This window comes from Lathyrus oleraceus, chromosome 7, assembly GCF_024323335.1.
Source record: "Lathyrus oleraceus cultivar Zhongwan6 chromosome 7, CAAS_Psat_ZW6_1.0, whole genome shotgun sequence".
NCBI classification, from domain to species: domain Eukaryota; kingdom Viridiplantae; phylum Streptophyta; class Magnoliopsida; order Fabales; family Fabaceae; genus Lathyrus; species Lathyrus oleraceus.
The window spans coordinates 427,831,612-427,903,700 of record NC_066585.1 but is presented as its reverse complement, the minus strand read 5'-3'; the positions used below and the strand labels follow the sequence as shown (position 1 = coordinate 427,903,700).

The 72,089-nt window shown below is 34.7% G+C and overlaps 2 protein-coding genes across 2 annotated transcripts; one reads left to right on the top strand and one right to left on the bottom strand.

Annotated features, from left to right (window-relative positions):
• Positions 1 to 18,503: 18,503 nt before the first annotated feature.
• LOC127106025 (uncharacterized) lies at positions 18,504 to 21,299 on the top strand. The gene is made up of 2 exons (XM_051043302.1): positions 18,504 to 19,019; positions 20,827 to 21,299. The coding sequence occupies exons 1-2, from the start codon at positions 18,549 to 18,551 to the stop codon at positions 21,004 to 21,006; spliced, it is 651 nt and encodes a 216-aa protein (XP_050899259.1). The 5' UTR covers positions 18,504 to 18,548; the 3' UTR covers positions 21,007 to 21,299.
• A 22,404-nt stretch (positions 21,300 to 43,703) lies between these two features.
• On the bottom strand, positions 43,704 to 58,712 carry LOC127104194 (uncharacterized). Its single transcript, XM_051041396.1, has 4 exons — positions 58,501 to 58,712; positions 58,110 to 58,171; positions 44,132 to 44,210; positions 43,704 to 43,923 (listed from the first exon to the last, which is right to left on the bottom strand). Exons 1-4 carry the CDS (start codon positions 58,710 to 58,712, stop codon positions 43,704 to 43,706), a joined length of 573 nt encoding a protein of 190 aa, XP_050897353.1.
• Between the last annotated feature and the right edge of the window lie 13,377 nt (positions 58,713 to 72,089).

The following is a 72,089-nucleotide window of genomic DNA, read 5'->3' as shown; positions in this document are numbered from 1 at the left end:
CAAGTTTGGGATTGTGATGACAGTCCGTCATTGCATATATTCAGTTAAAGAATCAAAGAAAAATAAGTGAAAGTCAAGCAAAAATGAAGAAGAATGACCAAAGAATTAGGAAAAAATAGCTAGGTTAGAAAACTACGGACTTAGTGAAAATTGGAGTGAAAAGGGGAGTAAAAGCATGCAACTGCTGGAATAATCATGCGCACCATCGCACAGTATCGCGCATGCGATGGGGCATTGATAGCTGCATTGTACGCAATACAGGGTAACATGCGCACGACAGTCACTTTTCTGGTCTTTTTCTAACATGTTATGGTCCATTCTAACGCCTTCAAAGGGGATTTTCTGCACTTTCACAAGGGTTACAATTTGGGGAGATTGAAGCACGATTTTGAGGGAATAATTGGAGATTTTTGGAGCATTTGAAGCCATTGGAGGTCATCTCTTCATGGGACTTCTTATGTTATCTTTTTCTATCAATTATGGTATTTTTAACTTCACTATGAGTAGCTAAATTCTTCTAGGTTAGGTTATCTTAGGATGAACCTATTTTATATTGTTGGATTCTATGTTGATTTGACCATTGTATGAACCTATTGATCTATAATATTATTCAATTGCTTCTTATTTGTAATGTTTTTTATGTGATATACTCTTTTAATCTGATTTTGGGCACATAGGGAATACTAACCATTAGTCTTTATGTTGAACCTAGGGAAATTACTGTACTTACACTGGTTGAATAAGGATAGAAGACCATGAGTAGTGGCATATAGAATTATCGTTTTATACATCATCTAACCCTACTTATGCTGGCGGACTAGGGATATAAAGCTCTAAGTAGTGGTTAGTAAGTTATTTCGTGAGGGATCGACTATAACGGTTTTGTTAATTTGTTGTGGGGTTACAGTGATTAGATCATTCATACAGGGCATCAAACATCGACAATAGAGGAATATGGGGTTCTAGAACACAACCTGGCCGTTTTCGTGACATTGTTTACTTGTTTATTTACTTTTTGCATTGAAACTCGAAAACACCCAATTTTTACTAGTTTTTATAAATTGCACACATTTTTCTTGCTTGGAGGCAACCCTTGTTGATTCGATCTTTTTATTACTTCGACACTATCGGTATACTTGTTGAAAAGTCATCAGCATCACATTTCCAACTCAATTCACATGGCATTTTAAGTTATTTTGTCATCTTTTTATTATGTTACACTAGTATTTTGTGTTTGCTTCAGGTATTTAACATGTATGACCTTATGTGCGTAAAAACAGAACAAAAAAGGAAAAATTTGGAAGAAAATGACAAGATTGTACCTCATGGCATTTTTCATGACGTGGAAGAAGGGGTGCCACCATAAAAGACAAGAAAAAAAGGAGGAGTCGACATTTTGGCCTCATGGCATTCGCCATGGCCTCATGGCCTCCACCATGAGCTTCAGAAGGCTAAAAAGAGCCATTTTCACATGTTCATCCATTATGAATTGACGGTGTTCGCCATGGCCCCATGGCGTCCGCCATAGACCTTAAATGCTGAAAAGTTGCAGCAAATTTAGAATCAGTTTCTCCTCACTTCCATATTTTTTCTCCACTTCCTTCTACACGATTTGAAGACACTCAATACCAGTTCTAACTCTATAAATAAGACCTTAGAAACTATTTTCAGGGTGTAAGATTTTGAGAATTAATTTTAAGCAAGAAATTTACTTTTGTAAAGCAGTTAATTTCTCACAGCAAGGAATTGCTGCAAGTTAAAATATGAATTTACTAGTTTCTAGTCTATATTCGAATTGTTTGCACCTCAATCTTGCCTGAATAATTTTTCTGGAGTTTATTTCAAGAACATTTCTGTACGAGTTTGGATCTCCATTTTTATCAGTTGCAGGTTTTGTGCTCTCTTATACTTACTATTTTCTATTCCATTAATATATACTTCCATGTGCCTATTCCATTATCATATTATTATTCTAAGTAGCGTGTTTATGATGAATTGTTATATCTATTACTATTTTTCTTTGAATTTTACCATGTCTAGCTAATTCCGCAATACCGGAATATGAGGACCGTCGTGCCGACAATGCTCTAATTAATCGTTAAAATTATATTTAAAATGGGACTGTTTATGGTTTGAATTTAATTTTAGTTTTTGAGCTTAAAAAGATACTGTGAAAACAGTACCGTAGAGATACCAACTCATATTCGAAAGAACAAACCGGTATCTAACTTAAGGAATTAAATCAGTTTTTAATTAATAAAATCAGTGAAATATTTTATTATTAGTCTCTGTGAAATCGATAATCTTTTATACTAAATTTGATATTTTTCGTGCACTTGCGGACACTAACAAGTTTTTGGCGTCGTTGTCGGGGACTAATTTTATTTGATATCGTAACTCCGTGTTCACACTATCTAGACTAAGGTATTACTTTCCCATTCATATGGTCTATGCAAAGAACTCGCAGTACCTAAACTTTAGTAGAACCAATCGACGAACCAAAAATATACATGTGTGCTAGAAACTTGCTCAGGAAAATTAAAAGAGCAACGGCAAAAGACGCAAATCGTCGCCTTCTTAAGGAGTTTGTCGTACCCTCCAATGATGAGCCCCATTCAATTATTGTTAACCCGTCTATCCATCCTAACAATTTTGAACTAAAACCTTCTTTGTTGCAAATTGTGCAACAAAATCAATTCTCAGGCAAACCCATAGAAGATCCAAACTCGCACTTATCCGTCTTTATGCAGTTTGTTGACACACTCATAACTAATGGCGTTAACCCAAAAGCCATTCGTCTACGCCTTTTCCCATTTTCCCTAATAGATAGAGACATGGCTTGGCTCCAATCCCTACCTCCAAATTCTATTCGAACATGGAATAAGTTGAAGAAGGCATTTATTACTAGGTACTTTTCACCTAGCAAAATTGTCGTCCTAAGGAACCAGATTCACTTAGACTGATGGAGAATCTTTATTCGATGCTTGAGATAGATACAAGGAACTTATGCGAGCTTGTCCATATCATTTCTTGGAAAAATGGATAATTATCCATACTTTCTATAATGGTCTTCTTTACAATACAAAAATGACCCTTGATGTTGTTACAGGCAGAGCCTTAATGAATAAACCATTTGACGAGCCTATGCACTCATAGAGGATATGGCTCAAAGCCACTATTCATAGGGGAGTGAACACACTCATGTAGAAAAAATAAAAAACTTTCATCCAAAGAGCGGAATGTACAAAGTCAGTAGCTTCGATCACATGAATGCCAAGATGGATGCTCTAACAAAGAAATCGACAACCTAAGCATTACCCAAGTAGTTACAGTAGCTGATGTTACACCTGGATGCGAAATTTGTGGTACCCCATGACACATAACAAATGAGTGTCATTTATTAGCAGAAACGCAAGACCAAGCAAACTACGCATAAGGAAATCCTTATTCAAATACGTATAACCCATGATGGAGGAATCACCCAAATTTCTCTTATAAAAGGCACTATTAAGATTTGAAAATTCTCTCTCAAGTTTTGGAATCATTTTCCTTTGAAGATAGATTTTCTTAAATGCGCATAAAGCATCAATATTTCTCTAAATGATTTTGAAAAATGATTATAAAACGGTATAAAATCATAATCAGAATCATTCACCTCTAAGATTTTTCCTTTTTGTGTGCCATTAAGCACAAATGAGCCGATTCATTATCATTTGAACTTGAACTAGAAGTAGAAAAATATTTGTCTTCGTCTTCCTAAGCGATATAAGCTCTATGACCTTTGGTATAATTACCCATTGTCTTGTAGGACTCTTTCTTATTGTTGTGATTGCTTATGCTTGGACAAGAAGTACAGTAACGACCATATTTTCCACACTCATAACAAGTCACTTGACTGCCTTCCTTTTTCTTTCTTCTTTCTTGTGTGGATGAGATTCTCTAGAGTTAATCAATTTTCTGTCTAAATGCTTGAGGTTATATTTCTTTATATATCTATTATAGAAGTAGTTTAATAAATCAAGTCATTTCTTCCTCCTTAGAAGAATCTACATTTGTACTATCATCATCTTCCTATACTTTTCCACTCTTGGAAGAATAGGTTTTCAAGGAGATGTCCCATTTGTCTTTTTTACTTTCTCTTTATTTTTAGCATAGACACCACTTGTTACGAGTCTTTTCAATTCATTCTCACGCTCAGTAAGTTTTCCAAACAAGGTTGACACTTCCAAAGTTTTCAATTCACGTAATTCTTTAATGGTTGTTACTTTAGGTTTATATTCCTTTCACATTGATCTCAAAATTTTGTTAGCACAATCCTGGTTAGATACAGATTTACCCAAACTATCTAGCTTGTTAGTTAAGTGAATAACCATATCTACATGGTTTCACTATGTTCCATACATAATAGTTTGTATTCCTTTGCCGAAATGTTAATCCATATTCCTTTACATCTTTATTACCTTCATAGAGTACTTGAAGATCATTCCACATTGAATGAACAGTCTTATGATGTAACATTTAGTAATACACTTTCACGCTTAACACATAAATGAGTATGTTTCTCGCCTTTAAGTCATATGATACATTCTTAGTTTTGTCGTTCGTCCAATACTTTATCGATTTTCTGTGAAAACGCCATCTACATCGCTTTTAGGGATAAAATATCAGTTTGTCATAGCTACCAAAATAATTTTATCAACTGACATTAAGTGATCCTTACGAATGGGCATGATCAGTTATAGAATCGTTACCTCTTGTGGTGATTCAAACCTTTGGTGCAGATCTCTTGTAATGATCAAAACCTTGGATACAAATCCATGGGGCGATCACGAACGTTGAACGATGACAACGTCTCTACTCAGTCCACACGAACGGATTCCTTCAATCGCAGTGCTAGCTGTTATGAATGAAGGCTTTGAGTGAGAGAAAGAGATATACAAAATTCCAACTCTTCAGTTGTGTTGTATTCCCATACAATGCTTCTGCACAAGAGTTCTATTTATAGAACCACTTGTGTGGGCTTCAAGCCAAAAAGCCCACTTAAGTGTATTTTGGCTCATATCTCATAATATGCCAAAATCACTTAAGTATTTGGTACCTTACCATATTTCGTATTCTACTTAAGGGCACCATACATTACGGTATTCCTTAATTATTCTATCTCTCATCAATTCGTCCTTTGTGTGTGACCCTATAGGTTTTCGCGGCGTTGACAATTATATTAAATCACGTATTTAACATAATAAACAGTGAGCGGTATCTAGCAACACATCACTGCTATCCAAGTCACGAAAATGTCATGTGATCTGACAAAACCTCCTGTGATAATAATTATATGTATAATTACCCCTTTGCCCTTATGTCTATATTGAACACAAGGTATAGACTGTGTCACCCTTGTCCAGTTCAATATTGGGCCCATAGACATTTATCCTGTTACGCAGGATGGGCAAATTCCATCTAGGACACTCATGTCCCTCAGCATGCTTTGTGGAGTACCCATCAATTGTCTTTATGGTTATCCAGTTACTGACAATGTTGGATCAGCAATAAAGCACTCGACTCTACATCTAGGATCCATAGTGGTTTCAGGTCGAAGAGTGGTATACATTATTATCACCATGCGAATAACTTATGACACTTTTCATAACTTTCTATATAGTATTCTCATAGCGGGTCAATCCGGTATAAATATTACTCCTAATATTCATACCTATGTTTAAGACTTGATAACTCTTTATCCATGATCCATGAGATGTGATCATCAGTCTACAAACATAATAGTCTTAATGCTTTAATGTTATCCCACTTCACACTAAAGCTCGACTACGGATACTTTAAGAATAGTGTCCTTGTGTTTAATGTGCTCTCATGATTAAGTCACACTTAATACATTAAACTGACTATCTATTCCAGGGACTTTATTAATCAACCATAATAAAGAAAATATCTTTTATTATTAATAAATAATTCGATACAAGTACCAAAAGTATTGGCCTCTAGGGCTTACACCAACAATCTCCCACTAGCACTAGAGCCAATCAGGCATACCCCTTATGCCCATTGATCTAGTATGGCCATCATGCTTCTGCTGCGCAAGAGGCTTTGTTAGTGGGTCAGCAATATTGTCAAGTGTAGGTACTTTACATATTTTCACATCTCCTCTATCTATTATCTCTCGAATGAGATGATAACGCCTAAGTATGTGTTTGGATCGTTGGTGAGATCTAGGCTCCTTAGCTTGTGCGGTAGCACCATTGTTATCACAATAGAGACCAATGGGATCCACAATGCTAGGGACTATGCCAAGTTCACTAATGAACTTCCTGATCCAAATAGCTTCCTTTGTTGCACTTGCGGCAGCAATATACTCGGCCTCGGTTGTAGAATCAGCAACTGTATCTTTCTTTGAACTTTTCTAGCTCACAGCGCCACCGTTCAAGCAAAACACATAACCAGATTGCGATCTAAAGTCATCCTTATCTGTCTGGAAGCTAGCATCGGTGTAACCAATTACAGCCAATTCTTCCTGACCTCCATATATCAAGAATGAGTCCTTAGTCCTTCTCAAGTACTTAAGGATATTCTTGACAGCTACCCAATGGGCATCACCAGGATCAGATTGGTACCTACTCGTTGCACTTAAAGCATACGAGACATCTGGTCGAGTACATAACATGGCATACATGATAAATCCTATTGCAGATGCATATGGAATCTTATTCATGCGTTCCCTTTCTACCTTAGTTGAAGGGGATTGTGTTTTTAATAGACACAGGCCATGTTGCATAGGTATAATTCCTTTCTTGGAATCATGCATATTAAAGCGTCTCAGCACTTTGTCTATGTATGTATTATGACTTAGGCCAAGCAGTTTTCGTGATCTATCTTTATAGATTATGATTCCTAATATATAGGCTGCTTCACCTAGGTCCTTCATAGAAAAGCATTTCCCCAACCAAGACTTTACTTGTTGCAGGGTAGGCACATCGTTTCCAATGAGTAATATGTCATCTACATATAACACCAGGAACACGATCATGCTCCCACTAACCTTCTTGTAGACACAAGGCTCATCTTCGTTCTTGATGAATCCATATTGTTTTACCGTTTCATCAAAACGAAGATTCCAGCTTCTGGAAGCTTGCTTCAATCCATAGATTGATCTTTGTAGCTTACATATCTTTTGGGCTTCTTCTAGTATGTCAAATCCTTCAGGTTGTGTCATGTACACATCCTCAAGAGGATTTCCATTAAGGAAAGCAGTTTTGACATCCATCTGCCATATTTCATAATCATGATATGCAGCGATAGCAAGTAAAATCCGAACAGATTTAAGCATTGCAACTGGTGAAAAGGTTTCATCATAGTCAACACCATGAATTTTTTTACATCCTTTTGCAACCAGTCTTGCTTTAGAGGTATGTACCTTACCATCCATGTCAGTCTTCTTTTTGAAGACCCACTTGCATCCTATAGGATTAACTCCTACAGGAGGCTCTACCAAGGTCCAAACTTGGTTTGTGTACATGGAATCTATTTCGGATTTCATGGCTTCTAGCCACTTCTCAGGCTCGGGGCCAGTTATGGCCTCTTGGTAGGTCACTGGCTCATCTTGATCCATGAGTAATACATCACCTTTATCTGTTATGAGATATCCATATCTCTCAGGTAGGTGACGTATCCGACTTGACCTACGTTGGTCTTGTTCTACTTGAGCAGGTTGCTCTTCCACAACCACTTGTGTTTCCTGCTCTAATTCCTCCATAGGTGTATCGATGCTTTGTGATTCTTGAATTTCTTCAAGATTTACTTTCCTCCCACTGGTTCCTTTGGAAATAAAATCGTTTTCTAGGAAAACTCCAGTTCGAGCGACAAACACTTTGCCCTCAGAAGGATTGTAGAAGTAATACCCTTTCGTTTCTTTAGGATACCCCACAAATAAGCATCTGTCAGATTTGGGCTCAAGCTTAGTTGAAATTTGTCGTTTCATATAAACTTCGCAACCCCAAATCTTCATGTAAGACATATGTGGTTTCTCACCACTCCATATCTCATATGGTGTCTTCTCAACCTTTTTGGATGGAACACGGTTAAGTGTGTAAGCTGCTGTCAACAGCGCATGTCCCCAAAAGGAGTTTGGAAGATCGGCGTGACTCATCATGGATCGGACCATGTCCAACAGGGTTCGATTTCTTCTCTCAGATACACCATTCCATGGGGGTGTTCCAGGAGGAGTGAGTTGGGATAGGATCCCACACTCTTTCAGATGGTCATCAAACTCTAGGCTTAAATACTCACCACCTCGATCTGATCGAAGAGTTTTAATATTCTTACCTAGTTAGTTTTGTACTTCATTCTTGAATTCCTTGAACTTTTCAAAGGACTCTGATTTGTGTTTCATTAAATACATATAACCATATCTACTGAAATCATCAGTGAATGTGATGAAGTACTGAAAACCTCCTCTGGCTGGTATGTTCAGTGGTCCACATACATCAGTATGCATGAGGCCCAAAAAATCATTAGCTCTTTCACCTTTTCCCGTGAATGGAGACTTTGTCATCTTTCCAATTAAACAAGATCTGCATGTCTCATATGATTCATAATCAAAAGAGTCTAACAATCCATCTTTATGGAGTTTGGAAATGCGTTTCTCATTTATGTGGCCTAATCGACAATGCCAAAGGTAAGTTGGATTTAACTCATTAGGTTTCATCCTTTTAGTATTAATGTTATAAACTGGCATTTCAAGATCAAGGACATATAATCCATTGTTCATTTGAGCAGTAGCATAGAATATATCATTCAAATAAATTAAACAACAATTGTTCTTTATTATGAATGAAAAACCGAACTTGTCCAAACAAGAAATGGAAATAATATTCCTGCTAATTGCTGGTACATAATAACAGTTCTCTAACTGAATTATTAAACCACTGGGTAGAGTCAATTCATAAGTTCCTACAGCTAAGGCAGCAACCTTTGCTCCATTACCAACTCGTAGGTCGACTTTACCTTTTGCCAAATCACTACTTCTTTTTAGTCCATGCACATTTGTACAAATGTGAGAACCGCATCCAGTATCTAATACCCATGATGCAGAAGTAGATAAATAGAATCGTTACCTCTTGTGGCGATTCAAACCTTTGATGCAGATCTCTTGTAACGATCAAAACCTTGGATACAAATCCACGGGGCGATCACGAACGTTGAACGATGACAACGTCTCTACTCAGTCCACACGAACGGATTCCTTCAATCGCAGTGCTAGCTGTTATGAATGAAGGCTTTGAGTGAGAGAAAGAGATATACGAAATTCCAACTCTTCAGTTGTGTTGTATTCCCATACCAGACTTCTGCACAAGAGTTCTATTTATAGAACCACTTGTGTGGGCTTCAAGCCAAAAAGCCCACTTAAGTGTATTTTGGCCCATATCTCATAATATGCCAAAATCACTTAAGTATTTGGTACCTTACCATACTTCGTATTCTACTTAAGTACACCGTACCTTACGATGTTCCTTAGTTGCGCTATCTCTCATCAATCCGTCCTTTGTGTGTGACCCTGTAGGTTTTCGCGACGTTGGCAATTATATTAAATCACGCATTTAACATAATAAACAGTGAGCGGTATCTAGCAACACATCAGTGCTACCTAAGTCACGAAAATGTCATGTGGTCTGACAAAACCTCCTGTGATAATAATTATGTGTATAGCTACCCCTTTGCTCTTATGTCTATATTGAACACAAGGTATAGACCGTGTCACCCTTGTCCAGTTCAATATTGGGCCCATAGACATTTATCCTGTTATGTAGGATGGGCAAATTCCATCTAGGACACTCATGTCCCTTAGCATGCTTTGTGGAGTACCCATCAACTGTCTTTATGGTTATCCAGTTACGGACAATGTTGGATCAGCAATAAAGCACTCGACTCTACATCTAGGATCCATAGTGGTTTCAGGTCGAAGAGTGGTATACACTATTATCACCATGAGAATAACTTATGACACTTTGCATAACTTTCTATATAGTATTCTCATAGCGGGTCAATCCAGTATAAATATTACTCCTAATACTCATACCTATGTTTAAGACTTGATAACTCTTTATCCATGATCCATGAGATGTGATCATCAGTCTACAAACATAATAGTCTTAATGATTTAATATTATCCCACTTCACACTAAAGCTCGACTACGGATACTTTAAGAATAGTGTCCTTATGTTTAATGTGCTCTCATGATTAAGTCACACTTAATACATTAAACGGACTATCTATTCCAGGGACTTTATTAATCAACCATAATAAAGAAAATGCCTTTTATTATTAATAAATAATTTGATACAAGTACCAAAAGTATTGGCCTCTAGGGCTTACACCAACAATCTCCCACTAGCACTAGAGCCAATCAGGCATACCCCTTATGCCCATTGATCTAGTATGGTCATCATGCTTCTGCTGCGCAAGAGGCTTTGTCAGTGGGTCAGCAATATTGTCAAGTGTAGGTACTTTACATATTTTCACATCTCCTCTATCTATTATCTCTCGAATGAGATGATAACGCCTAAGTATGTGTTTGGATCGTTGGTGAGATCTAGGCTCCTTAGCTTGTGCGATAGCACCATTGTTATCATAATAGAGACCAATGGGATCCACAATGCCAGGAACTATGCCAAGTTCACTAAGGAACTTTTGATCCAAACAACTTTCTTTGCTGCACTTGATGCAACAATATACTCGACCTCGGTTGTAGAATCAGCAACTGTATCTTGCTTTGAACTTTTCAAGCTCACAGCGCCACCATTTAAGCAAAACACATAACGAGATTGCGATCTAAAGTCATCCTTATTTGTCTGGAAGCTAGCATCGGTGTAACCAATTACAGCCAACTCTTCCTGACCTCCATATATCAAGAATGAGTCCTTAGTCCTTCTCAAGTACTTAAGGATATTCATGACAGCTACCCAATGGGCATCACCAGGATCAGATTGGTACCTACTCGTTGCACTTAAAGCATACGAGACATCTGGTCGAGTACATAACATGGCATACATGATAAATCCTATTGCAGATGCATATGGAATCTTATTCATGCGTTCCCTTTCTACCTTAGTTGAAGGGGATTGTGTTTTTAATAGACACATGCCATGTTGCATAGGTATGAATCCTTTCTTGGAATCATGCATATTAAAGCGTCTCAGCACTTTGTCTATGTATGTACTCTGACTTAGGCCAAGCAGTTTTCGTGATCTATCTCTATAGATTCTGATTCCTAATATATAGGCTGCTTCACCTAGGTCCTTCATAGAAAAGCATTTCCCCAACCAAGACTTTACTTGTTGCAGGGTACGGATATCGTTTCCAATGAGTAATATGTCATCTACATATAATACCAGGAAAACGATCATGCTCCCATTAACCTTCTTGTAGACACAAGGCTCATGTTCGTTCTTGATCCATGAGTGATACATCACCTTGATCAAATATCCATATATCTTAGGTAGGTGACGTATCTTGCCTGACCTACGCTGGTCTTGTTCTACTTGAGCAGGTTGCTCTTACACAACTATTTGTGTTTCCTACTCTTATTCATCCATAGGTGTATCAATGCCTTGTGATTCTTGAATTTCTTCAAGCTCTACTTTCCTCGCACTGATACCTTTGGAATTAAAATCCTTTTCTAGGAAAACTCCAGTTCGAGCGACAAACACTTTGCCCTTAGAAGGATTGTAGAAGTGATACCCTCTTGTTTCTTTAGGATACCTCACAAATAAGCATTTGTCAGATTTGGGCTCAAGCTTAGTTGAAATTTGTCGTTTCACATAAACTTCGCAACCCCAAATCTTCATGTAAGACATATGTGGTTTCTTACCACTCCATATCTCATATGGTGTCTTCTTAACCTTTTTGGATGGAACACGGTTAAATGTGTAAGCTGCTGTCAACAACGCATGTCCCCAAAAGGAGTTTGGAAGATCGGCGTGACTCATCATGGATCGGACCATGTCCAACAGGGTTCAATTTCTTCTCTCAGATACACCATTCCATTGGGGTGTTCCAGGAGGAGTGAGTTGGGATAGGATCCCATACTCTTTCAGATGGTCATCAAACTCTAGGCTTAAATACTCACCACCTCGATCTGATCGAAGAGTTTTAATATTCTTACCTAGTTGGTTTTGTACTTCATTCTTGAATTCCTTGAACTTTTCAAAGGACTCTGATTTGTGTTTCATTAAATACACATAACCATATCTACTGAAATCATCAGTGAATGTGATGAAGTACTGAAAACCTCCTCTGGCTGGTATGTTCAGTGGTCCACATACATCAGTATGTATGAGACCCAAAAGATCATTAGCTCTTTCACCTTTTCCTGTGAATGGAGACTTTGTCATCTTTCCAATCAAACAAGATCTGCATGTCTCATATGATTCATAATCAAAAGAGTCCAACAGTCCATCTTTATGGAGTTTGGAAATGCGTTTCTCATTTATGTGGCCTAATCGACAATGCCAAAGGTAAGTTGGATTTAACTCATTAGGTTTCATCCTTTTAGTATTAATGTTATAAACTGGCATTTCAAGATCAATGACATATAATCCATTGTTCATTTGAGCAGTAGCATAGAATATATCATTCAAATAAATTGAACAACAATTGTTCTTTATTATGAATGAAAAACCGAACTTGTCCAAACAAGAAACGGAAATAATATTCCTGCTAATTGTCGGTACATAATAACAGTTCTCTAACTGAATTATTAAACCACTGGGTAAAGTCAATTCATAAGTTCCTACGGCTAAGGCAGCAACCTTTGCTCCATTGCCAACTCGTAGGTCGACTTCACCTTTTGCCAAATCTCTACTTCTTTTTAGTCCATGCACATTTATACAAATGTGAGAACCGCATCCAGTATCTAATACCCATGATGCAGAAGTAGATAAATTAATTTCAATAACAAAAATTCCTGAAGTTGGAGTCTCTACTCCATTCTTCTTATCTTCCAGGTACTTTGAGCAGTTCCTCTTCCAGTGTGCGGTCTTACCGCAATGGAAGCAGATGCCTTCTTTTTCTATGCTTCCACTAGGCTTCAAAGCAGCAATAGTGGGTTTGGGTTTGACAACTTCTTTGCCTTTCCCTTTATCATGTTTGAGGACAATCCTCATGTTTCGGTACCAATCCAGAAAATTTGTCCCAGACAATTTTTCCTTCTCAAGGTTTGATCGCAATATGTTGTTAGAGGTGTTTGTTGTCATGGTTATCTACATAAGGATTACTGAAAATATAAGTATCATTGACATATTTAATTAGGCCTTTAATCAAATATGCTCCCACTATTTTATTCAAAACAAATGACCCTCATCATTTGATTCGGAAAATCCCGTTGGAAGATTTTCTAGTGGGCCGAGATCCATATTTCACTTCGTTCTAAGTCCGCGTAGGCGGATTACACAAAACTAGGTTATTTAGGTAGGAACTCCTTCCAATTGTATCTCATACAACTCTCGAAAATTTCAGTTGGGTGAATAACTCCTTATTCCAATCCATCATATGGATCATTCCCAACTCTTGCTTCTAAACATATATATAATCTTATTACAATTTGTTTAGTTAAGTTTGACCCATTGTTTTAACAGTTGGATATTACAATTATCCCATCGCACCTTACTAATATAGAACATGCACCTCGCGTAGGCGAAACCTACATTATTCGATACTAGTCTTGATGAGTGTTAAAACTTGGAAAGCATAAACTTAATATTTAATTTGAGGGAATTGCAATTTTTCTGATCTCACCGGCTTGTTTATCATATAAACCGTCTCTCACATGCATCAACATACATTCACATGCATCAACATACATACAAATAAAATGAAACAGTTATGGCCCCTAGCGCAATTGTTCTCCCAAGCCAATGAGAGAACCTAAGCTAACCTAACAACGATCTAAGCTTCTCCAAGCAAGATCTTCAAGGTTGTCCTCCTTTGGCACCGACTTCTTTGCTTTCTTCATATCATTACATTACATAAAAGAAACTCGTTTTACATACGAGGGAGTGAGATGAGAAAAGAAGTTACATTTGGGAGATTAAGAGAGAGTAACGGCACGCAAGTCGTATTTTAAAACCCAAAACAAAATAAAGGAAGACTAAGGCCATAACCGATCACCACAAGACAATAATAAACACTTTATTATTATTATTAATTCCTTTAATTAATTAAAATCAAATTAAATCTCGACGACCGATCACCACATTTTAATGAACAATTCATTTAAAATCAATGTCGCTTTTTGCATCAACACTTGATACTTTTAAAGCACCGAGTTAGCCGAACGGGTGAATTTTGCCTTGCGTTAACCGGTTAACCATATGCGTTAACCGGTTAACACTGTTTGAAATCTGTTCAAAAATTGTTTTCTGCCTCGCGTTAACCGGTTAACCAAATGCGTTAACCGGTTAACACTGTTTGAAAATGTCTTGGAAAACTGTTTTCCGTCTTGCGTTAACCGGTTAACCATATGCGTTAACCGGTTAACACTGTTTGAAAAATTAAAAAATTTTATTTCGTATTGCGTTAACCGGTTAACCATATGCGTTAACCGGTTAACACTGTTCCAAAAAGTGTTTTAGAAAGCACAACTCTTGTGCAGTCATAACCCCAATCGCATAACTCTCTGACAACACAACCCTTGTGTCGTCACTAACCCTGATGCACCAATTTCAGACCGTCAAACATATCTCAATTGTTGATTCAGTATGATTGATCAACACGTCATTGCTTCACCATACTAATGTCGGATCAAGAAGCAAATGACCATTGATCGCTCAAAGGAAAACAATCATTGAGTGTTTGAATGAACGAAACGAGAACACTATATCATATATAATGTATTTTGCATCAGGATTACATATATCACATATATGACTTGATCGATCTCAATTTAATCTTTGATTCATTCTGTCTTTAATCATATTAATACAGAATAAAAAACAGTTATCAGATTCATGGTTTCGTAAGTGGCTCTGATACCACTGAAGGAGAATTGTCATCCAAGGCGCAGCGGAATTTAAAAATTTCTCCATTTAGTAATCCTTACGAATGTGCATGATCAGTGATAGAATTGTTACCTCTTGTGGCGATTCAAACCTTTGGTGCAGATCTCTTGTAACGATCAAAACCTTGGATACAAATCCACGGGGCGATCACGAACATTGAACGATGACAACGTCTCTACTCAGTCCACACAAACGGATTCCTTCAATCGCAGTGCTAGCTGTTATGAATGAAGGCTTTGAGTGAGAGAAAGAGAGATACGAAATTCCAACTCTTCAGTTGTGTTGTATTCCCATACCAGGCTTCTGCACAAGAGTTCTATTTATATAACCATTTGTGTGGGCTTCAAGCCAAAAAGCCCACTTAAGTGTATTTTGGCCCATATCTCATAATATGCCAAAGTCACTTAAGTATTTGGTACCTTACCATACTTCGTATTCTACTTAAGTACACCGTACCTTACGATGTTCCTTAGTTGCTCTATCTCTCATCAATCTGTCCTTTGTGTGTGACCCTGTAGGTTTTCGCGACGTTGGCAATTATATTAAATCACGCATTTAACATAATAAACAGTGAGCGGTATCTAGCAACACATCACTGCTACCCAAGTCACGAAAATGTCATGTGATCTGACAAAACCTCCTGTGATAATAATTATGTGTATAATTACCCCTTTGCCTTTATGTCTATATTGAACACAAGGTATAGACCGTGTCACCCTTGTCCAGTTCAATATTGGGCCCATAGACATTTATCCTGTTACGCAGGATGGGAAAATTCCATCTAGGACACTCATGTCCCTCAACATGCTTTGTGGAGTACCCATCAACTGTCTTTATGGTTATCCAGTTACGGACAATGTTGGATCAGCAATAAAGCACTCGACTCTACATCTAGGATCCATAGTGGTTTCAGGTCGAAGAGTGGTATACACTATTATCACCATGAGAATAACTTATGACACTTTGCATAACTTTATATATAGTATTCTCATAGCGGGTCAATCCGGTATAAATATTACTCCTAATATTCATACCTATGTTTAAGACTTGATAACTCTTTATCCATGATCCATGAGATGTGATCATCAGTCTACAAACATAATAGTCTTAATGCTTTAATGTTATCCCACTTCACACTAAAGCTCGACTACGGATACTTTAAGAATAGTGTCCTTATGTTTAATGTGCTCTCATGATTAAGTCACACTTAATACATTAAACAGACTATCTATTCCAGGGACTTTATTAATCAACCATAATAAAGAAAATGCTTTTTATTATTAATAAATAATTCGATACAAGTACCAAAAGTATTGGCCTCTAGGGCTTACACCAACAGTGAACATGTATATTATCCTTCTAATATGCAGAGTTTTCACCTTTAAAAGTAAGAGCTCTGTTGTATGCACACTTCAGATCTCCCTTACCCATTTCCTCAACTTTGAAGTCACAAGATTTGTCAAAAGACCTGCTCCGAGGAAAATTGTTATGGGATAATATGAAATCGAATGGTCTAGAAGGGAGGTTGAATATACAGTTCCCAAAAATACCAATTTAAAATACATTTTCTTTTCAAAATAATAGTTTTATGAAATTTCTTACGAAGCAGAATTTTGTACAATACATGCAATTAGAATAATTGTGTTGTATACACTTATACTAAAAAATAAAATGAACGAAAGATGAAGAAGCCAAAAGAATCAATGCCTCAATTAATCTAAATTTGTTTTACACGAGATGTGTGAATCGAAGTTACTCAATTGATGAAGAAATCTATGAATACAATTTCCATTTTTAATCACAAGTAAGATCATTCAGAATCTAGATCTAACACAAACCTTATTGTATATAATAAATCACTATGAAGGTGGCAAACTTAACAACATGCAATTTCGAAGAAAATGATAATTTATAAGCATACGTTCTAAACAAAAAATAAAATAGATAGAGAAAGAGAGATAGTACACAAAATTTAATGTGATTCAACACGTTCGTCCTTACTTTGTGCCTAATCTATTCTCCAATGGATTTCCATTGAAAATTTGTAGTCTTCCATTCGGATATGATAATTGTTTTACAGAGTCTTTAATACAATCACAAGATTCACGATAATGTTGAAAATTAAACAATCTTCGGTCTAAATCTTCTCTTCTAATGTATATAGCATCTAAAAGTGATCTCTGCAAGATTTTTACTCGATCTTGACTTCCACCTTTCAGATTTAAGAATTCTGCTCCAAGCATTTATTATGCAGTAACTTCTCTTAAATCCTATCGGTTCCTTGTTTGTGTGGAGGTAATAGAAACTCTAGCTCCGTCTGTAGAAACTTCCATACAGTTCTACAAAAGCAATATTGAAAAAAAGAAACTCCTTTTTTTCACTATTGAATTGTCAATTCCAACCACAACCACACAAGAACTGTCAACCTAAAATCTTCAAACCTTCAAAAAAACGTTAAAACTAAACGAACCACCTCACATAGATCTCACACCCATGGTTGAGAAGCTAAACCAAAACGAAAATGGTAGAAGTTTGAGGTTGAACATGAAGTAAAATTTCAGATGCAATCTCAAAATAAAAACTCAAAATGATTTTTGAAATTTAAAGAGAAAGTGTGTTATGTCTGGTATTATTCTCAAATCATATGTATGATATAGAGATTGAGAAAAAAAATTATATATGTATCGGAGATAGTGCACAAAAGAGAGAAAAAAATATAGAGTTGATTGGGTAAATGATTTAAAAATTAAAAAAAAAAAATGCATGTTTGATTAGAATAAGATTATTTCATGATTCGAGTTAGAAAAATCTATGATTCGAATCAGAAGTACAAAACCAAAATCCAAGATTTGCATGTAATTTTTTATTCGAGCCATGAAATTTTGTGATTCAAATCAAGACCTCCATGATTCGAGTCAAACTTTTGTATTAGTCGAATAAAAAATACTGAAGCAAAATTCTTATTTTAGATTCAATTTTTGATTAGAGTCAGATTTTTTCATGATTTAAATCAGAAATACATAACCACTTTCTGATTTTTTACATTCAATTTTTTACTCGAGTCACCAATTCTCTCATTAGAATCACACCTAAAAAATTGATTTTTTCTAAAAATAAAATGCTTATTTGAATCAAGATTTGATGCAATTTGAATCATATTTTCATGAGTTTCTAGTTCCAAATCTCTGACTAATTAATTAGAATCATATTGTGTAAACTTTAAACAAATAATTCAATTTATACATCTGTAAAAACGATCTAACTTAATCTTAAAATAAACAATTATACGAGAAAACACAGTTACAACAAACCAACCAAAAACTAAATTATCAAACCGGGATACTAATTCGCATAGCAAAACTTGGTGTATATAAATATAAATTATTTTATCCTCTACTCATCTAAACCTTTAAATAAATTTAATGATTTATAAAGTGATTAACTAGTGAACCATTTATTTCATGATTCACCCTAAATAGATGCCACCACTATTTATATATTTTAAAAACCATTTTAATTGCCTCAAGAGTTCAAGATTCCTCTTTCTCATCGTGCAAGCTGCATCCATCAATAAATCTTCCTCAATTCATTCTTCCCCAAATCTGACAAACAAACAAAATCAAAAAATGGGTTTTGTGTTAAAGCTCGTAGATGCCATCTTGTTCCTGTTCTTCCTCTTGATAGCAATCGTGGCACCATTGATAGATGCACAAACGTGTCTTCCTCTCTCTTACTTCCCTGATTTTCTTGTCAATGTTAAAACATGGTACACCAATGAGTATGGTGATTATCTTGTTGTTGACAAACCCCATTTCTTCGTTGGTCTCGTTTGGCTTGAGCTTCTCTTTCAATGGCCTCTTTCTCTTATCAATATCTATGCCATGTTCTCTTCCAAGCCTTGGTTTAATACCACTTGCTTGATCTATGGGGTTTCTCTCTCCACTTCCATGGTAATTCCTTTTTCTTATGCAAATTTTTACTTTTTCAATATGTTATAAATAACCCATTACGTTTTTTTGAAAAAAAAAACTATGTCATTGGAGAGTGTAGAGAAAATGAAAATTTTGATAGTTTTTTTGATGGATTTTAGGTTAAAAAAATCAAACTTTTTAATGGTAGGTGATTATTCATTCATTTGGCATCATTACTTTTGTTTGTAGGAATCTGTTGTTTGTGATTAGATTCACTCTCATTCTGGGAGGTTTTTAATTTAAATAACTGTTGCGGTTGTAAAAGCTTTCGCAATTTCGGCATATGTGTTGCGATACTGATCACGATGTCTTGATGTGAATTAATCACAATTTGTTGTTTGTCATAAAAACGGTGATAACAGTATCGGTGTCGATACCTTCCGATACTGTTCTGTCGCTGCCATTTTCGTAGTAACAGACCGTTTTTTAAAACCGTTTGTTGTATTAACATTTTGGTTTGAAGATAAGCTTTGTTATTGCATTGTACTAGGATCTTTTTTTAAAGCTTGTTGTGTTTGCATTTGAAGTTGTTAGATCCTTTTTAAATGGTTATCAAGTTTGTTCTCTTAATTTGAAACAAAACCTAATTGGGGTTATGCAAATTTGTAGATTGGATAAGAGTTTAGAATTTAATTAGAACCTATTAGCAGGGTTATTACATGTTTTTATTTTAAATTAGTCTTCTGATCTGTTACCTCTCTGCATTGGATTTGTAAAATGCATTTGTTTCACTTATAATGGAGGTGTAAAATAGTCTGTTAGGTTTTTGGATTGAGATTAACTCATCTTAAAAAACCAGCGTATAAGGTGGGTGATGCCATATTGAAAACCAGCGTATAAGGTGGGTGATGCCATATTGAAAAGATATACGGTCTAAAAAGAGTTTATAAAGAGTAACATCTTTCACTTTACCAGCCGATTTTGTATGATATGGTTGAGTTTGCCTCAATTTAAATTTTAAGATGATTTCATATCTATCATTATCTGTTAGACCACTCTCTATTGGATGCAAGGGTTGTGTGTTAATATTCACCCTATAAAGGTGAATAAGTGGGATGTCACATATTTGAATGTCCTTACACAGCTACCAACTGAGCTGACTTAATGGGATTCTATATCTTGCTTTTTACTTTACATCTTTTGATTGTTTGTGGGTCATGCAAGTTTGGATATCTATATAAAGGTAGATGACATGGCTTGTCTAAGTTAGTCTTCTAAGTTGTAATATATCTGCATTGGCTTTGTAAAATGACATTTGTTTCATCAATATTGTAGGTGGTATAATCTATTATGTTTTTAGATTGAGCACAACTCGTTCATAAAAACCGGTTTATAAAGTGAGGGATACCATATTTAAAAGAGATAAGGCATAAAAAAAGTTTATTGAGCAACATTTCTCACCTTACAATCCTCAGTTTTGCAGGTTGAGTTAAACCAAATTCAAATTTCAAGATGATATTAGAGTTTAACCAGCCTTATGTGTGAGGGGTGTGTGTATGTTGCGAGTCCACATTGGATGAGATGCGGCCCAAAAACGTGTTTATAAGTTGGAATCATCTCTCACTTTATAAGCAAGTTTTGTAAAAGTTGAATTAAATACAACTCAAACGTAGTTTACGTTGGTATTGGGCATGAGAGTATAAGGCATTTCTTTCTTTATAACTTAGCCTTCATCGCAGCTGTATACGGCGTCACATCACAATGAGATTTTGTCACAGTTTTTCGATAATCTGTATCTATCTTTTTAGTTTACATCTTTCGATTGTTTGTGGTTTATGGATTGCAGGTTGCTGTACTATCAGAAATGATGGGATCGAAGAAAGCATCTGATAAACTATTGAAAATGTATTTCCCTTTCATGTGTTTGGGTATTTTAGCGACTCTGAGAGGCTTGCTGACAAGTTCCTCCAAGTCTTCATCAGCTTTTGGTAAAAGACATGCAATGGCGAGGAAAAAACGTGCTTGAAACAGTTTTATTCAATCAATCTTGAGTAAATGGGTAGAGAAGAAGATTTATAGGTGCGTAGGGATCGATGTAGCATGCAACATGCAAATATCCCCTCCTCTATTTCATGTTTTGGTAATTTTTAGTGTCGAGTTTGAGTTTGTATTTATCGAGTCATAGAGAGACTTTAGATTCAATTCAATTTATATTCTTAAGTTGCTGAGTTTTGCATCAAATCTCTCTGCAACTTCTTAGTATCTGTTTGGTTTCACATTTAACATATTGAATTACACTTTCAACTTGTTTGGTTATTAGTATGAGTGTGATTTTTTGTTTCAGAACCGATTTAAAACTGAGTTTTGTCACCATATATTGAAATGTGAAAATCTCAAAAGCTTCATTTCATTGTTATAATAACTCTGTATATCTGTTAACATTGCCTATATGCTTAGAAATTGGAATTAGGAAAATGAAGCTGGAGTTGGGGAAAGAAGAAAATTGTAACATGCATTTATGATCTTTAAAAATTGTTTTTAAAATAGTAAAAGTTCTTTTAATTCATTTTTTTTTATAAATTAAAAGATTAGTTTTAGGGGGTGTTTGTTTTGTGGATACAAATGTTATTCCCGAGAATATGACATTGGAATTCACATATTTCCTTGTTTGTTTGAAGTTTTGATAATTTATGTCTGGGTACTTTTTATTCCCAGGAATATATTTTGTTCATAAATTTCTCCATTTTTATTCCCATGTCAAAGGATGAGAATCTTATATTTCCATGGGAATATAAAATAACCAACCATAACTTTTCACTCTCATGTTATTTTAACACATTTATTTTTTAATTTTAATTTTTAAAATTTAATTAAATAAAATTTAAAAATCTTCCTCGAAATTTTATTGATTTGTTAAACACCACATTGATGAGAATAGAGTTCTTGACAATAATATTCTTAGGAATGATATTCCCGGGATTATAATTTTAATCAATCAAACAAATAAGGGAATATGTGAATTTCAATGTTCATAAACAAAATTATATAATTTTTTAAAAAGATATAAATATAAGTGATTTAAAGAATTTTTTTATTAAAAATATTATAATAAAAAGATAAAGTATTTAAAATAATATTCTATAATAAATTATTTAAATTAATTTTTTATTTGATTTTTTAAAAAACTTTGTAAATTCTTTTTAACAAAAAAAAAAAATCTAACACTATAAAAATTATTTTTTTTTAAAATTGAAACAAACCAACCTTTAATTTAATAGAAACCAGATTAAAAAATGTTACTTGCTAGACATATGGTTTGTGGACTACAAATAAAGGGTGCATTGGACTCTTTGATGCTATATTCATTGGGTTTTGTTTTTCCCACTCCTAAAACCTATTGAATTGATAAAATACCTCCCGAACTATCACTTAAAAAAACTGTTATGGGGTAGAAACGTTTGTGGCAACTTTTCTTTGCCACCTAAAAATCATATGTTTATATCATATATTTGTCACGTGATTTTTATTTCGTAGATTATTTTTTATTATTATTTTTTAATAATTAATAAAAAAAATTAAAAAAATAAAAAATTTTAAATATAAAAGTGAAAAATATGAATTGTTTTACAATTTTGGAATAAAAATAATCTTTATTGCCAAAAACAAAGAAATACACGCCGATCCTCAGATCCAGACCCCAACCGACACGGATACAAACAACGACCACTAAAGGCTATTACAATACGCTGTCAATTTTCTATTCATTCTAAATCTATCCATAAGTATGTCATGAATATGTTGGCTTTGAAGCTCTTCCTTCCTCCCCTGTTGGAAACAAATCCTGTTTCTCACCCACCAAATGTAGTATACCGTTTCAGCCAGCGCAGCTTTGAAAATACGCATTTTGTTGCCCTTCCCTTTGGCTTGTTGCCAAGCAGTATGCTCATTCCAATCAATATGGATATAACCAAGCCCAAGCCTATTAAGAATCTCCTTCCAAATCTTCTTTGTGATTGCACACTCAAAGAATAAATGGCATCTATTTTCCTGCACATCACAAAACAGACAATTCCCATCAGTATAAGTCCCGTGTTTCATCAATCTGTCTTTGGTTTGCAATCTGTCCTGACAGACCAGCCAAAGAGTAAAAACAGCCCTTGGTCTAGCCATGTTTATGTACATTAACCTCCTCCAATCAACTCTTGGCTTGTCCCCACGCAGATGCCGATACATTCTTCGAGTGCTATACATATTATTAGCCTGGAATTCAACCCAAGTATCATTAGACATCAATTCAGCTTTATGTTTACACATGGACTTCATCAACCAAGAACTATTGTTGTTGGGCTGGTATTCCTCAATCACTCCATTCTTCAAGTAGTAAATATGCATCCATTTAACCCACATTTTATCCTTCTTCTCGCTCAAATTCCAGAGAAGCTTGCCAATGGTGGCTTTATTCCACTCCCCTAAGGCTATGATGTTCCTTCCACCATTTGCAATCGAATCACAAACATGGTCCCAGGCCACCGGCGCTCTTTTACTCTTCTCGTCATTTCCAGCCCAAATGAATCTTCTACACATGCTTTCAATGAGCCTAATGATCTTTTTGGGTAGAAGAAAAATTTGCATCCAATAATTGGTTATAGCAAACATCACACTTCTCACCAACTGTAATTTACCTGCATACGACAAAAGACGGCTACACCAATGGTTAATTCTAACAGTCATTCTATCTAGCAGCCCTTGACAATTGTTGATGGTGAGCTTTCTACTGTTCAGAGGCACTCCAAGATACTTGACTGGAAGCTGCCCCAAAGAGAATCCAGTTGCTTGCTGCAAGTTTCCTTTAGTTATGCCATCTACCCCTCCCACAAATAGCTTGCTTTTAGGAATGCTCATTTGCAAGCCAGTTGAGTTAGTGAATTTTTCCACCACCTGCATAATGAGTTGAAGAGAACCAACATCCCCTCTCGCAAAAATCACAATATCATCAGCAAAACACATGTCGATAAGCTTCAATTTTTCACATTTTGGGTGAAAATTGAAGTTTGGATTATTATTCAAGTTTTGGAACATCCAATGGAGGTATTCCATCACCAGCACAAATAAGAGGGGGGAGATGGGATCTCCCTGTCTCAATTAAAAATATAAATTTCAACTATTAATTAAAAATATGAATATTTTCAAATAAAAATTAAAAATATGAATTTCAATTCAAAATGTTTAAATTAAAAATAATTAGAAATATTTTTCAAAAATTAATATTTAAAAGTAAAATAACAATAAAAAAAAATCAACCACCACCATCAATAAAATCTTCATCCATATCATCATCCTCATTATTTTCTAATCCTTGGCCCCCATTGAATTATTATTTGGTTCCTTTGGGAGAGCAATTGTCGTATTTGCTCCTCCATCTTAAATTGTTTCTTCTTCATTGCCTCCATTTTGATATTTATCGTTGTCTTGCATGTCGCCTCAGTTAGCGTCAATTGTCTTACTGTTTTCATCATTTTTGGTGTTAATTATGGTGGATGTGACGTTCCTTCCCCATCCACAACTCTTTTATAGAAATTTATATCACTTATTCTGTAGTTGCTGGTCAAAGATCAAACACAAAAAAAAACACATTAGGTCCTTTCCCGCCATTTACTAAACTCCAAATATAAATATCCACGCGCGAATCAATCGGGTATGAACCTATCAAAGTATATTGAGGATTTTGAACTAGAAATTATGTGAGCAATGTATTATAGTCCTCCAACATGTACAAGAAACAAATTAAATTAAATATAGTTTAAATAATTTAGTTATATACAAGAATTAAATTAAACAAAATAATGAAATATAATCACGCGATTTTCACGTCAGAAACAACATTAAATTAGTTTCCACGAAAAAATCATGCCATAAATTTTCCATTAAATTGAATATCATTTAAACAATTTAGTAATATACAAGAAATAATTTTAATAAAATAATAAAATATAAACAACTTACCAAAGCTCTTCTGATACGTTTGTAACGCCCTAAACCCTGGATAATAGATTTTAAATAAAAATAACAGAAAAAGGATGTTACTCAATCGTAAATACTTCATAAATCATAAAAACAACTGATGTTGCACAGGAGAAATTTATTTAGAAACACAATAAACACATGTCTGAATAGAACTGAATCAATACATCATAATCAAAATCTCATAATAGTTGATTTCAAACAAATCAAAGTAATGCAAGCGAACGCCTTTATCCCCAGTGTTACAGATCAGAGCATTCTTATTTGAAAACTAGAATATACGGAAGATAAAAGTCTCCTAAGAGGCAATAACCATCTCACTACAACAACAAACCTCAGTCTTGCTAATCACCTGTGCAAAGCACACCACAAAATCAAATAAACAATAAAATGGTGAGAATATACTTACATATAGTAACAATGTGATTTCAGCAATAAAATGACATCAAAGAAACACAATAATCTTACATAAATGATATATATATATATATATATATATATATATATATATATATATATATATATATATATATATATATATATATATATATATATATATATATATATATATATATATATATATATATATGTACATCAATCAATTCCAATTACAAATACACATCACAACAAAATGTAATGCTATGATCCACCAACAAAATGTAATCAGAGGAATATTACTGATTTTATTCCACTAGTCCCTGGTCCTTCCCACCTAGACCAACGATCCCCACCAATGGATCTGAGACTCGCCCCTGGTCTTTTCCACCAAGACCAACGTTCCCACCAATGGATCCGAGACCACCAAAATGGACCTAAGTCCCACCTAAACTCCGAAATACATGAATGCATGGTAATATGAATCACGAATATGCATTTCATGGACAAACATCATAATTCACCAAAATTATCTATAATAATATTCATAAACACCAAAATTATCCCAAAGGATATCACCAAAATAAGTTCCATTCTCGAACCACAAATTATCCAATAAGGGCTACCCAAATTCAAATCACGTAAAATTCTGTTTATTAAACAATATATTCACTTTTCTTACCCCCAAAATTATTTAGTTAATTATATTCTTAAAAGTGGGTTAAATATATCAATATTTTTATAATAATTTATAAAAGATATATTTAATTATTTTAGGGCTATTTTATCACAATTTCAACTAAGAACAAATATTTTGTTAGTTTTAACTTTATTTATAACAAATATTATTATTCATCAGAAAGATTATACAAAGCTTTGAAATTTATTATAATCAAAAGGTTAATCCTTAAGGTATTGTCAAAAGTCTTTAAATACATAAAACAAAGAAACTCTAATGACTCTTATGAGTTTTTAATCATAAATAAAATTAATAAATAAAACAAATAAAACATAAATTGCTAAAATTTTAGAAAATAGTAAAATGTTTTCAGTAAGTTTGATTTCTAAGACGATTTCCTTTCCGAGAAGATATAATAAGATTTATTTTGACATTGGACGTCAAACTTGCGCAAAATTCTGCTGAGCCACTCTGAAGCGCGACTTCTCCTTCGATATGTGCAACCAACCCTCCTACCTCTCAGATTTTCCAAGTTTCAGTCTCCCAATGTTGAATTCTTACCGCATACAATTTCCAATGACAAATTCTCAAAAGTTATGATTTTCCCCAAAAGATTAATTTTAAAGCTTTTACCTAAAAAGTTATCTATTAAGTTATTTTTTATATGAAAAATTGATTACCGTTAATAGAATGATAAAAAGGACAAAGGTGATAAAATAGAATGATAAAAAGGTCAAATATTCAGGGATTGATACATTTTTTCATTTCATATTATCTTGTGATTTAACATCACAATTCAATTTTATTAACAAATCACCAAAAATAAATTTATCTATCCAAAAATCATATTAATCACCAAAAGTGATCAAATGGGATTATCTTATTTGGGAACAAATCGATCCACTCCCAAAATCAAAATTTCAATATAAAATATATTATTCATACAAAATCATACAATAATACTTATATTTTGATTCGATACATTCACAAAGATAAAAATAACAATAATATGGCTCTGATGAGAGAGGGTAAGAGAACTCTCATCATTCTGTTACCTAAAACTCTCCCTCTCCAAATCGCTGTCTCAGGATCGCTCCCAAAATGGTTTCCCCAGACTCAGATGCGCCGTTTAGCGATATGCCTCAAACCTTAATTTTGATCTAACTCTCACACTTTCACTTACCATATATATATTATGTTTAATCCAACGTTAAGATTAATTCCCAAATATTTAATCCCAAATGAAATATTTATTTAATTGACAAAAAAAATAAAAATAAAATTAATTTAATAATTATTCAATTAAGCATCACACCTTTAATATTTAAATAAAATATTTATTTGATTTTAAAAGAAAAATATATTTTTAACATAAGGTGTCACTCAATATTTAAATAATTAAATAATTATTACTATAAACCTCAAATAATTATTATCGTTATTTTAAATAATTAAATAAAATTTACCGCTCTTAACCAAATATTTTAATAATTATTAAATTATTAAAATACTCTCGAATACTTTAAAACATCATAAAACACCCAAAAATATACCAACATCACATAAATAAATGATCAAATAATTTTATGTTATACTTAAATAAAAACAATTAAATAAATTAGGGGCGTTACAACGTTCGTCAACAAAATCCCCCGATATTTTAGTACGAGCCTTTGCAACTAGCTCATTCATTCATGGGGGGTCTCCCCAAATTCTTAGCCTAATTAATAAAATTAAATTTAATTAAAAATATATAGTAAATCAAAGTATAACTTAAAAAAGTAGTTATAATTACCATGCGTCGAGCATGTTCGACGATACTAATACTGTCAACTGCATTAAGGCTGCCCCCTTTTCAGATGCTCTCATTTTCTTTACAATTTTAGATTTTGCCTTAAAACCAGCTAAGTCCCAATAGACAAGAATATCATCAAATACTTTGTTTCCTATCCAGTTAGGACAAACATTTTGTTCTTCCCAACCACGTCTAGCACATTGTAGCATGTTAGAAAGTCGAACTACTATTTTGCCCCAATTTTTTTTAATCCTATCCTCGTTTATTACTTTGTGCAATGTTGTATGACATCCAAATAAATTGTTAGATCATTATAATAAAAAAAGTAATTAAAATAACAATAACTTAAAAAAATTCATTATAGCTTATATTTTTTAAACCAATTGTCTTTTTCACCAAAGGAAAGTTATCCAAATCTCTTCTAAGATTTTTTATACATTTGTTGAATAACATAATTTATATATTTGGTAGCAATCTGACTCGGCTCAAGACTAAGCAGCAACAATTTGAATAGTATTAAATCTAAAAAATGGCAACATATTTACTTAATAAAAATTTATAAATTAGAAACTTACGATTTTCCGCTTGGCCAAATATAATATCTTCCATCAATCATCTGAAACTCATTCAAATGTGCAACGCTAACTTCCAAAATAGGGTCATCATGCTCCTCATAATCTTCCTCATCCTGCCCCTCATGATCGTCCTCATCCTGCTCCTCATGAACCTCCTCACGTATAGGTATATGCAGTGGCGGAGCCAGTTAAAAAATTTGGGATGGCCGCTAACGTAAAATAAAGATTATAAATAAAATGTAAATAGTATTTTAAATAAAACATTAAAGTTAAAATAAATACAAAGTTAATTACTAAAAATTTAAATTACATGACTTAAAACAACCTTAAAGTAATGCTTTACGCGTTCCGAGTGACTTGAAATCGTCAATAATTGACTCCGAACTAATGCTTGCACTAATCTCCCTTTCAATATATACTATCATGCTATCTCCAAGAAACCCATCATCCATCGTGTTTCTCAACTTAGTCTTAATAATTTTCATTGCTGAAAAAGACCTCTCAGTTGTGGCCGTAGAAACGGGAAGAGTCATGATAAGACGAAGTAGTCTATCAATCAAGAAGTAAGTTTCAGCCTGTCCAGATGCAACCAAACATGAACATAGTTCTTGAATAGTTGATAAATTATTCAAGTTTGATGCTTGACGAGCAACAAATAGAAAATGTTGGAGTTGAAATTGTAAATTATTCTTCTCTTGATCACTAAAATCCATAGGATAATATTTTTCAACTAAAGAACAAATAGTATCAATGCTAAAAGCTTTATATCCATCCTTAGGAGATAAAGAACAAGAAAGAGTTAACAAATCCATTACATGCTCACTGAATCTGCTATTCAACTCTTGTAACTGTTTGTCAATGGTAGTGAAAAAGATTTCAACTTTAAAGTAATGTTGAATTGTGACTTGATTCTCTTCAAGACGGGAGCGTCCAAATCTTGTTGTTGAATGAACATTGTTAAGATCAGGAATCTTAATACCATGCTTTTCACAAAAAGATACCACTTTAGTAAACAATATATCCCAACCATTTTCTCTCAAACCTTGAATAAGATGTTTTGTTGAACGAACCAAGTTCATAGCATTAACTACATCTTGATTTTTTTTTGTAAGGCTTAACAAAACATATCTGTTATTCTCATGATTTCTTTCATCAAGTGCAAAATAAATATAAAATCAAATGCCTTCAAGTAATTGTAACAACTATCTGCATCCCCACGTGTAACATAAGTCCCTCTATCTTTTGCAATTGTTTTTAAAACTAAACAAGTTGCTTCATACATGTTTATCAAGCTAGAAATTGAATCGTAATGTGATCCCCAACGAGTATCTCCAACTTGTTTCAATGTACCAACTTGATTTGCACCTTTACCAGTTACAATCTCATCAATCTCTAAAAAATAAGCAATTTCTTCTAATTGGGCAGCTTGTAACTCATCATGACGCTTTGTAGAAGAACAAACAACATTCACAACAAAGATCATCTTCTCAAAAAATTTATGAATAGGTTTGACTTCTCTTGATGATGTAACTAATGCAAGTTGCAATCGATGAGCAAAACAATGAACATAGTATGCATAAGGACAATCCTTCATAAAGAGGGCTTGTTAACCATTCCATTCTCCTCTCATATTGCTAGCACCATCATACCCTTGGCCATGAATGTTAGAAACATCAAGGTTATGTCGAGAAAGTATATCATATATTGCTTCCTTAAGAGTTAAAGATGTGGTGTCTTTAACATGTGCCACATCAAAAAAAATCTCTTGTATTAAACCAACTTTATCAACAAATCTTAATACAAGAGCCATTTGTTCCTTTTTTGACTCATCACGAGCTTCATCAACAACAATACAAAATTTGGAATCACCAATTTCCTCACGAATACTCTTTTTCACCCTACTAGAAAGAATTTGCAAGAGCTCTTTTTGAATTTGATGTGAAGTATACTTGCAATTTTGTGGAGCATTTTCCAACACAACTTTTGCAACTTCATCATTGTAGGATGCTAAAAGTTTCAATAAATCAAGAAAGTTACCTTGATTTCTTGATTTGCTACTTTTGTCGTGACCCCTAAAAGCACAAGCTTGTAGTGTTAACCAACGAACAGTGTTAACTCAAGTCTTGAGTCATAACCGATTATTCATTCTTTGACTTGAACTTTGCACTTGAATAACATTTCTAATATGACCATCTTGATTCAACAAGTCTTGACAAGCTTTCATTGCATTGTTGTGTGGTGAGCAAGGATCCTTCCCTATGTGTTTAAGAAAGGAACAATGTTTTCCATTCCTAACTTTCTTCCAATTTCTAAAACCCATAGAAATAAAGACAAGTGATCCGGGACGTCCACTTAGTTTTTTGCTAAAAAGGTAACATGGTAAGCAATATGCGGCATATTCAGATGGTGAATATTCTAACCATGATGGAAATATGCTAAACCAAGTATGTTGAAACCTTCTCGGATGATCCTCGTTACCGGACAAAGGATAGTTTTCTAAATGAATTTGATATGGACCCCATTTTAGATAATCTCTTCATATTGCATCCACTTGATTTGGTGGATATTGCCAAATCGGAGGACGCTTTCCAGGATCGCGTTCCAAAGAACTTTAAAAACCATGATGCTCTTCAATTGTTGGATTCTTAAGAACTGTTTCAGATTCGGATGTCGGGATTATAATTTCTTCATCTCTCTCTTCTCTTTCAATTTCACATGCTTTCCTTTTGGAAAAAGAATCAATTTTCCTATTATTCATCTCTACTCTTCCTATAATATCATATCAGATCCAAAAATCAATTTAGAGAACATAAAAATTAAAAGAGAAAAAAATTAATGAACTTAATTAATCAACTTTAATCCGTTTTCAAATACCGGTAACTTCACTATTAGAAATTAGCAACAACAATGATTAAATAAACCTTATTACAGTGTATAACTATATTTGTAAATTACAGTGTTATGAATTGGCTTAATAAACCTCATATAGATTATTTTAACACATCAAGAAAGAAGAACCCTAAAAATCTCAAAAACACAAATCAAGCAATCAATTTAATTTGTTACTTTTTATAAAAGAAGAATGAATAAAGTTTTTTACCTGTTAGATGCCGATCACTTTAATCTGTTCCGATTACGGTGCCGATAGCAAACCCATATGAGAAAGAAAGGAATGGTATGAGCTTTTTACCTTATCTGTATTTTAACCTAACTTTGAATGAAAAAGAAAAAATAAAAATTAATTTTAATTTAAAATAAAGATGTTTTAGTAATTTAATATATATGAATTAAAAATAAATAAAAAGTTGAGGGGTGGCCGTGGCCTTCCCACGTCCCCCCTCAGTTCCGCCACTGGGTATATGTATGGTAAGTGAGGTGCGGGGTCCCCCAGGATGCATGGATGATGAGGGTATATGTGAAGTAGGTGAGGTGCGGGATCCCCCAAGATGCATGGACAATGAGGGTCTGTGTGAAGGATGTGCGATGTGGGATCCCCCAGAATACATGGATAGTGAGGGTATGTGTGAGGGATGTGGGGTGCGGGATCCCCCAAGATACATGGATGATGAGGGTATGTGTGTAGGATGATGAGGGTATGGAAAGTTAGATTTTTAAATATATTTGATTTACTATAAACACATTTAAAGTTTTGATCATGAATAATTGGAATGTGTAACAGTGTAAATTTTTTTGCTTTAATGATAAATAACAGTAAATGTATTGTAACAAAATAGCTGTTATGTGTATATGAGAGTGAAAATATTTTATGAACATTGATATATATATATATATATATATATATATATATATATATATATATATATATATATATATATATATATATATATATATATATATATATATATATATATATATATATATATATATATATATATATATATATATATATATGAAAAATTTTAAGTTTTTTATTTTAAATTCACAAGTTTTTTTTATCAAAACCGTCCTCTTTAATATTAGGCTGCGCTTCTCAGACGTTGCCTTTAAGATAAAAAATGATCACACCTTCAAAACTGTGGTTCAAAGTAAATAAGCGACGGTTTTAATATGCCAACAATTTCAAAACCGTAGCTTAAAGTGTATACAAAACCGTTTTCACAAAAAATCTAGAAATTTATCCACGTGTAAAAAACCGTAGTTTATTACCATTTAGGCAACGGTATTTAAGTAGTTGTCTATTCTTCCGTGGCCTAAAGCTAAAAATGTTGTAGTGATAAGGACACCTGTGTGGGAGTTGAAAAATTAGATCCCCCCAGATGCATGAAGGATGAGGATATCTATGCGGGATATGGAAAGCTAGATCCCCATCTGCTGGTATGGAAAGCTAGATCCCCCAGATGGGTTAATAAAAGCGGGATTCTCAAATGGGAACATATGATAATCATGATGGGAGAGTATTGTCATAAGAGGTTGAGAACTATCCATATACATGTGATCTACCTGACTCTGTGGGGGAGCACACATGGAAAACTAAGGTGCCTCACATACTGTTCTCCTTGGGCGTTGATTGTGGGTCTTCTTACCATTACCCTTATCAGACCGGGTTGGCATTTTATATATTTTAAGAGAATACACATATAGTAAATTAGCAAAATATATACAACTAATTCATCAACACAGTTAATAAATCAATAAAACATATTTAAATCGACATATTATTTTCTACCAACAACATAGATGCATCAACATATTCTATACACAGTTCATTAAGTCAAATTACAAAAACAATTTATTCAAACTCTTCATGCTCTTCATCCATATCATTTTCATCATTTGATCTAATATTGTCCTCAGATCCAAACTCTTAGTGCTCTTCGTCCGCATTATTTTCTTCCAACAATATAAACACATCAACTTGATGACCCTTAACTACTGTATCAAACAACTTGTAATTTGTTCATCTTCAATCACATCGGTAATTTGAGAAATTTCATCAACTTGGTAAGCAATTTCTTCCACTAGATCGTCAGTTTCAATAAGACCAAATGGTTTTGTTTTAATTAAAACACACCATCCTCGTTTACGTGGCAAAATTGAAGGATAAGGAACGTAATAAACTTTTCTAATAATATGTGACATTATGAAAGGGTCATATTCTTTGTACCTTCATTCCATTCGAATCTCAACAATATGATATTTCTTATCTATTTTTGTGCCTCTGTCAGATGGATCATACCAATTAAAATAAAATAAGACAACTTTACTTTTCGAGTCCAAATAATTGTATACCAACTCGTAGATATGTGTAACAACCCCATATAATTTGTCTTCACCATAATCTATAACTCCATTTACAAATACACCATTGTTTATGATTTTTTCCCTTCAGTCCATGTCTCAGTGTGAAATTTATATTCGTTCATAAAAGTATGTGTGCCATTCATTTCCGCTTTGAACAAGGCCTTCAAAGAAGTTTCTCAAATGGATTATTTCTTAAATCAGTGCAATAATGCATGACAATTGCTCCTTGAACCATGCTGGAAAATAAGCATGAATGTGACCGGTAGTTGCTTGTTCACTGGTGCTGAAAATAGGAAGTGTTAAATGCCATATAAAGAAAACACTATAAGTTTGAAGGTATTGCACATCCTTTTTGGGTTAGCCAACACACATTCTTCTTTCTAGAGGGATGACCTAAAAGACTGAATACTGATAAGGTATTTTGACTTCTTTCGTTAACATTTACTTTATTCCTTATGATTCTTGGAGTTAACATCAAGTGATTGAAATTATGACTACACAAATGTGATGTTTCCCGATGCAATTAATGTGCACATATTGATCCTTCAACTTTAGCTTTATTTTTCACTGATCACTTTGAATCACCCATGAATCTTTCAAACGGATACATCCACCTATATTGCACAGGGCCACCAAGAGAAGCTTCATATGCAAGATGCACGGGTAGATGTTCTATAGAATCGAAAAAACCATGAGGAAATACTCGTTCCATCTTACAGAGAATGACTGGAATATTTTGGTCCACCTTAATGGTGTCATCCACTCTTAAAGCTAACACATAAAAATATCTAACAAATTGACTAATTTCAGTTAATGGATTAAGCATATGTTTGGGTAATGAACTGGACGTAATCGGAAGTAATCGTTCCATGAAAACATGGCAATCATGACTTTTCATTCCATGCAACTTCCGAGTGTTGGTGTCAGCACACCTTGCTAAGTTTGAAGCATAACCACTAGGAATTCTCAATTCATTTAACCATCGAAAAAATGCTTTAGCTTCTTGGGAAGTTAGACTATTAGTAGCCTTGGGTTTAAATAATTTTCCATTCGATTGAGGCTTCAAGTCCAATTCTTTTCGATTACATCAAAATTTCATATATTTTATACCATTCTCATTATCTTTCTTTTTTCCTTGAATATCCATCATTGTGTTAAATACACTATCAAAAAAGTTATTCTCGATATGCATAACATCAAGATTATGTCGCAATAAATTATCTTCCCAATATGGGAGGTCCTAAAACATCCTTATTTTTGTCCAATTGTGTGTGACCCCATATCCTTGAATTATGCATGCTTTACCATTATCTGTGTATTTTGGTAGTTCACAAACTTGATTCCATACTTCACCTAGTGGCAATCGAGGTTGAGGCAAATCTGTTACTCGCTCGTCTTTTTTGAAATCATTCTTGTTTCTTCTATAGACATGATGTTCTGGTAGGAATCTGCAGTAACAGTCAAACCACGAACTTTTCCCCCATTTTTCCAACGTAAACACCTTGGTGTATTCCATGCAATGCAAAAAACTCATTTTTCCATGTGTACCCCAACCAGACAACATGCCATATGTGGGAAAGTCGTTAATAGTCCACATCAAGGCAGCTCGCAAAATAAATTTTTGTTTACAGGATATATCATAAGTTCATTCTCCAATACACAACCTATTTAAACAATCAATTAAAGGTTATAAATACACATCGATTCCAGCTTTTGGACTCGACGATCATGGAATGAGGCAAGTAAAAAATATGTATGGTTTTGCCAACACATCTTAGGAGGGAGGTTATAAGGGTTACAATAATTGGCCAACAAGAATATCCACTTCCCGACGCTTGGATATATGGAGTAAAATCATTTGAGCATAATCCAAGCCTAACATTTCTAGGTTCTGCCATAAAATCGGGATGTATCCGATCAAAGTTCTTCCATGCCTCTCCATCAAATGGATATCGCATAGTACTTGAACTTGTTTTGTTTGTATGATGCCATGTCATTTGACTTGCATTGTGAATTAAATCAAACATTCTTTTTAACCTTGGTATTATTGAAAGAAAAAACATGGACTTCACTACTACTCGTTTTTGGTTATTTTTAATGGCTTTACTGTGAACTTGATATCTTGGACTCTTATAGAACTTACATTCCTCCAATGCTCTATCATTGGTACCAAACTCATTGTCATAAAACAACATGCAACCACTAATACAACAATCAACCTTTCTTACTTCTAAACCCAACTTCAACACCAACCTCTTTGCATCATAAAAACTTGTAGGCAAGTTTTCTTTCGTAGGTGTCGCGTCCAACATTATTTTTGCGAAGAATTCCAAACACTGATCAGAAATGTTCCAATTTGACTTTGCGGCCAATAATCTCACTCTTTGATAATTTTGAGTCTGACGAATCCTCAAACAACGACGTATTCATTTCTATCAACAACTGATAAAATCTTGGCGCTTCCTCATTCGACAACTCTTCCCCATAAAAATCTCCAGGTTCGACATAGGTCACATTCACTCCAAAAGCATTGCCAACCATCTCATTAATCAAATTAAATTGTTCATCATATTCCATATGTGATTGACTACTTGAAGCATACATATTAGAAGTATGTGGTACATTACTCGACTGTTCTTCTCTATTATATATCCAAACCCAATAATTTTCAATGAAATCCATTCTCTTGAAATGACATTCTACTTCCTCTAGATCACTAATTATAAGTTTACATTCACATTTAAGACAAGGACATCTTACTCCTCCTTTGCTTCGACAACATTCTTGAGCAAAATTCTCACGTGATTAACCCTTTAACTCCTTCCTCAAAATTTAGTTTAAGTGCACGCCTTCATGGATATATTCTATCGTACACCTAACTACGATAGTACCAAAAATATGTCATATTGCACATTTATACAATCATTGTCATTTTAATTATAAATGTGATTTTAATATATCGAGCAATTTCTATAATTTTAGTAAAACATTAACTACAAATATTAAACAAACTTAATAACTATGCTTGATAATATAAATTTTTTACACATTATTTTAAACATAACTACATTTCATACTATGTTTGGTCAAATTGTATTTACTTACTTAAATAAAAAATATTACTTACTATCTATACTTACTATAAATACTATATTTCAGCTTAATAATTACACTTTATTAAATAAAAATATTACTTAGCATATATATATATATATATATATATATATATATATATATATATATATATATATATATATATAATAAATTCTAATATATTTTGTTTTATATACTATAAATAGTTAATATACTTATATATTTTATAAAATATTTTAAAAAAAACTATATATTATGTTTTAATAATATATTATAAAAATAAAAAATAATTTCAGAATAATGAACCTAATAAATTATATTTTCGTATTAATAAACTTAATTTATTTTAATAAACCTAATATATTTTCGAGTTAATAATATAATTAAAAATATTTTGGAATTTAAAAACAACTACATAAAAACAACCAACAATCCAATAAACTTTATATATGAAATTATGAAGAAAACAAATTGCCAAAAATACCTGAATGAAGAAACAAGATAAATATTTGATGCTTCTTGAGTGAATCTAATAACATAAATTGTTAAAACTATTGCAGCGAACAACGTATATACATGTTTTGGCCTTAACACACTCTCTTTATCATGATGACAAAAGCAAAAGACAAAAAAAGTGTTAGATCTTGTGTTGGGGGTCAGATGCAAAACTTGAATAAGAAGAATATAAAGATGTAAAAATGAAAGTTGCACAAAATAAATTTCAAAGCATGTGTTTACACTAAGCTTTAGGTTCGATTCGCCACCACCAATTTAGGCAAATTGGATGCAAATGGATAATCCGGCAAATCCCCTCCAGGATACTTTGGAAACCTTAACATGAATCACACATTCATATTAAGCATATCAATCAACGATATTTTATAAAATAAAGTTCTCTCACTTATTCTCGTGCACTAGAAAAATAAAAGAATGACTTAGATATAACTTTTGTCACATGAAACAAGTAATTTTCGTATATATTTATGCATAATAAGTATCTCTATTTATAGAAAAACTTGTACCAATTGGAGAGGAGAAATAACGTTTCAAGATAACCATTCTGAAACAGTTATATATACGTAACGTTCAGTAATATCAAGAAATACTATTTTGGTCTAGTGGTAACCCTTTCAGTCCATGCACCCCCAAAACCAAGGGGTCCATGGTTTCAATTCTGGTAGAAGCAGCTCTTTCCAGTACACCACATAGTCATCTATGATTTAATTAATTCATAAAATCAATTTAATCATTATTATTTATCAATTAAATATTTTGGAAATTTCTCCAACAATCTCCTACCATTTTCAAAATATATCTAAATCTATTATTCAGGAAATTTCATGGTTTTAGATAAAGGTATCTTACGATTTGAATCAATTATTCATTAGAACAAGCGTGTATAACTCATACATAAAATCTCGGTATCATTGATCGAATTATCAGTATGACACATTAAATAAGGCTTGGTGTCTAGTATCCTTTTCATGAGAATTTAAGAGTCAACCCTTGAACTCTATGAAGTGGCACCTCTTCATTCTCATATAGGGAGGCTATATCAGAAATTCATCCATAATTATGCATTCCAACAAACATATGTTATATGTCTATGAAGAAGAAAATCTTATCCTACCAGGATGATTCTTATGGTCCGAGTACTTTTACCCCTTGGGATGTATCTATCATTAAGTACTTCAATCACTATAATAGTGTACTTTAATCATTGAACTCAAGACTTAAAGTTAATCAAATGTGAGTTAAGTTTCAACTATTGATGATTAATTAGATATGAGCTTGTTCCACATACCTAATTATGTCTTCATTGCATTCAATTATATCCAAAGACATCATATATCAATCCTTTCATCAAAGAATTATAAGATTTTTCCAAACTTTAATAAATTCCGAATATTCAATTTTTCAACTAATCATGCATAATTACTGAAATTCTAGTTATCAGACTTTAGATGTCACACGGGTTGTTATGACATCCAATTCTGCACAGACAGGAATTATACAGAACTTAAACGTAAGTGCAGTAAATAACACAAGTGATTGTTTACCCAGTTCAGTCCAACATGACCTACATCTGGGGGCTACCAAGCCAGGGAGGAAATCCACTATTAGTAGTATCAATTCAAAGCTAAACTCACCCGTTTACAACTTATCACTTAATCCCTACCCAATTCAATTTCAATCTTACACTAAGATCAGAGTTCCTACTCACTCCCCCTCAATCACCTCAGTGATTACTACCTTTAATCAATATTAAAGATACTTTGAAGTCACACTTCAAACAACTCTTGATTGTGCTTCACAGCTTTAATCAAGATACACAACACTCACGCTTAAAAGCTTTGAGTGACACAACACTTACAACTCAATGAACACCCTATACCAAAACAATCATCAACGTGATCATGGCTTGGCTTACAAGATATGTCTAATACAAGACTCACAAAAATACAGCAGTGAAGTATGATGGACACACTTAATCTTCACGCCTCAAAATCCCCGAAGCTGAATGAAGGAACGCCTTCCTTTTTATATTGCAGCACCTGGGCTTTTGCACCTATATTCTCCTGAATTTAAGGTCACACGAGTTCCCATAAATTCAACATTTAGGTTACTAACAAATAGGCTATTTGTTAGGTTCATTAAATGTAACTTGGTTGTTGATTTCCTGGTTTTTCTCTAAGCTGTTGACTTCCTGAAGAATAGCCCAAGAAAAGCTGAAACAGAAAACTAAACAACCTACAATCTAGCATATGCTGTCAGGAATGAATGTCACGACATTCAGCTTGACAACAAGGTCCATATGCTGAGTCTGTTTTTCCAGAAAACAGACTGTACAATTTTGCTGACCTGCACATGATCAAAATGACCATACTACAGTAACAACTTACATTAATAAATGTCAAAGTGTCCAATTTAACATTTACACATTTGGCCTTGAGTTAGTTCTGTTATTCTCTTGAAGAACAGACTAAGTACCATGCTGAAGTATAGCAGAACACCACTCTGTCTAATGTTCAGTATATACTGTCCATGATGAATGTCATAACATCCAGTTTGACATTCATACAGTAGGCCTTGTGCCAGATCTGGTTCTTCCTTGATAACCAGACTACAAATGAATACTGAGCTCTAACAGAACACCAACTGTTCTATTCCTCAGTAGCTACTTACAGGGATGAATGTCACAGCATCCAGTTTGACATTCAATAAATCCTGTGTTAGCTAATCCTGCAGTAACTACTCAAGTGTGTCATGACATCAGTCAAGACATCAGAGTACAGTTAGATATTCTAACCTACAATGCAGTCACACATCCACACCATGTCATGACATCAGTCAAGACATTAGAATCCAGCTAGTGTTTTACCATATAATGCAGCCAATTAAACACCTACAATTACTTTATGTACTCTTGATAGTATTTATCATCTATCATCAAATCATGATAACAAGATTGTATTTGTGTTAGAACAGTTTTGGTACCCTAATGGTTTGTTATTGTGTAGCTTTAATAGCCAATTCTGATTCTGAGTTTATGACGTGCAACGTCATCCGTTTCTGAACATTTGCTTCGAATTCCGCTTCTATGGTAATCACTCATGAGAAGTTCTGAAAGATGACAAGTTGCTGCTCCAATATTCTTTCTGCTTCTGTGCTGATTCACTCCTGAGAAGTTTTTGAAAGATGTTATGTTGTTGCTGCAATGTTTTCTTCGCTTCTGCTTCTGGATGTTACTCTGATTGTCAAGCTTTTAAAGAATGACAAGCTTCTGAAGTTCTGTTACTTAACTGAAGACTCTGAAGATCTCAAACTAGACGATGACGTGGTCAAGGTTCTAACTGAAGATTCTGAAGATTCTGAAGTTTGGTTACTTAGTTGAAGACTCTGAAGATCTCTAGCCAGATGCTGACGTGGTCAAGGTTCTGACTTAAGATTCTGAAGTTTGGTTACTTAGCTAAAGACTCTGAAGATCTCAAGCCAGACGCTGACGTGGTTAAGGTTCTGACTGAAGATTCTTAAGATTATGATTTTAACTATGCGTTTCTTCTTTTCATGCTTAATCAAGTGTTTCTCAGAAGCCAATGAATTTGAAGATAAGATCAAAAGATATGTGATCAAATAGTACATGGTACAAATCGAAAAATATTCTTTCCACTACCTGAAAACGTAGGTGAAGGACAATACTATTCTTCACACCTGTCACTAATCCGTTAGTGGACAGATGCTCTTTTGATATCCCCAAATACTATTCTTCACACCTTTCTTATGCTATATAAGTGAGACTTGGAGACTTGAAGAAATCTGATATAACAATTTGACAAGTTTGTTTCTTCGTGGAAAGATATCAACTTTGTGCACAGTTTTTCTTTAAGTGTTTTGTAATTCATTTGTAAAAAATCTGCTTGTGTAGAAGCAACTTGTAACACAAAAAGCTTTATTCAAACTGTTTGTTTGTATTTCCTTAAGGAGACTAGGTTTTACTCGGATCCTTGAGAAGACAAAGAAAGTTGTTCTTTGTGTTTGTTCTGTAATTTGTTTGGTTATAGTGGATTAAGTCTTTGGGTATAAGGCAAAATCACCTTAACAAGTGGACTGGAGTAGCTTTGATTTCAAGCGAACCAAAACAAAAATACTTGTATTTTTATCTCCTTGCTCGTAGCTTTATGTGGTGTCTTTGAGTTAGTAAAAAGCTTTTATTTTTATAACTCAATTCAAACTCCCATTTCTTGTGTTTTTCACACCTTCAATATATTATATATTCTTGATAGTTTTGATAAACTATCATCATGACACTTTTGTCATTCATTTTATCATATACACAAATTTTATTATTCTTTTGCTAACCTTTTTAGTTTGAAGTTTTACTTCCACTTAAATATATCCAAAATATATTTAAACATTTATAGCAATCGACAATCATGATCATACAAATTTATCATGACTAATATTTATTTCATGAAGTGGGTTAAAACATACGATTATTAAACTCCGTATAAATACAACGCCATATAATTTATTTTTATTCTTTTAAAATAAACAATTTTCTTGCATAATTAGCACATGCATAACAAATTATATATGGTACATTCATGTTTCATATTTAATAATGTTTTATGGTATATCCAAATAAAAATCACAATACAAAGTAAACAATGAATTCACATCATTAATATTTTTTATAACTTTTCTCCATAAATTTAAATTACAATAATCTAAAATATACTAAAATTACTTTTAATATCAAGACGAATAAAAGATAATACTTTCATATTATGATACACGTATAATATGAGATTAATAATTTTAAGTTTAATAAATTCTTGCACAAATTAAAATACAATTTAAACATGTCCTTGATATTTTTAAAACTTTATTTACATTATTTTATGTTACCAAAACATGCATTATAAATTCAAACTCATAATTTTTTTCCAAATCATTTCAACTAGAAATATGCATTATTAATTAAAATAAATTACTTGCACCAAAGAATAATATTTAACATATATTTTACATTCAAGTATACACCATAAATCAAATATTTTCTTAATTATACAAATTCACATACAAGAATAATTTATAAATCATACATACATAAATTTATGGCACATGTTAAACTTAACATAAATAAATATGACTTTCAACATATTTTACAACGATTTAGAAAATCATAGAATATATATTTATTTAAAGTAATTATATACCTTTCACCATGTGTATGAATAAACAAAGATGTATGTTTATCTCTCCATTAAAGTTACAACCATAAATTGAGCATAAAAAAACATAAATTAGAATTCCATAATTTTAAAATCATGAGTTAATTGTGTATTTTTCACCATAATTGAAAGTTGTTATCATATTCTTTAAAGTTGCATACTTTAATATTAATTATAAATAAAGTATGGACCAAAATTGAAAATTAAACCTAAAGATTGTTAGATCTTGTGTTGGGGGTCTGTTGCAAAACTTGAATAAGAAGAAGATGAGTAATTCGACGAATCCCCTTCAGCATACTTTGGAAACCTTAACATGAATCACACATTCACATTAAGCATATCGATCAACGATATTTTACAGAATAAAGTTCTCTCATTTATTCTCGTGTACTAGAAAGACAAAAGAATGGCTTAGATATAATTTTTGACACATGAAACAAGTAATTTTCGTATATAATTATGCCTAAAACAAATTGTACCAATTGGTGAGGAGAAATAATGTTTCAAGATAATCATTCTAAAACAAATATATATATATATATATATATATATATATATATATATATATATATATATATATATATATATATATATATATAGATAGATAACATTCAATAATATCAAGAAATGTTGTTTTGGTCTAGTGGTCACCCTTTCAGTCGACGCGCCCCATAGCTAAGGGGTCCATGGTTCGATTCTGGAAGACATAATTTTCAAGATTCGAACATGTTACCTTTGAGTCAATATCAAAAGTCTCATCCATTACACCACTTGGCCATCTATGATTTAAATGATTCATAAAATCAAACTGGTGAATGTATATCTAACATTCCAAGTTTGGTAACTAAATTGGTGAATGAACCAAGGTGTAGGGGTTTGGTGAATAAATAAATAAAAAATCGGATTTCTTGAATAAATAGGCATAAGATGAATTATGTTTTCCTGAAGTTTATCTCTAACCAGATGATAATCTAACTCGATATACTTCGTAAGTTCGTGGAAGATCATATTTGTGGCTATGTGAATAGCACTGAGGTTGTCGTGGAAAATGTTGATATAGGAAAAATGTTGAATTTTTAAGTATTGGAGAAGGTAGAGGAGCCATTGAGCCTCACAGGATGTGTTGGCTAATGCTCTGTATTCAATCTCGAAAGATGATCATGAAATTACATGTTGCTTCTTGCACTTCTAGCTAATAAGAATGCTGCCCATGAAGAATGTAAAACCTGGTGTAGATATCCTTGTGATAGGACATGAGCCCATCTTAGAATCCAAAAATCTTGTCAGTGTCAGTCCAGAATTACTGCGAAAAAACATTCCTAACGTTGGTCCGTTTTTGACATATTTCAGAATCTGCATTGTTGCATGCATGTGTACTGCTATAGGTTTTAACATATATTGGATGAGCCTGCAAACAGAATAAGAAATTTCAGGCCTAGAATGATTTAAATATAATAACTTACCAATTAAACTTCTAAACTATGTTGGGTCAATTAGAGGTTCATCATTCTCAATGTCAAGTTTTTGGCATGGGTCAATTGGAGTTAATAATGGCTTTGCTGCAAGTAGCCATACATGCTGTAGTAAATCTAGAGACTTCAAAACCAAGAAAGTACTTGAGGTTTTCCAAGTCTTTAATACTGAATTTAGCACCCAAAACTGATTTAATGTTGTTTATTTCAGAGATGTTATTTCCTGCAAGAATTAAATCGTCAACATAAACAAGAACAACAATAAAATAAATACTAGAAGTTTTAGTAAACAAAGAATAATTTGATTTAGATTACTTATAACCTAAATCAAAGAGAGTGAAGGTTAATTTTTGGTTTCACTGCCTGCTAGATTGTTTGATTCCATAAATTGACTTGTTTAGTTTACAAACAAGGGTTTTATTAGAAACATTCAGGCCAGGGGGACATTTCATGAAAACTTCCTCATCTAGATCACCATGTAAAAAATATGTATTAATGTCCAATTGGTGTAATAACCAATTTTTAGTGGATGTTATAGAAAAAAGAAGTCTTATTGTAGTCATCTTGATGTCTGGGCTGAATGTTTCTAAATAATCTAGATCTTCTATTTGGTTAAAGCCTTTAGCTACAAGACATGCTTTATACCTTTCAATATTTCCATTAGCTAAAAAATTGGGTTAAAAAACCCATTTGCAACCAATGGCTTTTTTGTTATGAGGAACAAATGTTAAAACCCAAGTGTTAGGGTTAATTGGAGATCAGAGCCCAGTTTGAATAGCTTGAAGCCAATTTGGATCTTTAATAGCAGAAGTTTAATTAGTTGGTTCAATGATAGTAGAACTTTGTAAGTTAAAAAGTTTGTTGTTAGGAGATAAATTATCATAAAAAATATGTTTAGATAAAGGATAGAGACGTGTACCTTTGGGGGAAGTCAGAATACAAGTAGAATTACCTTGTATGAGCCCATAATGGTAGTCTTAAAGATATGTTTGAGGGTTAGAAATTCTGGTGGATTTTTTAAGAGGAAGGATAAGAGTAGGGTGAGGTGATGAGATGGTAGGGTGGTTGGTACTTGTAGGCGGGTAGTAGTGAGGTTAGGATGAGGAATGGTGGAAAGGGGAAGATGTGCAACATTGTTATCAAGAGTGAATTCAGTAGGATGGTGATAAATATGTTAAGATTTATGATTGGGTGATATAAGGGAAGATGGATTCAAAGAAAATAGTATCCCTAGATATAAATATATTTTTGTTGTGAATGTCCTGTAAAATAGAGCCTTTCACACCAATTTTAATGCCTAGGTAAATGCATTTCCTAGACCTGAAATCTAATTTTGTTCGATTCCTTTTAGAACTACATGCAAAATCAAGACAATCAAAGACTTTCATACTAGAATAATTGGGGTGAGTATTAAAAAGATTAAAATAAGGAGAGTAATTCTTAAGTAGTTTAGTAGGAAGCCTATTAATAATGTGGACATCATGAGAAAGGGCATGAGCCCAATTTTTTCGGGAGGTTTGCTTGGAAAAGAAGGGAATGGGTGACACCTAAGAGGTGTTGGTGCTTTGTTTCCACCAAACCGTTTTATTGGGGAGTGTCAGTGCATGAAGTTTGATTTAGGATTCCCTGAGACATGTAAAAATCTTTGAGCATGAAGTCAGGGTTTTTATCAGACCAAATGTTCTTGACATTGGTTTGGTATTGAGTCTGAACATAACTAATAAAATATTTGACGAGAGAAAAGGCCTTAAATTTAAATTTCATAAAAAAGTCCAACATTATCTACTATGGTCATCAGCAATAGTAAGAAAATAACGGAAGCCAAGCATGGAAGGGGTAGACAACTGTGCTGGTGTAAGCCCTAGAGGCCAATACTTTTGGTACTTGTATCGAATTATTTATTAATAATAAAAAGGCTTTTTCTTTATTATGTTTGTTTAATAAAGTCCCTAGAATAGATAGTCCGTTTAATGTATCAAGTGTGACTTAATCATGAGATCACATTAAACATAAGGACATTATTCTTAAAGTATCCGTAGTCGAGCTTTATTGTGAAGTGGGATAACATTAAAGCATTAAGACTATTATGTATATAGACTGATGATCACATCTCATGGATCATGGATAAAGAGTTATCAAGTCTTAAACATAGGTATGAATATTAAGAGTAATATTTATACTGGATTGACCCGCTATGAGAATACTATATAGAATGTTATGCAAAGTGTCATAAGTTATTCTCATGGTGATAATGGTGTATACCACCCTTCGACCTGAAACCACTATGGACCCTAGATGTAGAGTCAAGTGCCTTATTGTTGATCAAACGTTGTCCGTAACTGGATGACCATAAAGACAGTTAATGGGTACTCCACGAAGCATGCTAAGGGACATGAGTGACTTAGATGGAATTTGCCCATCCTGCATAACAGGATAAATGTCTATGGGCCCAATATTGAACTGGACAAGGATGACACGGTCTATGCCTTGTGTTCAATATAGACATAAGGGCAAAAGGGTAATTGTACACATAAGTAGTATCACAAAAGGATTTGTCAGATCACATGACATTTTCGTGTCTTGGGTAGCAGTGATGTGTTGCTAGATACCGCTCACTGTTTATTATGTTAAATACGTGATTTAATAAAATTGCCAATGCCGCGAAAACCTACAAGGTCACACACAAAAAGACGGATTGATGAGAGATAGAGTAACTAAGGAATACTGTAATGTACGGTGCCCTTAAGTGAATTGTAGAACATCATAAGGTAAGATGTACTTAAACAGAATACGAAATATGGTAAGGTACCACGCGCTTAAGTGATTTTGGCATATTATAAGATATGGGTCACATACACTTGAGTGGACTTTTTAGCTTGCAGCCCACACAAGCGGTTCTATAAATAGAACCCTTGTGTAGAAGCATTTGTACAGTTGCAATTTCGTTTCTCTCTCTCTCTCTCTCTCTCTCTCTCTCACTCAAAGTCTTCATTCGTAGCATCTAGCACTGAGATTGAAGAAATCCGTTCGTGTGGACTGAGTAGAGGCGTTGTCACCGTTCAACGTTCGTGATCGCTTCGTAGATCTGCATCAAAGGTTACGATCGCCACAAGAGGTAACAATATTATCACTGATCATGCCCATTCGTAAGGATCATTAAAGGAGAAATTTTAAATTCCGTTGCGTTTTGGATCGCCCTTCTCCTTCAGTAGTATCAGAGCCACTTACGAAACCATGCATCTGATAGCTGATTATTTTCTGTATTTTCTGTATTAATACGATTATAAGACAGAATGAATCAAAGAATAAACGAGTAATTAAATTGAGATCGATCAAGTTATATATATGATATAAGTAATCCTGATGCAAAATACGGTATATATGATATACTGTTTCTGTTTCATTCATTCAAACACTTAATGGTTGTTTTCCTTTGAGCGATCAATGGTCGTTTGCGTCTTGATCCGACATTAGTATGGTGAAGCAATGACGTGTTGATCAATCATACTGAATCAACAATCGAGATGTGTTTGACGGTCTGAAATTGGTGCATTAGGGTTAATGACGGCACAAGGGTTGTGTTGTCAAAGAGTTATGCAATTAGGGTTGTGACTGCGCAAGAGTTGTGCTTTAAAGTATCAAGTGTTGATGCGAAAAACGACGTCGATTTCAAATGAATTGTTCATTAAAAATTTCGGTCAGGGGCGCTGCCCCTTCAACCCTGCAAGGGGCGCTGCCCCCTTTCCCACCGTTTGCTGACCGGGCAGCGGAACCCCCGTTCCCGCTGACCGGGCAGCGAATCCTCGGCTAACTCTGCGTAGTGTGATTGGTCACCGAAATTTAATTTGGTTTTAATTAATTAAAAGAATTAAAATTAATAATAATAATGTGTTTATTATTATTGTCTTGTGGTGATCGGTTATGGCCTTAGTTTTCCTTTATTTTGTTTTGGGTTTTAAAATACGACCTGCGTGTCATGCCTCTCTTTTAATCTCTTAATGTAACTTCTTTTCTCATCTCACTCCCTCGTATGTAAAACGAGTTTCTTTTATGTAATGTAATGTTATGAAGAAAGAGAAGAATTCAATATCAAAGGAGGACAACCTTGAAGATCTTGCTTGGAGAAGCTTAGATCGTTATTAGGTTAGCTTAGGTTTTCTCATTGGCTTGGGAGAACAATTGCGCTAGGGGCCATAACTGTTTCATTATGTATGTATGTTGATGCATGTGAATGTATGTTGATGCATGTGAGAGACGATTTATATGATAAATAAGCCGGTGAGATCAGAATAATTGCAAATTCCCTCAAATTAAATATTAAGTTTATGCTTTCCAAGTTTTAACACTTATCAAGACTAGTATCAGATAATGTAGGTTTCGCCTACGCGAGGTGCATGTTCTATATTAGTAAGGTGCGATGGGATAATTGTAATATCCAATTGTTAAAACAATGGGTCAAACTTAACTAAACAAATTATAATAAGATTATATATGTTTAGAAGCAAGAGTTGGAAATGATCCATGTGATGGATTGGAATAAGGAGTTATTCACCCAACTAAAATATTCGAGAGTTGTATTAGATACAATTGGAAGGAGTTCCTACCTAAATAACCTAGTTTTGTGTAATCCGCCTACGCAGACTTAAAACAAAGTGAAATATGGATCTCGACCCACTAGAAAATCTTCCAACGGGATTTTCCGAATCAAATGGTGAGGGTGATTTATTTTGAGTAAAATAGTGGGAGCATATTTAATTAAAGGCCTAATTAAATATGTTATTGATACTTATATTTTCATTATTTTTATGTAGATTACCATGACAACAAACACCTCTAACAACATTTTACGATCAATCCTTGACAAGGAAAAATTGTCTGGGACAAATTTTCTGGATTAGCACCGAAATCTGAGGATTGTCCTCAAACATGATAGAAAGCTGTATGTCTTAGAGAAACCTGTTCCTGAAGAGGAACCTCCTAGTTCTGCACCTAAGGCAGAAAGAGATGCTTATAAGAAGCATGTCGATGATGCCAATGAAACTGCTTGTCTCATGCTAGCTACCATGAACTCAGAGTTGCAAAAGCAACATGAGAACATGGCAGCGTTCGATATGATCGAACACCTGAAGATGCTCTATCAAGAGCAAGCAAGGCATGAAAGGTTTGAAGTTTCAAAAACCCTTTTTCAAGGCAAGTCAGCTGAGGGTGCCCCTGTAGGTCCCCATGTGCTCAAGATGATTGGGTATGTGTAAAACCTTGAGAGGTTAGGTTTTCCCCTCGGAAAGGAACTTGCGACTGATTTGATCTTGCAATCGTTTCCAGATAGATTCAGTCAATTTGTCCTAAATTTCAATATGAATGATATGGACAAATCTCTTCCTGAACTGCTAGCCATGTTAAGAACTGTTGAGCAGAATCTGAAGTCAAAAGGGAAGTCCATTCTATTGATCTGAAATGGAAAGAGACAGAACAAAAGGCCCACCAAGCAGGGTGATAAAGGGAAAGGCAAGGAAGTTGCAAAACCCAAATCCACTATTGCTGCTTTGAAGCATAGTGGAGGCATAGCAAAGGAAGGCACCTGCTTCCATTGTGGTAAGACCGGACACTGGAAGAGAAACTGCCCAAAGTACCTGGAAGATAAGAAGAATGAAGTAGAGACTTCAACTTCAGGTATTTTTGTTATTGAAATTAATTTATCTACTTTTGCATCATGGGTATTAGATACTGGATGCAGTTCTCACATTTGTACCAATGTGCATGGGCTAAAAAGGAGTAGAGATTTGGCAAAAGGTGAAGTTGACCTACGAGTTGGCAATGGAGCAAAGGTTGATGCTTTAGCCGTAGGAACTTATGTATTGACTTTACCTAGTGGTTTAATAATTCAGTTAGAGAACTGTTATTATGTACCTGCAATTAGCAGGAATATTATTTCCGTTTCTTGTTTGGACAAGTTTGGTTTTTCATTTATAATAAAGAACAGTTGTTGCTCAATTTATTTGAATGATATATTCTATGCTACTGCATAAATGACCAATGGACTATATGTCCTTGATCTTGAAATGCCTATTTATAACATTAATACTAAAAGGATGAAACCTAATGAGTTAAATCCAACTTACCTTTGGCATTATCGATTAGGCCACATAAATGAGAAACGCACTTCCAAACTCCATAAAGATGGACTCTTGGACTCTTTTGATTATGAATCATATGAGACATGCAAATCTTGTTTAATTGGAAAGATGACAAAGTCTCCATTCACAGGAAAAGGTGAAAGAGCTAATGATCTTTTGGCCCTCATACATACTGATGTATGTGGACCACTGAACATACCGGCCAGAGGAGGTTTTCAGTACTTCATCACATTTACTGATGATTTCAGTAGATATGGTTATGTGTATTTAATGAAACACAAATCAGAGTCCTTTGAAAAGTTCAAGGAATTCAAGAATGAAGTACAAAACTAACTAGGTAAGAATATTAAAACTCTTCGATCAGATTGAGGTGGTGAGTATTTAAGCCTAGAGTTTGATGACCATCTGAAAGAGTGTGGGATCCTATCCCAACTTACTCCTCCTGGAACACCCCAATGGAATGGTGTATCTGAGAGAAGAAATCGAACCCTATTACACATGGTCCGATCCATGATGAGTCACGCCGATCTTCCAAACTCCTTTTGGGGACATGCACTATTGACAGCAGCTTACACACTTAACCGTGTTCCATCCAAAAAGGTTGAGAAGACACCATATGAGATATGGAGTGGTAAGAAACCACATATGTCTTACATGAAGATTTGGGGTTGCGAAGTTTATGTGAAACGACAAATTTCAATTAAGCTTGAGCCCAAATCTGACAAATGCTTATTTATGGGGTATCCTAAAGAAACAAGAGGGTATTACTTCTACAATCGTTCTGAGGGCAAAGTGTTTGCCGCTCGAACTGGAGTTTTCCTAGAAAGGATTTTATTCCCAAAGGAATCAGTAGGAGGAAAGTGGAGCTTGAAGAAATTCAAGAATCACAAAGCATCGATGCACCTATGGAGGAATTAGAGCAGGAAACACAAGTAATTGTGGAAGAGCAACCTGCTCAAGTAGAACAAGACCAGCGTAGGTTAAGCAGGATACGTCACCAACCTGAGAGATATGGATATCTCATAACTGATCAAGGTGATGTATTACTCATGGATCAAGATGAGCCTGTGACCTACCAAGAGGCCATAACTGGTCCCGAGTTTGAGAAGTGGCTAGAAGCCATGAAATCTAAAATGGATTCTATGTACACAAACCAAGTTTGGACCTTGGTAGAGCCTCTTGTAGGAGTTAACCCTATAGGATGCAAGCGGGTCTTCAAAAATAAGACTGACATGGATGGTAAGGTGCATACCTATAAGGCAAGACTGGTTGAAAAAGTATATAAACAAATTCATGGGGTTGACTATGATGAAACCTTTTCACCAGTTGCAATGCTTAAATCTGCTCGGATTTTACTTGCTATCGTTGCATATCATGATTATGAAATATGGCAGATGGATGTCAAAACTGCTTTCCTTAATGGGAATCTTCTTGAGGATGTGTACATGACACAACCTGAAGGATTTGACATACCAGAAGAAGCCCAAAAGATATGTAAGTTACAAAGATCAATCTATGGATTGAAGCAAGCTTCCAGAAGCTGGAATCTTCGTTTTGATGAAACAGTAAAACAATATGGATTCATCAAGAACGAAGATGAGCCTTGTGTCTACAAGAAGGTTAATGGGAGCATGATCGTTTTTCTGGTATTATATGTAGATGACATATTACTCATTGGAAACGATGTCCCTACCCTGCAACAAGTAAAGTCTTGGTTGGGGAAATGCTTTTCTATGAAGGACCTAGGTGAAGCAGCCTATATACTAGGAATCCGAATCTATAGAGATAGATCATAAAAACTGCTTGGCCTAAGTCAGAGTACGTACATAGACAAAGTGTTGAGACGCTTTAATATGCATGATTCCAAGAAAGGATTCATACCTATGCAACATGGCCTATGTCTATCAAAAACATAATCCCCTTCAACTAAGGAAGAAAGGGATCGCATGAATAAGATTCCATATGCATATACAATAGGATCTATCATGTATGCCATGTTATGTACTCGACCAAATGTCGCGTATGCTTTGAGTGCAACGAGTAGGTACCAATCTGCTCCTGGTGATGCTCATTGGGTAGCTGTCAAGAATATCCTTAAGTATTTGAGAAGGACTAAGGACTCATTCTTGATATATGGAGGTCAGGAAGAGCTGGCTGTAATTGGATACACCGATGCTAGTTTCCAGACAGATAAGGATGACTTTATATCGCAATCTGGTTATGTGTTTTGCTTAAACAGTGGCGCTGTGAGCTGGAAAAGTTTAAAGCAAGACACAGTTGCTGATTCTACAACCGAGGCCGAGTATATTGCTGCCTCAAGTGCAGCAAAGGAAGCTGTTTGGATCAAAAAGTTCATCAGTGAACTTGACATAGTTCCTAGAATTATGGATCCCATTGGTCTTTATTGTGATAACAATGGTGCTATCGCACAAGCTAAGGAGCCTAGATCTCACCAACGATCTAAACACATACTTAGGCGTTATCACCTCATTCGAGACATAATAGATAGAGGAGATGTGAAAATATGCAGAGTACCTACATTTGACAATATTGCTGACCCACTGACAAAGCCTCTTGCGCAGCAGAAGCATGATGGCCATACTAGATCTATGGGCATTAGGGGTATGCCTGATTGGCTCTAGTGCTAGTGAGAGATTGTTGGTGTAAGCCCTAGAGGCCAATACTTTTGGTACTTGTATCGAATTATTTATTAATAATAAAAAGGATTTTTCTTTATTATGTTTGTTTAATAAAGTCCCTAGAATAGATAGTCCGTTTAATGTATCAAGTGTGACTTAATCATGAGATCACATTAAACATAAGGACATTATTCTTAAAGTATCTGTAGTCGAGCTTTAATGTGAAGTGGGATAACATTAAAACATTAAGACTATTATGTATATAGACTGATGATCACATCTCATGCATCATGGATAAGGAGTTATCAAGTCTTAAACATAGGTATGAATATTAAGAGTAATATTTATACTGGATTGACCCGCTATGAGAATACTATATAGAATGTTATGCAAAGTGTCATAAGTTATTCTCATGGTGATAATGGTGTATACCACCCTTCGACCTGAAACCACTATGGACCCTAGATGTAGAGTTGAGTGCCTTATTGTTGATCAAACATTGTCCGTAACTGGATGACCATAAAGACAATTGATGGGTACTCCACGAAGCATGCTAAGGGACATGAGTGACTTAGATGGAATTTGCCCATCCTGCGTAACAGAATAAATGTCTATGGGCCCAATATTGAACTGGACAAGGATGACACGGTCTATGCCTTGTGTTCAATATAGACATAAGGGAAAAAGGGTAATTGTACACATAAGTATTATCACAAAAGGATTTGTCAGATCACATGACATTTTCGTGTCTTGGGTAGCAGTGATGTGTTGCTAGATACCGCTCACTGTTTATTATGTTAAATACGTGATTTAATATAATTGCCAATGCCGCAAAAACCTACAGGGTCACACACAAAAGGACGGATTGATGAGAGATAAAGTAACTAAGGAATACCGTAATGTACGGTGCCCTTAAGTGAATTGTAGAACATCGTAAGGTACGGTGTACTTAAACAGAATATGAAATATGGTAAGGTACCACGCGCTTAAGTGATTTTGGCATATTATAAGATATGGGCCACATACACTTGAGTGGATTTTTTAGCTTGCAACCCACAGAAGTGGTTCTATAAATAGAACCCTTGTGTAGAAGCATTTGTACAGTTGCAATTTCGTTTCTCTCTCTCTCTCTCTCACACACTCAAAGCCTTCATTCGTAGCAGCTAGCAATGAGATTGAAGGAATCCGTTCGTGTGGACTGAGTAGAGGCGTTGTCACTGTTCAACGTTCGCGATCGCTCCGTAGATCTGCATCAAAGGTTACAATCGCCACAAGAGGTAACGATTCTATCACTGATCATTCCCATTCGTAAGGATCATTAAAGGAGAAATTTTAAATTCCGTTGCGTTTTGGATCGCCCTTCTCCTTCAAACTGACCCTGAATATCCATGTGGACCAAATCAAAACATTTGGTAAAACAATTTTTACTATTATTAAAAGGAAGCCACCTATGTTTAGCATACAAACAAACATCACAAGGAGTAAAAGTACAAGTTAAATGTGACATAGGTAATTTTTTATTTATTTGAACAAGATTATCATGTGAATGATGGCCAAGTTTATTGTGCAACATATTACAAGAATCGACAAGAATAGAACTATAATGAAAAACAAAGTTATTAATGAGGCGATAATGTTTAGGGTTGAGGGGAGTAAGGATGTATAATCCTTGGTGCAACTTAGTTGAACAAATCTTCATCAGGGCATGGTTGCCATGTATAATACATTCAGAAGCATGAAAGATTAAATGGCATCCTAGGGAACTAGTAAGTCTAGGGACAAATATAATGTTGGAAATTAATTCAGGAATGAAAAAACACATTATTTAGATAAAAATCGGGTGTGAACATTATTGTTGCATAGAAAGAAGTGGAAATGATGGCTCCATTTGAAAGCTGATTTTTAATCGGGTGAATCTCAATTAAATTGGTAAATAAGGATCTGGAGTGGCACACATGATTTGTGGCCTGGAATCAAGAATCCAATGAAAGATATGATGAATAACTAAAGATTATAGAGAAATAAAAGTACCTGTTGGAATGTGGAAAGTAGAGTTGAGCTGATGAACATTTGACTGTTGTGCAATGGTAGCTTGATGAAGGATGGATAAAATGGCCTTTTGTTACTCTGGTGTAAATCTTGAAACCTCATTATATTATGACATTTCATAAACACTTGATTATTATGGAGGATCCCGATCAGATTCTTCATTAAAGACTTGAGCAATGCTAGGTTTCTTCAAATATGGAGGAAGCCTATGCTTTTTGTAACAAACCTCAACCGTGTGACCCTGATTTTTACAGAAGGAGCAAATCTTGAATCCTTTTCCATGCCCTTGAGTAAAGCTTTTTGACCAGTTCTTATTGCTGCGTCCTTTGAAAACAAATTTGTTGAATTGTGCAATCAAATGATCTTCAGCTAAAGATGTAAGGTGTTAACGTTCTTATTGTATCAAAGGAGAACAAAAAACCTTGTTTATCAGTGGTAATGGTTACATAAGTATAATTTAGGAACAAACAAGAGCGTATTGCTTATTCAGAACTTTGAGAAATCAGATAACATGATCACACTCACGATAGTACTTGATGATGGATGTGAGTTGACAAGTGCAAGTAATCGGACAAGTTCAAGATGGGAGAGGACGAAAGTTGTCAAATTCTTGCCATAAACACTTGAGAGAGGTGAAATACTGGGTAATAGTTTGTTCGCCTTGCTTCAATGAATATATTTCTTCCTACAAATCTGAAATTTGAAAAATCTCTCCTTGATGATATTGATCACGAAGCTCCTTCAAAATTTCTTGAGTTGTATCCACCCATAAGATACTTTGAGATGTATTAGCTTCAATAGAATTAGTTATCTAAGCCATAACCATAGTATTGCACTTATCCCATGCTAAAGATGATCGATCAGTGGAAGGGGGTGAATTAGGGTTCCATCGATGAACCCTAATTTATTTTTAGAACAAAGAGAAACCTTTACTGATCGGGACCAAGAATGATAATTGAGGTTGTTTAGGGAGGGAGTGACAATGGCAAGGTCGAGATTATCCATTGGGTGTATGAAACAAATATCAAGCATATCGATTTGATCAGATCTGTTAGGGTTTGTGTTGGATGTGGTGGAATCTTGCTTTGTGAGAGAATTTATGGATGGAGGTTTTGGTGGGGTTTCGTCATTAACAAAGCCTTCGACGACAACCGTTGGATATACGGAGATTTCACAGAAAAGAGAAAAATTTGGGATGATAAAAAAGAAAGAGAGAGAACTAAGAAAGAGAAAAAAATGGGAACGAAAGATACGTAAAAAAGTTGATAGAAATGAAAAAAAGATAAGGGAAAATCTTGGGGACACAAGAAAATTATACACGTGTTACTGGGATAGAGGAAAAGATCAGAGCAATAAATTTTCCTGATACCATGTTAAAACTATTGTAGTGAAAAACATATATACATGTTTTAGCCATAACACCACACTTTATCATGATGATAAAAGCAAAAGACAAAAAAAAAGAAATTAGAACTTTTTGTATTCCATACTTTTTAGTATAGAGTTACAAGAGAAGACTGAGATTATAAATAGGCCCAAAACCAAAAAAGAAGAAGATCTGTTAGAGTCAATTTCTCTAACAAACTTAAAATTGTAAAAATCCTAAATAAAATAAAATAAAACAGATATTGGAAAAATAATTTAAAACATAACAAATCAAAAATTAAAAATTAAAACAAACAAAAATTAAATAACGAAATATCAAATATGGAAGGTAATAACATACCCTAATTGAATCTGGATGAAGATGAGAAAAGAATGTGAAAAGTCAGAAAAGAAATGGAAGAAGGTTGAAAAGGTGAGAGAAGAAGGTTCAAAGTAAGAAGGAAGAAGGTTGAAAATGAGCGAAAATGGTTTCTGATAACGTGAGGGGAAGAGATTTGTGGGTATTAAATAGACACGCTAGAGGCGTTAAAATCACGTCGCAAATTAAAAGTAACACTTATGTTGCGATGTGATTAACACGTCAGTAAATCTGCAACGTCAGAATGATAAAATTAATAATAGGAATTATTATTATTATAATTAATAATAGGAATTATTATTATTATTGATTTGTATTATTATGTTACTATTTAGAAAAATAAGATATAAATGTTGAATTTATTAGTAATTAATATTTTTTTAAATAACCACTATTTTCAAATTAAATATTAAAATAACCATATTTTTAAACTATTTACCAAACTAACTACTTTTCAAACAAAAAAAATTATACGACAAGAGCAGGCACCACTACCTATGGCGTATGAATGCTTTTTTGCACTAAGGCGCCATTGCCTATGGCGCATGCATGCAAAAGGCTAATATTTGATATATGCGCCACTCCTCCTGGCGCCACTGCATATTGCTTTTTACCAATATTGCATGCATGCGTCACTCCTCCTGGCGCATGTTCAATAGCCTTTTGCATGCATGTGTCACTCCCCTGGCGCCTCCCCTTAATAAATAATTAAAAAAAAACAAAGAACACACCATTGGCAGTGGCACATACTCTTATTGCATCATGTGCATGCATGCCCCACTAGGGTTGGTGCCTTAGTGAAAAATAGCATGCATGCACCATAGGCAGTGGTGCATGCTCTTGTCGTGTAATGTTTTTTATGTTTGAAAAATGGTTAGTTTGGTAAATATTTTGAAAATTTGGTTATTGTGGTATTTAATTTGAAAATAGTGGTTATTTTATAAACAAATTCAATAATTGAAATATTAAGGGTTAGTGGAAAGTTAATGGGAGTAAAGGGGGAAGTTGGAAAATCATGGAAAGTCAAGGGTTGAATAGAAGATGAAAAATTATTAAGGGAGTTAAATAATGTTGGTGTGCAAGATGAAGAAGATGAAGATGAAGGAAGAGAGAGAAGAGAGAATAACAAACTTCCACTACTATTCCACTAACAGTTACACACACACACACACTGCATAATAATACTCAATGGCTACAACTGTTGACATCTACAATACTATATGTACACAAATAATAATGTCATGTATGCGAAATACTAAAATACTGAATTACCCTTCAATACAATTCCTTAATTCAAGATTTAACTAGTCAAAACTAATAACACCAATTCCATCCCTTAAGTGGAGAAATTGATCAGTCTTGATAGCTTTCGTCAGAACATCTGCTAGCTACTTCTAGGTGCTACAGTGTATAACTTCTAGCGCTCCATTATGAACCAGACTTCTCAGAAAATGAAATGTAATCTCAATATTCTTGCTTCTCTCATGTAGCATTGGGTTCTTGGCAAGATTAGTTGTAGACTTATTGTCAATCATCAACTTCAGAGGCTTATTTACCTTGATCTTCAGATCCTGTAGTAAATTCTGAAGCTAAATAGCTTGACATGCATCCATAACACCTGCAATATATTTAGCTTCACAGTTTGATAAAGCAACAACTGGTTGCTTCTTGGAACACCAAGAAATAGGACCTCCGAGATATTTAAACAAATAACTAGAAGTACTTCTTATGTCAACTTTGTCTCCACATCAATCAGAGTCTGAGTAACACATTAACTTTGAATTAGTCTTCTCTCTAGAAGGGAACAAAACTCCATACTTCAGAGTCCCCTTTATATATCTTAGAATCCTAACAGCAACTTGGTAATATGACAACTTTGGTTTACTCATGAACCTCATAACCATTCTAACTTCATAGCAAATTTTAGGTCTGGTATTACACAATTACCTTAGAGAGCCAACCAATTGCTTGAAAGTTAGGGCATCTACATCATCACCTTCAGAATCAGAATCCAATTTGTGATTTATTTCTAATGGTGTGACAATAGCCTTACGACTCAGCAGGTCAAATCTCTTGAGAAGCTCAAGTTCATATTTCAGCTGATCCAAAATGATACCCTTCTTAGAGTACATAAACTCCATCCCTAGGAAAAATGCCATTTTTCCTAGATCAGTCATCTCAAACTCATTCATCAACACCTTTTAGAACTTATCTACCTCATGTTCATAACTCCCTATTAATAATATGTCATCAACATAGAGACACACCAGAATCATATTTCCTTCAGAAGTATGTTGAACATAAACGTCATGCTCCATCTCACACTTTTTCTGAATCCTTGGAGCTTGAAAAATGAATCAATCTTCAGATTCTAAGGCCGAGAAGCTTGTTTCAGTCCATACAAGTCTTTATGCAACTTGTACATCATCCCTTCCTGATTCTTTTTCTCAAATCCAGGAGGTTGTGACACATATACCTCTTCTTACAATAGATTTTTCAAAAATGTAGAATTCATTTCTAAATACATTAGAGGCCAATTCCTGTTAGTAGCTATCATAATCACCAATTTGATTGTCTCATGTCTCGCTACAGGAGAAAACACTTCAAAGTAATCTAACACGAGTTTCTATAGGAAACCTCTTGCTACTAACCTTGCTTTGGTTTGACAATTGATTTATCTATATTTAGTTTCTCCTTGAAAACCCATCTAATGCTGATGGATTTCTTGTTCTTTGTAAGCTTAGTCAACACCCAACATGGCTTTCAACCACATTTTCTTCTTGAGTGCTTCTTCAACAATGACTAGTTCAGAGTCTACTAACATGGCACACTGAATGACTTCTCCCTCAGAGTCTACTTTAGTATCTTGTAACATGTAAAACTATGCAAATCTCCTTGGAATATTTCTGATTCTTTATGGCCTCTGAACTTGTTCAAAATCTTCTTTGGATGCTGGAACAATATCAAATGTTGGAACCCAAAAAGTACCACCTTCAGAGGCATGACCACCTTCAGAGTCTGGAATATTCCCAGAGTATGGATCTCCACCAGAGTCTGAATCACCATCAGAATATGGATCAAAATCAGATTCACCTTCAGAGTCAGACTCGCCTTTAGAGTCAGACACACCTTCAAAGTCACCTTCAGAATCATTTTCTGATTTTAACTCATCTTCAAAACCTTATGATTCTTAAGTATCTTCAAAGGTAACTCTACACCAGATTCGGATTGAGATTTACTCCAATCCCACACTTCTGGTTCTTTCATAATAACATCTCTGTTGAATTCAACCTTGTTAGTGACAAGACAATATAGCTTATAAGCACATGTAACGTGGTACCCTACAAGCAACATAACTCTGATTTTGTCATCCAACTTCTTTCTCTTAGCATTTATAACATGTTTGTAACAAATAGAACCAAACACCTTCAAATGGCTCAAACTTTTCTTATCTCCAATCCACTTCTCTAAAGGAACAATTTCCTATAGCTTCTTGGTTGGACACCTGTTGAGCACATATGATGCAGTGGAAACAACTTTTCCTCACAAGGTGTGAGGTACTTTCATAGCCTTCAGCATGCTCCTTGTCATATCAAGCAAAGTTGGGTTTATTCTTTCAACAAGACCATTCCATTGAGGAGTGCACGGAGCAGTCACCTCATGCTCAATTCCATTCTCCCTACAAAACTTTTTGAACTTTGTAGAGTTATACTCACCTCCACCATCAGTTCTGAGAATTTTCAGCTTCTGACCATACTGATTCCCATCCTGGATTCCAGATTTCTTAAATTCAGAAAACACCTCATGTTTGAACTTTATAAGGGATACCCATGTCATCCATGTGAACACATTAATAAAAGACATAAAATATTTATTCCCTTCAGGTGAAGGTACTGGAAATTGTCCACACCCAAAGCATGCTTTGCTCTTAGAGGTATTTCAGATGAAAATGGCAGTCTTGGTTACTTCCCTCTCATGCACAAGCTTCTTAATTGCAGGAACTCCATGTACCAACTTCTTTGAATTCAGATTCCTTAAGCTTCTGAAGTTCAGATGACCAAATCTTTTGTGCTATGACTCAACTTCCTTTACAACACTTGTTGCACTAGAACATATAAAGTCTACAGTTTTAACATTCACTTTGAATGTTCTATTCCTTCCCTGTTCTGACTTCATAATCAGCTTCTGGTTACAGTCATACAACTTCGAAAGATTTTCCTTCATGGTAACTGAAAATCCTTTCTCAATTAATTGACTTACACTCATCAAATTGCTTTTATTGCCAGAAACATACTGTCATACCCCAATTTTGTCCGGCCATTTGTGGTTTACCCATGAGATCTCTTTGTTTCAAAGGCCTATTTGCATAAGTGTATCCATAATCTAAAATATGGTTTGAATCTTTTTACATTACTAATCCAAAACTTATTTTTTTTTAGTAAGTATTAAGAGCCATGTTATTATTTCTATGATCACTATTTACTAGTCCATTTACATGTCCCAAGTATTTATACCAAGTTCTAAGTTCTTCATGGGTTCCCAAATTAAATTTGCATTTTTTAGAAACATGTATGTGTTTTTTTATAAATAAAAGTCCCATATTTAGATTTTTGTATTTAAAAATAGAATTGTGTTTTTTTTAATTAAAAGTCCCATGTTTAGATTTTTGTATTTAAAAATAGAATTGTGTTTTTTTTAATTAAAAGTCCCATGTTTAGATTTTTATATTTAAAATAGAATTGTGTTGTTTTTAAATTAAAAAAAAGTTCCATAATTAGATTTTTTTATTTAAAATAGAATTGTGTTGTTTTTTTTTAAATTAAAAGTCCCACATTTAGATTTTTGTGTTTAAATTAGAATTGTGTTTTGTAAAAAAAAATTAAATTACTATACTTAGTTTTTGTGTTTAAGATTAGAATATGTTGTTTTTAAAATTAAGTCATTTTACTTAAGTAAGAAATATGTTGTTTTTAAAATTAAGTCATTATACTTAAGTTAGAAATTTGTTGTTTTTAAAAGTTGAAATTGATTAGCATAAATAAATATTGAGTTAAATTTTGAAAGATTAAAAGGTAATTACATAATTAAAATTTAATTCAATAAGTCCCAAATAATCCAAACACACATTTTGTCTAAAAAACTAAACTAAGTAATTAAAGTGAAAAAAATTGCTACAGATGGAAATGGGTCCCTAATGACCAAAACCAAGCAATTAGGATGAAATCACTTTGGACTTAGTCATGAAAACAGGTTGTCTTGAAGCTTGGAACAGCCACCTTCCATTCCAGCAGGTCATCTCAGAGTTGTAATCTACAGAGAACAAAAATAGCTTATTTTAAAAAGCACCTTTTAGAAGCGCTTAAGAAACTGCAAAACAACAAAATAAATCACTCAGATTAAAGCTTTACCCAGAAAATTAACCTAAACATCCAAAAAGCATGTCCAAATTGATCTAAAACAGGAACAAACTAAATCCCACATAATCTAGAGATGAGAAAATCGAAAAAGGGGAAGTTTTTTCTAAGATTTAGAATTCTTCATAAACATAGAGAGGTTAACAGAAAAAGACAGTAAGAAATTTCTTCTAAAAAACCTAAACCACAACAACAACACAGAGGCACTTTTTTTTTTCTAAACCAGAACGGCACGGCAAGAACAATAGCATATGCACAGCAAGAGATTTCTTCTAAAAACCTAGAACACACATCAAGAACAACATAACAATATTTCATAAAAAACCCCTTTCCAACACCGTTACTCTGCTGAAATTTCACTCACACCCAAGCACCAAAGCTCGATACTCCCGAAGCTTACTCTGAGTTGATCACCAGAACTTTGAGAAACTGAGCTAAGCCACTACCAAGTAAAGTTACACCCAAAAATCAGTGAAGAAGAACGAAGAGAGGCGGAGAAGGAAACGGAATGAAGCTTACCGTGGACCAGGAGAAGATTTTGCTCGAAGAATCATCAGAGTTCGAATAGACGAAGGTATTTCGACTTCCACCATAATGCATAATGACTTGATAACTGTTGAATGAGTAAGCTTGTTTCGATTACTGCTTTGAATATACCATCGGAGCTCCTTGCATTTCATATTTCTCCATTTGTGTGTGATCTGGTTTGAATGTTAGGTTTTTAATTTGAGAAATTTAGGGATTTAGGGTATGGCCGAGGGTTGTGTATGCGTGTTCAGTTTTGATGCTCATAGGGGAGTTAGACTGTTTTTCTTCTGGGATCTGGGTGTTTTTGAACACTGAACTTCATGAGCGATGAACATCATAAAAAGGCACTGTGAGCTCGTACTAGGGGATTAGAGGAAATCATTCATTTTTTGTGTGTGTTCTTTGAGAATCGTTGAAATAGAGGATTTGGATTTTTGGATTTAAACTTCTATTTTGCAAATGACTGATAACGTGTGGTGATAGGAAGTTAAAGGAAATAATAAATTATTGCTAAATATGGTCGATACATGTTCCCAAGTAGTAGCTGGTTACTTCCTATTATTTTTTTTCTTTATTAGTCATTATTATTAAGCATTAAAAGGTCATTCAATTTGAAATGGATCAAGTACCGGTTAATATATTCATGTGCCGTTTAGAATTGTTGTAGCTTTGTTTTTATTCTTAATGACATTAATAGCCTTTTAATTCTATGTGCCTAATTTCTATTTCTTGTATTATAATATCTTTTCTCCTTTTAACATATTTTGGTTTTGGAATTAATTGAAGAAAACCATTCACTCTCCCCCCTCCCGTCTGCCTTCCGACCTTACACGTATTTCATTAGCTGACACCCCCTTTACTTCATAGCCATTTTCAAATGGGCCAACTAAGTGGGCTCACCTTTCTATTATTATCAGCACCCCCAGCGCATAACAGTACTAAGTGGGCTTTTTGCTTTTAGAAGCCCACTCAGTCTTGACAACCAAACATCCTTTTTGTTCTAATCTCCCATTTCATTAATCAATTAAAACATGATTAAATTGATTAAACTTGTTAATTGAGGTAATTGTTTTTTAATTTATTAATTAATTTTGTTTATTAACTTTTGATAAATTTAAACTAATTAAATGAAAAGGAGAATAATGAGCCTCCAACTAATCCCACAAGTTCAAATCCAAACCTCTCTTTATTAATATATTTTCTAAAAATTATTTCAATAAATCTTTAAATGAAAAGGAGAATAATGAGCCTCCGCTTTATTATCTCTCGATCATTCGGATAATTGGCGTTCGCCACATTGCTCGAATTTTCGTCATTTAATTAAAACACCAAACCACAATATTCAAGTTATTTCTTTCTAATTAATATAATTTCTAAAATATTCTAGATTCTAAATTTCCGATAATAAAAGGATGGGAGGCGTTCGCCTCATTATCCTCCGATTATTCGAATAATTGGCGTATGCCACATTGCTCGAGTTTTCGTCATCAAATTAAAAACACAATCGAATAAATTCAAATCAAATCTTAGATCAAATCCAATTTCAAAATCAACTTTATAACTTAAACTTCAATCAATTAAGAATGGGAGGCGTTCACCTCACCATCCTTTGATTATTTGAATAATTGGCGTACACCACATTGCTCAAATCATCGACTTTTCCAAACCTACCAATTCAAAATTCAAACTATTTTCGTAAATCAAATACGACATCTAAAAACATACTTTTTATAAATTAAACTTCGGATGATAAAAGATGGGAGGCGTACGCCTCACAGTCTCTCGATTATTTGAATAATTAGCGCTCGCCATATTGCACAAATCATCGACTTCCGATTAAAACATTTTAATTAAACTTGGATAAGGGAATAGGTGGCGCTCGCATCATTATTCTTTGAATAAGCAAGTAGGAGGCGTACGCCTCACTACCGTGCATATTCAACATCCGCAAACAAACTTTCAAAAATAATTCGAACGAAAAAGGAGTAGAAGGCGGTCGCCTTATTATTCCTCTAAAGAATTGGACGATTGGTGTGCACCACATTGCTCAATCTTTCGTTGTTCTTCAAAACATCTCAAAAAAATCAAAACTAATTTCTCGCCCCCACGCGATCGAAACCAAACAAAAACACCCAAACACATTAATCCAACTTGTCACCCCCGCGTGACCAAAACCCTTTCAAAAAGAACATTGCCAGTCCTTTCTAATGCGCACAACAAACCAGTGCTAGAGCCTCCACCGAGAGTAGACAAGCCAACGTTTAGCCGTTAGAACGCCGACCTACACAGTCGTTCATCAAACAAAACACACCAAATATTTGTAGTAGCCCGAACTATGAATGCTCTGATTTCCTTATTGCACCATAAGGATACGTAGGCAGGAGATTGTTGTATCTTCGCGAGCACACTAATAAAAAACCTCCCTTTTTCTCCTTTTGAGGTCTTCACCCATATCTATCATCAATTCTAATTACTCGAAGCAAACAAATAACAGTCAACTAACATTCAAATAGCAAATAAGACTAAAAGGTTCCCGTTGAGTACAACGGACGCGAGGGGTGCTAATACCTTCCCCTTGCGTAATCGACTCTCAAACCCGAATATGGTTGCGACGACCATTATTCCATTTTCTCAAAGGTTTTATCGATATTTTCCTATTCCTTTATCGGAATAAATAAAGTTCGGTGGTGACTCTGTTCGAACTAATATTTTTTCCGCGACCATCGCGAGGAATCGTATTTTTCGAGATGCGACAGATGATGAATCTGCTGGGGACATTTTGCTCTAAGCAAGAGAGAGTCAAGCCTAACTTAGTCAATTTGCTATGGACGTTAAAATACCGCTTTTATTTTCTTCTGTACATCTTGATGTATTATTTATGCTATGTAATTTATTCTGCTATTATGTTGGGTGATCTATGGTGTTTGACACATGTTGTGAGATAAGCTCTGTACCCGAGCTTCGAGAAAAACTTAGAACCCGGAATTGTGTAGTATTGAACCGAGGGGTGTACACCTCATTGGGACAATACGAGAATTCCACCTAGAGTAGATCTGTTCAGAATTTCCATCCTAATATGGCTAGCCCATTATTATGAGGAAACGTTGAACACGGTCCATGACTTTGGGAACCTCATCTTAAACTGAAGTCCGTCTTCATGATTGGCGATCGTGTAGTATTGAACCGAAGGGTCTACACCTTGTTCGAACAATACGAGAATCCCACTTAGAGTAAACTGATTCAGAACTTTCATTTCAATGTGGCTAGCCCATTATTGCGATGAAAGACTGAACTTGGTCCATCACTCTAAGTTCTTATCATGAAAATGGATAACCTTAGGAGCAATCCTTGATGTGTGGGGTGAAAGACATAGAACCGTTGTTAAGTTGAACCTTGTGATATATTTGAAACCTGGATCCCTGTCATTGCATAAACATCATATTGCATTCATTATGAGCATAACAAAATCATTTACACACTTTTTATTTTCAGGGAATTTCAAAAAAATTAGTTAATTAAGCATTCAAGAACAAATGGAGTCAGGAAAGAGAAAAATATTCCAAATCAAAGCCAAGGTACCGTGTGTGAAGGGCTTCATTGCATTCAGAGATGGGTTGACTAATATCCGCCGAGACGCATTCACACTCAAATATGGGAAGATTCTACACTTGTTGTCTGTACCAGTACAGAAGGATGCTATTACCGCACTAGCCCAGTTTTATGATCCACCGCTCAGAAGTTTCCTCTTTAGAGATTTCCAGTTGGCCCCGAATTTAGAAGAATTCGAAAGAATATTGGACTCTCCTAAGCAGAAGAAGGGACCATACAAGGGGTTAGGTCAAATCCCTAAACCCGAAGAGTTGGCAGAAGTATTAGGCATCCCAGTCGAAGATCTAACCCCTAACATCAAAATTTGGGGGAAGGTACAAGGAATTCCACAAGAGTACCTGGAGAAAATTGCTCAAAGCTTTGCTAAAGCCCAGAAGTCGGAAGCCCATGATACTATTATGGCTTTACTTATTTTTGGATTGGTGTTATTTCCTAATATGGAGAAGTTAATTGATGCAGCAACTATTAGCGTGTTTTGGGCCGTCAAGGTTAAGAATGAAGGTCCAGTGCTCCCACTCCTAGCAGATGTTTATCACACCTTGCACTTACGCTTTGAGAAGAAGGGAGGACTGATGTTATGTTGCATACCACTCCTTTACCAATGGTTTGTCTCTCATGTGTTCAAAGAGGTTGATACAATTGAAAGGATGGATGGATATGAGTGGTCTCAAAAGCTAGTAGGACTCACTGAAAATACCATTATTTGGTATCCTATTGGTTTGAATGTGGAAGATACAATTACTAGTTGTGGAGAATTTCCGAATGTACCATTAATAGGGTCAAAAGGGTGCATTAACTACAACCCTATTTTAGCAGTGTGGCAGTTGGGTTATCCTATCACATACAAGCCGGATGACCAGTTGTTAGAAGGTTTTGTGTTCCATGATATGGATGATCTCGTTATGTTGAGAAGGGTTATCCGAGCCTGGGAAAAAGTTCGCTTCAGAGGACAAGACAAAGGAAAGGGTGTCATAGGGTATAGAGAACCCTATTATCAATGGGTCACCAGAAGAAGTCAAGAGATCAATCTGCCATTTATCCTCGATCCTCCAACTCAACCTCCACCACCAGAACCCATCCTTGTCTCCATGGAAGAAGTGGAAGCGTTGAGAGCTACTATAGCAAGACTTGGACGAGAAAATGAAGAGCTACAGACCAGCTTCCAACAAGTTTCAAATGAAAGAAATGAAATAAAGTGGGAACTAGAGAGGAAGAAGGCTCAGCTAGAAGCGACTGAGGAAAAGGTCGACAAGGAAGAACGCAAGAGAAAGAAAGTGAAAGTAGGCATGGAACAAGCTGACCATTGCCTAGAAACCATTAAAGAGAAGTTGAGACAAGTTGAGAAAGAGTGCCAAAAGAATAAGCGATGGTGGCTACGAGCTACAGAAGAGAAAAAAGAAGTTAGAGAGATATTGGAGGCTAAGATACACGATCTCACTATCTCCCTCCACAATGCTGAGACCCAAGCCGAGCACGAGCGCCGACTTAAGGAAAGAGCCCTTGAAGCTTCTCGAGTCACACCTACGACTTGGGCCGAGAAATGTCAAGAAGCAAAAGATGCTAGAGAAGTTGCTCAACATTGGAAAGATAGATTCGAGGCATTCCATAAAGACAGTGTGATATGGCTAAGGGAAAGAGAGCAAGTCATTGAGGATTACGATACCTTTAGGAGAACTATCAATTTCTTGCAGGAGGACAAAGATGGGTACCGTACAAAGCTCAATAGTTTGGTAGAATTCTGCAACTGGACTGTAATACCACAAAATTTACCCTTCATTTTTCCTGGAAGCATACGCTTTACACCTCATGCATGCATTCATTTTTAGGTCATTTGGCATTTGCATTTCATCATGGCAATCGGAATCGGATCCAAGAAGCTTGAACATCATCCAGGATACTTTGTGGGCTCTATTTAGATGATCAGTCAACTGTTAGTTGTAAATTTACGTGTCGGGTTTTTGTTATCGTATCCACAGGGATTGTAAGATATCACCGCCGTTCGATGGTTGTATTAATTCTAGCTCAAGTAACAATAGGGTTTTGATTGGTTGTCACGTTATCTTGCATAAAAAGGTATTAAATTGCGGTAAAAGTTATGGTTTGAATAAATGAGAAATATTGTCAAAGTTAGGGTTCAATGATTACTTTGCATGTATTTGTTCGGTCAACAATCGTATAAACTCCTTTAGATGATAAATCATTTCACAAAGTCCTCCCAATATTTCTCTCGAACACACATTGTGAGTTTTCCCATTTTGATCCATTGTTTCTCTCGAACACAATCTATCAAAATGACAACTTTTTGGTTCAACCTTATGGTGAACAAAATCATTCATTACTATCTCTAGCTAATAAACAAGATTGGATGAAAACCTAGGTCAAGAGTTGGTAAACATCTCTCGATCATAAACCAACACAAAGAGTTTTAAATAGAAACAAAGTTTTCATCATATATTCACCATTAAAGAGTTTACATATGAAGATCCTTACATTTACACCCAAAGCTAGTAATCACCTACATCTAACCTTGACAAATGGATGACTTAGCTACTCATTTTCATGGTAGCTTGGTCGGCAAGTTTCGGAAGAAGGTTGATCAACATCCAAGTCGGATAATCGAGATTGGATGGGAATCCACCTTATTTTTGTAGAAGATGGTTACAAGATGAAGAGAAATGAAATCTAGGTCAAAAATATCTCTAGAGCAAAAGCTGGAAAAATAAAGTAAAACTAAGGTACTGAGGTATGGTGCTCAAAAGTGGCACTTGCTACTTATAGACATGTGCTGGGCTGTCATGCTCGCTAGGCGAGCAGAATGGCTCGCCTAGCGAGGGTCTAATTGTGGCACACAAGGCACCTGCGCCCAGAGAAAACAGATTAACTCAAACTGTCATGTTCGCCTAGCGAACACACCTTTGCCTAGCGAAGGACACGCTCCAACCTTCGCCCCAGCGAGGTTGAGAGGTTTTGCTACTGGAATGCTCGCTGGGGACCCGCTAGAGCCTCGCCTAGCGAGTGAGTGTTGGCCGCGCTTTTCACCAAAACTGAACGAACTCGCCACCACCTTCGCCAGCAGCTCGCCTGGCGAATTTATTGACAATTTACTGGAGCTTTTCGCTTGGAGCTCGCCTAGCGAAGCAGTTCTTCGCCACAGCCCTCGCCTAGCGAGCAGGCTGATGAAATGCTTGTATTCTTTGGTTCCTTTGCCAATTTTCTTGTGTCTTCATTTTCAATTAGTTCATGCCCTTTTTCCTGCACAATAACACACAAATCAAAGGCACCAAGCTTGTTTATCAATGTAATGCATTTCATGTAAAACAATTGTGGTTTTGACAATTTTAACAAGGAAATAGAGTGAAAGATACCCTTAATTGATGGCTCAAATAAGCACTTTTGGGTATCTAACAACTCTCCCCAACTAGATTCTTGCTTGTCCTCAAGCAAAGTATGCCTCTTGAAGGACAAGAGGATTTGCTTTAAGAAAATGGTTTCTCCGAAGTTGGATAAACGGCTTAAACACAAGCGAAATCAGCATATACAAGTTTCCAACGGTTCGAATAAAATAATACACAAGAACTAAAACTTAAATAGCAATGCAAAATATTTATCTATCTACAACAATACTATTCTGAATGAATCATCCTATCTCTCCTCTTCGAATAAGGAATGAAGATTTTACGCGTTTGCAACCGCGGGAATAATCTCACTCTCTAACAAACAATGAAGAAATCAAATAGATTCATACAATGTCTAACAATTATAAATGGTACTGTGGAAGCATAAAGATCACTAAGGGCTTTTCGGTTGAAGCTTGGTTAGGTTAACAAACAAGGGTCATTTCTAAGGCCATTGAACGAAAGTGCCGATGCAAAAGAGACATTCACAGTATTATTCACACATCTCGACTTTGTTTCATTTGTTTCTTATTTGAAACCTTCACAACACATATTCCACAACTCAATTTTTATTTTTCACTATTTTTCTTCCAAGCAAGCATTCATTTTCATTCTTTCTATTTTTGTTCTTTTCTTTCACATCAAATATACAAAACAGATGTTTCTTTTCTATATTTTCTATACATATATTTTTTTATGCTTGCTCGGTTTTTCTTTTCTTTTTCAAGAGTTGTGGTACTTACCGATTCTTTTTCGTTCTCCCCAACTTATTTCTTCCTCACCCTAAGTGAATGCTCTTAACTTTTTACGGCAAAAGAACAATAATCAAGATTTTCCGGGTTGTAAAAAAAAAGATTTTTGAGATCTCGCTTTATTTCAAGCCGAGATTCAACTGTTTAAGCTCAAAGGGGTTAACAAATACTCTCTCTGCTCACAGGTAAGTTGTTTTTGGATGTAGTTGTGCTCAAAAGAAAACAAGTGCCTTGATCATTTCTAATTGCTTCCACAATTTCACAATAATAAAAGACAAAGCATGAATCACATGAATCAACAAAACTTATTAGAATCCAGCATTTAAGTGTACAATGGAGGTTTCCTCACAATTTGTGGTTTTAAGTTCTAGATGAAACATTCATTCAATTATGTTGCAAAAAGACAATATTCAATTTACCAAAAAGAGTAAAGTTCCTAATGCATTCTAAAATTCTAGCCGGAGGTAACCATGTACCTTAGCTTCATTCACTTGTTTATTCTTATCATTGCCATCCAAGCTCGGATGCACCTTCATTGGGTACTTCTTGAGGAGCAACCAATCTAGAAGGTTTGCCACTTAATCACCCAAAAATTTATTAAACAAACAAAATTAAAAACTGAAATAAATAACATTAACTGAAAATATAAATTTGTTCATGGGGGACAAAACACCCCAATAGTACAACACCAAAGTCAAGATACAAAATTCGAAAATACAAATAAAAATAACATAAAAACTGAAAAGTACAAAAACTTAACCCTCTAAGGGCTCAGGACTCCTCCTCGCGACCGGCATCAGAACCGGTAGCCTCATCATCAACATCATCATCATCATCATCATCAGCATCAGCGCCCACCCCCTCACCATAGACAGGCCTGTCCAAAGGCCAGTTGGCGTTAAGCAGAAACTGCTCACGCGCCAACAATGCCTGAGCACCGGTGGGGTCATTCCCTCGCAGTTGGGGAGAGCTCTTGAGAAAATTTTCGCAGCAGGGTTGCAAAACAGCAAATTTGTGTTAGGGCAAAAATGAGTGCCCTGCTGAGTTTTTAAATAAGTGTTGTCATGCAGCGCTCGCTGCTGCTTCGCCTAGTGAGCAGCTAGCGAATCAGCTCGCTACTGCCTCGCCTAGCGAACAGCAAGCGAGCATGACAGCAATTGCCTTTTCAAAGGCAGCAATTCATGTTCATACAGCATGGTTTAAGCACAAAGAAACCCAACACACACAACACAAAAAACAGTAAATACTTACAATGTTGGGGTGCCTCCCAACTAGCGCTTGTTTAACGTCGGCTAAGCTCGACGGTGCGATGCTCACAGAGGAGCATCAAGCGGTAGAGCACAGCTCTCGCGATCCACATGACCGCCGAGATAAACTTTCAACCGTTGGCCGTTCACGGTCCAACTATCTTTCTTGTCTATGTCTTCAATAACAATAGCCCCGTACTCCTTCACCTCTTTCACCCGAAATGGCCCGGACCATTTTGATTTCAACTTCCCAGGAAACAATTTCAACCGGGAGTTGAACAATAGGACCAATTATCCGGGCACAAATTCTTTGTTACGGAGCTTCTTGTCGTGATACTTTTTTGCCTTTTCCTTGTACAACCAACTTGAGTGGTATGCGGCATTGCGCATCTCCTCCAACTCAAGTAGTTGCACTTTCCTTTTGTCACCGGCCAACTCATTTTCAAAATTTAAAAACTTTAGGGCCCACAAGGCCTTGTGCTCCAATTCAACCGGCAAATGGCAAGTTTTACCAAATACCAATTGAAAGGGAGTTAGACCAATTGGAGCTTTAAAGGCCGTACGGTAGGCCCATAATGCTTCGTCCAATTT

Excerpts from the sequence above, each read along its gene's own strand:
- LOC127104194 (XM_051041396.1), bottom strand. The coding sequence starts at position 58,712 with ATGGCATTTTTCCTAGGGATGGAGTTTATGTACTCTAAGAAGGGTATC. Across the intron at positions 58,172-58,500 it reads CAATTGGTTGGCTCTCTAAG|GTGTTATGGATGCATGTCAA; the intron begins GTAATTGTGTAA and ends AATATATTGCAG. Across the intron at positions 44,211-58,109 it reads TACAGGATCTGAAGATCAAG|GAAATAACATCTCTGAAATA; the intron begins GTAAATAAGCCT and ends TAATTCTTGCAG.
- LOC127106025 (XM_051043302.1), top strand. The coding sequence starts at position 18,549 with ATGCCACCACTATTTATATATTTTAAAAACCATTTTAATTGCCTCAAG. Across the intron at positions 19,020-20,826 it reads TTTCTCTCTCCACTTCCATG|GTTGCTGTACTATCAGAAAT; the intron begins GTAATTCCTTTT and ends TATGGATTGCAG.